This window comes from Camellia sinensis, chromosome 5 (assembly GCF_055761805.1).
Source record: "Camellia sinensis isolate YWXY chromosome 5, ASM5576180v1, whole genome shotgun sequence".
Classification (NCBI taxonomy): domain Eukaryota; kingdom Viridiplantae; phylum Streptophyta; class Magnoliopsida; order Ericales; family Theaceae; genus Camellia; species Camellia sinensis.
Window position 1 is genome coordinate 205,406,491 of NC_138965.1, and position 72,089 is coordinate 205,478,579.

At 40.4% G+C, this 72,089-nt stretch overlaps 3 protein-coding genes, 1 long non-coding RNA gene and 1 pseudogene across 6 annotated transcripts in view; 2 read left to right on the forward strand and 3 right to left on the reverse strand.

Moving 5' to 3' along the window:
* The window catches only part of LOC145791156 (uncharacterized), a 13,823-nt gene extending 5,551 nt beyond the window's left edge, over positions 1 to 8,272 (reverse strand). Inside the window, exons 1-2 of the long non-coding RNA XR_014330920.1 lie at positions 7,746 to 8,272; positions 4,813 to 4,936 (exon numbers count right to left, since the gene is read on the reverse strand). This is a non-coding gene — a long non-coding RNA (uncharacterized LOC145791156). The remainder of the gene's footprint in view (positions 1 to 4,812; positions 4,937 to 7,745) is intronic.
* Positions 8,273 to 9,705: 1,433 nt separating this feature from the next.
* On the forward strand, positions 9,706 to 25,771 carry LOC114264803 (PH, RCC1 and FYVE domains-containing protein 1). Of its 2 annotated transcripts, none has more exons than XM_028205524.2 (10): positions 9,706 to 10,015; positions 10,122 to 10,494; positions 11,475 to 11,561; positions 12,936 to 13,025; positions 17,832 to 17,912; positions 18,188 to 18,340; positions 18,426 to 20,501; positions 22,915 to 23,061; positions 24,922 to 25,214; positions 25,332 to 25,771. In XM_028205524.2, exons 2-10 carry the CDS (start codon positions 10,447 to 10,449, stop codon positions 25,420 to 25,422), a joined length of 3,066 nt encoding a protein of 1,021 aa, XP_028061325.2. In that variant the 5' UTR covers positions 9,706 to 10,015; positions 10,122 to 10,446; the 3' UTR covers positions 25,423 to 25,771. The 2 variants fall into 2 exon arrangements, with proteins under 2 accessions (XP_028061325.2, XP_028061324.2); XM_028205523.2 differs by having other exon boundaries at positions 9,708 to 10,011.
* LOC145791157 (linoleate 13S-lipoxygenase 3-1, chloroplastic pseudogene) lies at positions 14,639 to 15,632 on the forward strand (annotated as a pseudogene).
* A 182-nt stretch (positions 25,772 to 25,953) lies between the features above and the next one.
* Positions 25,954 to 28,222, reverse strand: LOC114264804 (Pentatricopeptide repeat (PPR) superfamily protein). The gene has a single exon (XM_028205526.2). The coding sequence runs from the start codon at positions 28,041 to 28,043 to the stop codon at positions 26,268 to 26,270; it is 1,776 nt and encodes a 591-aa protein (XP_028061327.2). The 5' UTR covers positions 28,044 to 28,222; the 3' UTR covers positions 25,954 to 26,267.
* An 898-nt stretch (positions 28,223 to 29,120) lies between these two features.
* On the reverse strand, positions 29,121 to 32,352 carry LOC114264805 (mucin-like protein). 2 transcript variants are annotated; one of them, XR_003630116.2, is made up of 4 exons: positions 31,676 to 32,346; positions 30,190 to 30,379; positions 30,012 to 30,099; positions 29,121 to 29,480 (listed from the first exon to the last, which is right to left on the reverse strand). XR_003630116.2 is itself a non-coding variant. In XM_028205527.2 (3 exons), exons 1-3 carry the CDS (start codon positions 32,263 to 32,265, stop codon positions 29,274 to 29,276), a joined length of 987 nt encoding a protein of 328 aa, XP_028061328.2. In that variant the 5' UTR covers positions 32,266 to 32,352; the 3' UTR covers positions 29,121 to 29,273. The 2 variants fall into 2 exon arrangements, 1 of the variants encoding a protein (XP_028061328.2); XM_028205527.2 differs by lacking the exon at positions 30,012 to 30,099 and having other exon boundaries at positions 31,676 to 32,352.
* Between the last annotated feature and the right edge of the window lie 39,737 nt (positions 32,353 to 72,089).

The window sequence follows — 72,089 nt, forward strand, 5'->3', positions numbered from 1 at the left end:
TGTCTTTCATTTCAAATCTAGATGCCAAGAAATTTTTTGTTTTTATAATCATATCTGGACAATTTCCTGCTAACAATATGCCATCCACATATAAAGACAATATTGCTAACTTGTCATCATTTTTCCAGATATAAACACAATGATCTAATGGACTTACAACATAGCCCATTTCTAAAATGTCTTGGTGGAATTTCAAGTACCATTGTCTTGAAGATTGTTTAAGTCCATACAGAGATTTCTTCAACTTGTAAACTTTATCCTCGTTAGCTTGATTCTGGAAACCATCAGGTTGCATCATATAAGTTTCCTCTTTTAATTCTCCATTGAGAAAAGCTGTTTTAACATCCAATTGATGCAATTCCAAATCCATCCTGGCTACTACCGCCATTAGAATCCTTATTGAGGCAAATTTTGCAACAGGAGAATATGTATCTACGAAGTCTGTTCCAAGTTGTTGAGCGAATCCCTTGGCTACTAACCTGGCCTTGTATTTCTCCAAATTTCCATCTACTTTGAATTTCTTTCTAAGAACCCATTTGCAACCAATGGCTTTTCTTCCATTCGAAAGATCGGTTAATTCCCAAACATCATTTTTCTTGATCGAGTCAAGTTTTTCATTCATTGCCTCAAGCCATTGTGTAGTATCATTGCTACTCATTGCTTCATTATAACTAGTAGGATCATCTACTAAGTTATTAAGTTCTTCAACTTGAAAAACATAATGATCTTTCAAAACCGTAGGTGGACGTCTTGCTCTCTTACTCCCACTTATCTCAGGATTCGATACAGGTAAAACAACGTCATGTAGTTTGCGTTTACTCCCACTATGAGATGGTTCAGGAAGAATATGTAGACTATGTGATAAAGAATCCTGAGATACTTCAGAGAGCAAGTCAAGTTGATCAATAGGAGTAACAAGATCAGTGGATTCAAGAAAAATAGCATCTCTACTTTCTATTAATCCACGTTCGGGATGGTAAAAACGATAACCACTCCCATTTTCAACATAACCAATAAACTTGCATTCCCAAGTTTTGCTTCCCAATTTATCCCTTAAAGGTTTGGAAATAAGTACATGTGCCTTACAGCCCCAAACTTTGAGATTTTGAACATTAGGTTTAGTTCCATGCCAGCATTCGAAAGGAGTTAGAAGTTTGGCTTTTGTTTCGACTCTATTTAATATGTACGCAGCGGTGGACAAGGCTTCCCCCCAAAAATGAATAGGAAGATCAGCACGAGCCATCATAGACCTTGTCATTTCTATGAGAGTACGATTTCGTCTTTCTGCGACCCCATTTTGTTGTGGTGTGTATGGCATTGTAAACAAATGTTTTATGCCATTGTCCTTGCAAAAAGAATCCATAGCTTCATATTCACCACCTCTATCATTATTCAAGTGTTTAATGGACCGACCAAGTTGCTTTTCTACCTCTAATTTATATTCCTTAAACTTGTCAAGTGCTTCTGATTTGTGTTTAAGAAGGTAGATATGTCCATATCTTGAATAATCATCAGTGAAAGTAATAAAGTATTCCTTGCCTTCGATGAGTTTTAGTTCTTAAAGAGCCATAAATGTCCGAATGAATTATTTCAAGTAATTCCGATAATTTTCAATGTTTAAAAAATGTCTTGCTAGTCATTTTACCTTTGATACATGGTTCACATATATCAAAATCATCATAACATACTTTAGACAATAAATCACTTTTAAACATTCGAGACATTTTATTTTTATTAATGTGACCTAACCTTAAATGCCATGAATAAGAACTATTACTAGTAGAAACATGAAAATAATCAGAAATACATACTTTATTATCAATAGGAAGAGAGTACATGTCATTCACTCTTACACCTTTCACTAATACACTTCTTTTCTTAATCAATACTGTGTTAAACCTAAAATTAATCTCAAAACCTTTTTGAGTTAACACCGGAACTGAAATTAAATTTCACCGAATGTTGGGTACATAAAGCATATGATGAAGCACAATAGAAGTTTCATCAATAGAGAACTGACAATTGCCGATGCCCAAAACACCACTATAGGAGTTGTTGCCCATGTAGATTCTATGTTCACTAACCTTCTTTTCAGTAAAATCCACGAGCATGTCTTTATTTTGCACAATATGTCTAGTTGCAGCAGAATCAATCCACCATGAATTTGTTGAAGGCTCAAGCACCATTGCTTCAGAAATTGTCATGGCAACAGGATTATTATTCTTTTTCTGCTTCTTCTGAGGGCAATTGGCTTTGATATGACTTTTTTGACCGCACTTGTAACATGGACCTATCTAATGCTTGTGATATTGTTGCTTCTGCCATTCTTGCGGTTTCTTCCATTCTTTCTGAAATCCCTTCTTCCATTTTTTCTTGAAAAAAGTAGTCTTTTTCTTGTTGAATGGTGTGTGGGTATTATTCTGTGGTTGTGGTAAAGATTGTGCCATCAACAAGTTAGAAGACAATCCTTCTTTACGCCTACGCTTCATTCTTTCTTCTTCCAAAACTAAGAGTACAGGCAATGTTACCATTGAAATCTCTCGTCCACTATGAGTTAGAGATGTGATAACATGATCCCAAGACAATGGAAGACTATTAAGTATGGTTGTTACTTGCATCTTGTCCGACAAAGAATGACCAGCGTTGGATAATTCTTTAGCAATTAATTCCATTTGATTAACATGATCACCAACACTATCATTATCACTCATACGAGTGTTATTATATTTGTCCAAGAGCAATTGAATTTGAGTATCCGATCGAACTCCATACTTACTTTCTTGTGCTTCAAAGAGCAGAATAATATTATCTTTCATATTATGTAACATAGTTGCCTTTGCCATTGCATCATCTTCTATCCATTTATTTTGAAACCAATTAGAGTCATCATCTGGTTTAGAAATGGATAAAGTATGTAATGTTTTTTCATGTGTAAGAAGAAAAGAAATGTGGCGTTTCCATGCTCAGAAATTATTTCCATTAAGCATTTCGATCCTGGAAGAATCCATGGTATTTTTAATAGCCATATGAAAAAAAAAATGTGTTACTATGTAAATTCAAATATGAATATTACAATACTAAACTTTAAAAAAAAAAAAAAAAAAACAACAACAACAACAACAATAAGGAAAAGCCTTGTAGTTGTTGAATCAGACCCTGTGATCAAAATGATGTGAAGGAATAAAACGGTACTGTTGCCTTGGGTAAGAAGAACGATGAAAACCCAATGGCCTAGTAAACCCAATACTTTGCTTATGAGTATTGTAATAATAGTTACGAGCCCAAGGAACACAATGGTGCCTTTTAAACAATGTGTCGTTGGATGTTTTCCTTGGTAACACCCTTGGATAGCCTCCTCCTCGAATTTTGTTTTCAGAAAATTTAGTACAACGATCCACGGAAAAATTCTTAGAAGAAATCTGAAAATTTTGGCTTTTGAATGACTGAAAATGGCCTTGTAATAAGCGAGAACGAGCCAAAAAACCGATTGGACCAGGCTGCTGTCGATCTAAGTACTGTGCTGGACTCGTTTGGCTCGGCTGAGGCTGAACCGGCGTGAACCGCTGGTCAACGTGTAGGTCAGCACGCTGGTCGGGCGAGGCAGACGGACGCGGGTCTGGGCGCGGTGCGTGGGGCGTTGGGGCGACGCGCGGATCTAGACACCCGCTAGGCTGCAGCGTTAGGCTGCTGGGCTGGTCTGCGCACTGGGCAGGCTGTATTTCTGGGCCGCTGGGCTGCTGAGGCACGCCTGTGGCTGTGGGCTGCGCCTAGGCTTTTGAGCTGAATAAAATTCTTTTTAATTTTGCAACCCAAAGGAATTGATTTCCTTACAGTGAGTCTTATTTTTGGGCCTTTTCTTTGAATTTTTTAATTCAACCCAAAATTTTGAATTTCCAGAATTGAATCTTCAACGGTATTGTTGCACAGGTTGTCTTCTCCGGTGACGGGAGTCGGCAACCACACACTGAAAATCAAACTTTGTGGATCAAATTTTTGTCGTTTTTCACAACGAATTTCACCGTTGTGATCAAAATTCTGTGAAGAACAAGATGGTGCCAATTTGGAGACCCATTTTGAACCGAAAAATATTTTATAAAATTTCTTCCAACGGTGCAATTCGACTTCACTTTCGGCAAGGTTCGGAACAATAGCACCACCAACAGTTATTTTCTTTGGATAGTTTCTAGGAATACGACACGTTGGTGATGATTAAATAAACAAACGGAATTCACCAATGTCGAAGATTGATAATCAATAATTTTATGAATTTTCGGCAAAAAGAGTTCGGAAACTTTTCTTTCTTCCGGACTATATTTTGACATTTGCGATAATGTGTAAACCCACTCTGATACCACTGAAAGATAAACTAACAATGGCAATTGATCGAAATACCCGTGAGGGTGTTTATCATGCGAGAATGTCGATTATCCGAAAGTTAGAAAATGGTAAACTTCTAGTACAAAAGTCTGTGTAATATTCCAAACATGCTATCACTTATTTATATACAAATAAGTGACCTTTGGGAATAGGTATAACATCAACAGTCACCAAGGTTCAATCAGAGTTGTGTCTATTGATGTTTGAATTCAAACCATTAACTAACTAACAGATAGTTTCATTATTCTTGCGGGAAGGTTCTTTAGAATTTCAAGAGAGAGAAGATTGAGTGAAGTGAGTCACACCAAATTATGGTGTGGTCACTTTTTATTCCATCAACTTGCCCATCACATAAAATATTTTGAAACCATGTACAGGCATTGAAAACATGTTAAGCTCAAAATAATCTAGTACGAGTAAGGAGGAGAAAATTACATTTATGTTTACACTGTGTACACTTCAATGCATCGGGTGGTTGCAAAGCCTCTTTATCATCAACCAAATCACCACAATTCTGACACGTGCATTGTGAGCAATACTAATTGCCTTCAGGGAGCTTCTGAAGGAAACAAAATTGGAAAAATTCAATTACAATATCCAAGGCAACATTAAACTCCACAACAAAAACAGCAACAACAAAATCCCAAATAAAGCATAGAAAATGTATTAAACACAAGGTATAAGTGGATGAAACTGTAGGACTACCACGCTGAATTTTATTAAAAGCATCATAAATGCATATCTTTGCCATGCCATACAAGGAAATGCAAGAGAGTGAGGGGAGTGTGCTTCTCAAAATGGGCAAATGTATAGATCCGAAACAAAGAAATATTCAGGAGAACAATGATAATTTGATTCCCTTCCTCCCAGAAACATCCATGGTTGTTGAAATCAGGATTCCCCACAGGATTGGTGAGAGGGTGTCATGGATCAGATCGAGAATCGTAAGATTCTATTTTCTATTAAAAATAAGGAAAAACCACAACAAGGATGATCCTTATTAAAAATAAGGAGAAAAATCACAAACCCAACGATCCAGCCATAACAACGATTCTATAATGATTTGGATCATTTTGGCAATTTAGGGATCTTACAATCCGGATTGCAATTTTGATAACCATGGAAACACCATACGAGTAATTCTGGACCAATCAATTCAATGCAGAATGCAAGAACAACATGTGCTTATGAAACAAAAGATATAAAAACGACACTATTGAACGAGCGAATGAAAAATTATAGCCCTAGACATACACAAGAATATTTGAGTTTTTCAAATCAAATAAATCTCAAACTATTAAGAGCATAAGAACTTTGTTCTGCAAACTACACTGTAACTATACAAAAACTCAAATAAAACGAATGTGAAAGTCTTGAAGCACAAAACCAAAGATTAACTTACCTCATAGTCTAGTAAATCATTTATCCGATTTTGAGAAGACATGAACATCTCCATATGTTCATCATCTTCATCGTCTTCTATAACCAAATCATCCATCATAGACATCACACTTGGTGGCATGTCTTTGGCCGCTCCTTTTTATAAGTGTGAATATATTCCTTCAACTTGTCAGGCAACGATGTGGGATGGCTATACACAACACACAAAACTTGCTACCAAACGACATCGTCTTCTCACCTCCGCTTTGAAGTCTCCAGTCCCACATCGCTAAAGCAACTAATATCAAGCCCCTCAGACCTTATAAAACAAACTTGCTACCAATTGACGTCATCTTCTCACCTCCATTTTGAAGTCTCCAGTCCCACATCGCTACAGCAACTAACATCAAGCCCCTCAGCCCTTATAAAACAAACTTGCTACCAAGCGATGTCGTCTTCTCACCTCCGCTTTGAAGTCTCCAGTCCCACATCGCTAAAGTAACTAACTTCAAGCCCCTCAGACCTTATAAAACTAGTGATCTAACAAAAAAAAACAAATATCTAACCAGCCTTATAATAATATATATATTATATATATACTATTATTTTTATTATTATATATTATCATATGTTAGAAAGAAAGTAAAAAAATTGTTGCAATTATGTGAGGGTATTTTTTAGTTAGATTAGGACTATATATAGGCATTTCTAGGGCAACAAAATAGAACTCCCATATTGTATTGAAATTACTACATTGCCCATTGATTTTTTCCCTTTTTTCTTCTTTTTCTTTTTTCATCTAATGTGTCTAACACTAACACAACACAACACTACAACCATATAAAAACTCAGATTAAATGAATGTAAAAGTCTTGAAGCACAAGACTAAAGATTAACTTATTTCACAAAAGAAACGTTCCATCAAACCTCATAGTCTGATAAATCGCTTGTATGATTTTTAGAAGACATGAACATCTCCATATCCTCATTGTCTTCTATGACCAAATCATCCATCATTGGTGGAACTAAGACTACTATGTGGGAGGAATAGTCACCTTATGAGTTAAGTTGGGATTATATATAGGTATTTTAGGGAAACAAAATTGAACTCACATATTCTATTGAAATCACTACATTGCTCATTGATTTTTTTACCTTTTTTTCTTTCTCTTTCTCTTTTCATCTAAGAACGGATACTTTTAAAAAGGTAAACGTGTTGTGTCCTTCACCACACTACACTCGTCGGACACTTCCTAACACTTCAACACACATGAAACACATTAAAATTTTAAATAAACTAACTTGGAATAAAATTATATTTATTCTCCTCCTTTAGACTTTAAAAGTTACTATATGTGTCTTAAATATCCATATATATGACATATAATAATTATTCATCCTTATAGAAGATATAAAATAAATATATAAAATTATATATTTTGCACGTGTCTCCCACGTGTTATGTCTTACATTTTTTGGGAATTTTTCAGTCAACGTGGTAGTTTCATATCAAGTATATGTGTTTGTGCTTCTTAGCTTTTTATTTTTTATTTCGGTTGACTTGTAAAAAAACTTTGCGAGGATCAATATGCATAGTAACAGACCATGATTCCTCTTTCTAGTTACATTAATCAGTTCTTCTCCTATGTTTAAGAAGTGAAAGGATCTCCGCCACTATTTCATAGACAAAAGGGAGCATAGATGCCATAAATATTCCTTTGGTTAGTATCCTATTTTGCAAGAGAGTGATTGACAGGATTTGGTTTTATCACAAAATGGAGACACTAACGCACCAAATCCTTCAAAACTTGGGCGTAAACAACCTGAGGATATAATTTGATAAATATAGTTATATAATTTTTATCTTGTCATCAAGCCACATCAGAGTAACACTAATACATCATGGTTTGAAACCAAGAGCACATCAACATTTTTCAATATCGCATTGACCCAAAACACAAAAACACTTAATTGAAGAAAGACTATACCCTTTGAAGTCCTTGCTGATCTGATGGCATCCAAGTCCGCTGCAACGATCGCCACCGTGCCACCAATGCAAACCCAGTTTGAATTCCAATGAAACCCACAACATTGTGCCTCTTCTGATCCCCATTGGGCACCCCACCATCTTCATTTCCACCTTAGGCTTACCATTTCTACATTTATATCCCCAAACTTTGCCTCGAAACAGTGACGAAGACGAAGACAAAACCAGTGAGTCCGATCACGAAACAGAGAATCATGATTCAAAAAAAAAAACCTAGAAAGAAGGTTTGTGGTTCTGAGATTAGGGTATGGAATGGAATGGAAAATTACTTGGGTGATTGCGATGAAAGGCATTCGTGGCATATTGAGAGAGAAACAATCGATATTCAATAGATCAGAGAGAGAAACAATCAATGTTCTAACGATCACAAGGTGATTTGAAGTTTCAAGCTAAGCTTTCGTTTTCTAGTAGTTATTATTGTTAACTTCTTTATAAGTTGGAGAATTCTATCCTACAGCCACACGCCCTTACCACCACATGCACTCTTAGGCCTAGTTGGGCAGCAAATTATTTTGGGAGACTTATTTATAAGTCCTATTTTGGACATTTATGCTATGTTAAGTTCTGTATAATTTCTTATAGAGTTTCAAGTCCTATTTAGATAGGAATGTATTTCACAATATCCTATTTGCGAAACGTAACGTGACATGTTACGTTACGTTTATGTAGGTGTCACGTTACGTTATGTTTATATAGGTGTCATGTCACGTTACGTTTATGTAATGTCCCATCTGATATGGTCACGTTACGTTACATTTATGTAGGTGTCACGTTACGTTTCGCAAACTTAATATATGGTAACATTCAATTTCCTATATAAGAAATTGAATGTTACCATAGATCATATCTATATGAATGTGAATTTCAAAATACACAAACAAGTAACATTTTCACATTCAATTTAAAAAATTAAAAACCTAGTAAGTTTGCAAAACGTAACGTGACACGTTACGTTACGTTTATGTAGGTGTCACGTTACGTTTATGTAATGTCCCATCTGATATGGTCACGTTACGTTACATTTATGTAGCTGTCATGTTACGTTTCGCAAACTTAATCTATGGTAACATTTAATTTCATATATATGGTTTTACCATTATTTATGATATTAACAACTAATATTGAGGGTAAATGTGTCAACAAACTTCACACGGGACTTATGGGAACATAAGTTTTTTCGTAGGACCATATGTAGCATATGTCTCCCTAATAGGACTTATAAATAATTTTCCCAATTATTTTAGTGATTTTTAATTTTTTATAAAAAAAAAATGTTTAAAAAGTAAAGAAAGTTATGTAATAATTTATAATGATTTTTTAAGTTTTTGACTAAAATATATAATCCCCAAATGAGGCCTTATTTACGTCTTATATGTCAAATTTTTTTCTGTACTTATGAAGAATTTTTTTTAATTATCATATTATTTTGGTTATAACTCATCAATTTTTTAATTATGTTTCATACTATATTTAATTATAATATTTTTTAATTATGACTTAAAAAATATGAAATTATATATATATATATATCTAGAGTTTATTTGGCATGATCTATGTTAGTACATTTTTTTTTTAATCTTTTTTTGAGTCGTACATCTTTTTATTTATTTTTTACATATTTTTTTATAAAAAATTAAAAAATATACTTATTTACAATATTTCAAACAACTCCTTAATTATAAGATATATATGATATACATTTTTGAAGAGTGTGTGTTATAATATTTTTCAATAATTTATCATTTTTACTAAATAATTTTATTAATTACATTCTTACAAATGGATTTCATAACAAATTTTTTCCAAAAAAAATACTATTTTATTGTGTCCGACGTCGTTTTCTGGAGAACTCAATGGTAAAGCGTTCCACAAAACATCAAATTCCAGATTCAGTTGACGACGTGTCACCAATCGGAACAAGTTACATGGAGGGAGGAGAGAGAGAGAGAGAGAGAGAGAGAGAGAGAGAGACACTCTAAGCTGTATGTATAACGATCCTCATTGCCATTCTTGCAATACACCCCGAATTTCAGATTCTTTGTTCGATTCTCAATCCAAAATCTGGATTTTGGTCTAGAAATCACTAGCATGTACGACCGTTTTTTCGTTTCTGAATCCAATCGCTCCATTCTTTGTGGTCACCATTTGAAGCTCAACGACCTCCGAATTTCCTCCCACAATGGCTCCGTTTCGGTAAATCTCCCAATGTAGGTAATCAAAACCAGAATTATCGTGGTTCGCATATTCATATTTGGAATTACAATCGGTTCTTGAAGCTTATGTGTCCGAAATTCAAGAGATTTTTTGTGGTTTTCAGATTGGCATATGAATGTCTAGGGTTCGTGTGAATCTGAAGAGGAGTGGTTTCGAGCTGTTTCAGAGCTCCACATTGGTTCTCGGAGTGTAGGATTTCGTGGGATTTTTGAATTTTAGGGATTTCTATGTGTATGTGGAGTTGATGAGCTGGTAATTTGATTTTGTTTTTGGTAATAATAATGGGATAGATAAGGAAAAGATTGCTCAAGTTCAGAAGCCCGCGCCGTGGGTGGAGTTCTGGAGTGATTTGTGTATGGGGCAGTACATTGTTTTGTTCAAATGGGTTTTGGTTCTACATCTGGGCTTCACATGATATTGCAACTTGAATGGCTGATCCTCAGAGGGGTGGTCTGGCTGAAAGAGACGTCGACCAGGCAAGTCTGCTTATTTTTGTTTATATATGTGTATGTGTACATGTATGTATTCTATGCATGAAGTCCATGCCTTCTATGTGGAATTGGAGGCCAGTCTAATGAAGGTGGTCTATGATACCAATTCCAAAGAGTCGATTCCGTGTAGTCAAATTCACTATTAGGGTTCGTTTGGATAGTTGTCGATTTCAAATCAATAGATTTGAGATTAAATGGATAGAAAAACAATGGAACATGATAAGTTGAGATAGATAGAACATATATACACTTTTGTAGGATCCTTATAGCTAGAAATAGAATCTTCAGTATAATTTCAAATGACTAGTTTTAACTAAGTTTTTCAAATCCATCATGATAAAGTTATTTTACTCAATCTTGGAATTCATAAATAAACTATCATATCTGAATTTGAGTTATTATCGTTGAATGATTAAGATCAAATCCCTTGATTTGAAATCCAAATGGGCCCTTATAGTAATTTTGTTTTAGTAGGCAGTGTTGTTCTTTATGAAATATGAATACTCAAGAGTCATGACGAACTTTGTTGAAGCTCATACTTGAGATATCAACTAATGATACATTCGTTCATGGTAAGCAGGGACGGATCCATTCATAGACAATGGGTTGCCATGGCCCCATGCTGATCAAAACTCACTTTTATTACTATGCTCAAAATATGACATGTTTTGCAAATATATGTATGGTGTGGCCCCCTAGCCATTATACAGAGCACATCCATCTTCTTTTTTTATTGTCTAAACATCAACACTAACCAAGTTTAGAGACCCTCAAAGTTTCTGCAAGGAAAGATGTATATTTTTTCACTTTTATATATTGTATACATATTTTATGTAATATTTGTACCACACTAACATTGGAATGAGAAATATGTACCCTACTATATTATCTTTGTCATTGCCCTATGCTCTTGTGCGGAAACATTAAACTCATATACTGCATTTTTCTTTTACTCTAATTTACAGGCCATTATAATGCTTAAGAAAGGGGCATATTTGCTTAAGTATGGGCGAAGAGGGAAGCCGAAGTTTTGCCCATTTCGACTTTCTTCTGTAAGTTTCCTTTGTGTCCATTCAAATGAGAAATTTCACATAAACTCTATCTCCTTGTGCATGTGTGTGTCTATACTCATTTTTTTGGGATATTTCCACAACTTACAAATTTTTCGCTTTGGCCACTTTTCTGATGATGAAAAAAACAAGTATGTTGAGAGTTTTGAGGTTGGTCTTTTCCTTTTTTATTTCAAAGGGGTTGTGGGCTATGGCTATGCGAGTGAGCTTGGCTCTACCACATATGTTACGAGCCATCCATCAAGTTCCTCATACTTTGACTCATTCACTTTGTTGCTTTAGCTTGCTAGAGCAACTACCACACTAGTGAGCTTAGTAGCCATACCTGGTGGTGCATATGTTTCCACTTAGGCTAGACCTATGAAGCATTGGTACTTTGACAAACATGTGTTATCCGTACCAGGTACTGGTACTTTGTATGGTACTTCTGCATACGTTTGGATACATGAAATACATACTTAAATTTTTCCATCCTAATTTTTGTCATACCCTAGAGGTACCTAGCATATACTTAAATCGTACCTCAGCTACAATAGTATTTTCTTCTATATATAGATGAAGTTTGGACTTCTTCTTTTTTACGCTTAGCATTATTTTAAATTTTAAACTTTGGACTGTAAGTTATTTAATATAATGATATTTAATTTTGGTTTATACCTTACTTTTGGTATTAAATTGTAAGTTGGATCTTAACCAAGTAAACCATTTAACTATTTTTGCATTACTCTAAATTTTAAAAAAATAAAAATAAAAATAAAATAAAATTTACTAACATACTGTACCCTTACCTTACTTTTTTTAGATTTTATCGTATTGACGTATCCGTATCGTACCACTAGTACCCGCACCCATACCCGTAGACATGCTTCATTGGGCTAGACACATAACCTCATTGTAGTGCTTCAGGGGTTTGCCATGTAGAGAGAGTGGTGGTGGTGGTGACCCACACAACCTATCAATCAAGTAATTTGTCTCTCTTCAGTTCAATGTAGTGTGGACTATTATTTTGATGATGAACAAGTGAAGCTGCCATTTCACTAAGAACCCCCATTTATTTTTCCCATTCAGAGAGGGAAAAGTATCCATGATTTAGTTTGATATTTAATCTAGAGATACTGAGATTGAAGTTTGATCTGTCAATAATCAAAGTGACATGCCTCACATTATTATTTTTTGGTTTGAGTTGACCACGCCATAAATCCTCATTGTCTTAGCCATGTAATTGTACATCTAAAAAAATATTCTTCTTATTCTTCTTCTTCTTTTAAAAACAAAAAAAAATAAATAAACAAAAAACAGAAGACAATCTCTCTTTTTGGTATTTCCATTTATTCAGGTTCTTTTGACTACATTCAGGATGAGTCTGCATTGCTATGGCACTTTGGCAAAAAAGAAAAACAGATTGAACTACGTCACGTTACAAGGATAATTCCCGGGCAGCGTACTGTAAGTTTGCTTGATTGGTGCTCATGCAAGCATAGGAGTGCAAGTTTTTCCATTGTATTCTATACTATTGTGTATATTGTTTTCTTTTGTGTGCGTGTGGAGATCAAAATGAATAAACTTGAAAAAAGCAGAAATCCTCCCCCCACCCTCCTGCACACACACACACACAGAATGTTCACCACCCCCACACGATGATCTCCTGTTTTTGTAGTCCTACCACCTAGCACAGAGTTTGGCTATGAAGTATGGACATTGCATTTATGTAGCAGTAGTTGTGTCTAACACGTGTCCGACTTGGACCTGCCGCATGGCATGTCAATTATTTTAATTATTATTTTTTGCTGGACATGTTGGCGTGCATGTTTGAGGTTTTATTATAATTTTAGAAAGATAGTTTGGCGGTTAAAGGATAGTATTTGGAAACAAAATGGTGGAAATTGGAAAATAAAAATAAAATATTCCTCTAATATGTTCTATCTTTGATATCTTAATTAGTGCCCTAAAATTTATTTGAGGTAGAGGGCATTCTTGAAAAAAATCAGTTGTCCCTTTCATCTTGCTAGTGTTTCTATTATTTGCTTCCCGTTATGTTGGTCTTGTGGAATGTTTGGTGCAAACTTTTGGTAAATGTTTACACTATAGTATTGTTCTTAAACTAAGTAATGGGTATGAAATAGTATTTTGTATGTTAAATGATGTTTTTATTATAAATTGAATAGTTTCTCATGGTGAATTAGTGTTAGTTTTTTTTATTATTTTTGGTTGTTTGTGAATAAAATTAACAAATAAAAATATATAAAAAAAAATATTTGTTTGCCATATCCCCACCATCATGTCCTTATCCTAATTTTTTGAAAATCTCGGTGTGCCATGTCCAGGCTTCTTAGGAGTTTTGTGTTTTGTTAAAACCAAAATCCGCTCTCTTTCTTAACCTTTTTCATCCAGAAACCCAAACATTTGCTGCATTTTTTTAATCCAATTGCTGCCCTACATCAGTATTATTTGGAAAAAGAGATGGAACATGATTAGTGCAGTAGTTCATTAGTTTTTGGATTGGTGTTTGTAGCATGGAGGCTTCTTAAAGAGCCTAGGCTTTGTTAAAACCTACCATAAGGCCTTCACAGGGATGCATGCGGATTGTTTGTAAGAGCATTTATCTTGGAGGTTTTTATTAACCCCACTATAAGTTCAGCTTTAATTTTTCATTCATATTGTTTGTTTTTAAAAAAAAAAATTCTCTCTAAATTTATTATAATTATGTTATGTTAGAATATAATATGTAAAATGTTGCTTTAATAATTAGGTTAGTATAATAATTAGTATGCTTTAATAATGTACCTTTAATAATGTTGTTTGGTTTGTGCTTCTACTTTCGGTTTGTAATTGTTCTCCCTCTCCTCTATAAAGGAGAGAGCTCAACACACCATAATATACATCAATCAATAATACAATTCTCTATTTCTCTTTATACATTCAATTTTAACATGGTATCAGAGCCATAAGATTTAGGCCTGTATTTCTTTCTCACCGGCGGGCAGCCGGCCGGCAACTTTGCCTTTGCTGCCCGCTGGAATTTTCTACACATACCTTCCACTTTCCACAGCCGTAACTCTGCAAGAAGAGAACTCTAAGCTCTCTCTCTCTCTTCACTCGCAAAGCTTCTTGCTTTTCGGAAGATCGCTCGTACTCTAAGATCCGATATCAAAAAGCGATCGTTTTTCCCTTAAGAAATGGCGCTGATCTTGCATGCAGGGCAAACAAACAAAAATGCTTTCAAGACACTCATTGCTGCAGAGTACAGTGGTGTCCAAGTTGAACTTGCCCATAATTTTGAGATGGGTGTGTCAAATAAAACCCCAGAGTTTATTAAGATGAACCCTATTGGGAAGGTTCCTGTGCTGGAAACTCCTGATGGATACTGCATGGAGATTAGTGCAGCCGCCTACAAGAATTTCTGGCGCTTTGATCTCGAAGGCCTTCCAGCTGATCTCATTCGAAGGGGTATGGCTGTAGCGGACCCCACACAACCACATGGAGTGAAGCTACTAATTGAGGACTACCCTTATGCAGCTGATGGGCTCCTGATCTGGTCCGCCATACAGAAATGGGTTCAAACTTATGTGAACCGTTACTACCCAGATTCAAGCCTAGTCTGCAATGACAAAAAGCTCCAAGCCTGGTACGCTGAGTCCATAAATGTAGGTCATGCTGATCTCCGCCATGAATCCTGGTGGCCCACACTCGCAACCCCTGATGATCTCTCCTCTATCCTCACTACCATCATCTGGTTCGCCTCCGCTCAACACGCCGCCCTCAACTTTGGACAGTACCCCTCCGGCGGCTACGTCCCCAACCGCCCAACCCTGATGCGTCGATTAATTCCCGAGGAGGGAGACCCTGAATATGCCATCTTGGTCGCTGACCCACAAAAATATTATTTCTCATCATTGCCAAGTCAGCTAAGTCATCCCTTCCACCTCTTAAATGCCCCATGGTAGGGACATTCTACCGAAGTCCAGCACCTGATGAACCACCGCTTGTTAAGGTTGGAGACAAAGTACAGAAGGGACAGGTTCTCTGCATCATTGAGGCCATGAAATTGATGAATAAACCCACTTTCAACCCCACAATCTTTTTTTAATCAACCCACTATCTCTCTCTCTGGTCCCTTTTTTCTCTCTCTCTCTACTCAAGGATCCACCACTTTGTCCACTTTCCAAACCCTTCCTTCACCTTTTGCACTCCACTCACCATATATCTACCGGTTCAGGGGACAAAGCATATATATCTTTTATTATTATGATATATTTCCCACACTATTATCCTCCACTCACCCTATATCTACTGATTCATCAATATATATATATAATGATTTTTCACAAACCTTTATTTTATTTTATTTTTATTTTTTCTATCTTTCTTTTTCATCAATATTTCAATATTCTACAACTCAGTTGGTGAGTATCATCCTTTTTTTCCATTCTCTTATTATTTTATTTTATTTTTGTTCCCACACCAAAAAAAAAAAAAAAAAAAACCTTTCACCACCATCTCGGTTTTCATTCCACAAACTTGTCATTTTTTTTCATGACGGGATCAACCCTGATCACAATTTTACACAACAACAAAACAACAACAATAAAAAAAAAAAAAAAAAAATACAAACAAACCACCACATCCACAGGTGGGATTTTTCTTCTCTACTCTGCCGCCGGTCTCTTCTTTTTGCCTCCATCCTGCGCGGCTCTTGACGGTGTTGCCTCTGTGTTTTCCACGCCGCCGAGCACGTTCACTCCCCCATATTCCTCCACTGCAGCATATGGCGGACCTCCAAATCGAAACATAACGGTGGCCTTCCGCTTCAGCTCCTTGTTTTTCGCCTTTAGCACACTTATCTCTGCTCGCGCATCCTTATACATGCGTTGGAGCAGAGCCAGTTGAACGTTTAACTGTTGCACCTCATTTGTCCTACTCTGCAGCCGGTGCGACAAGTTTGTGACCGCCGTCATGGTCTCCACACATGACTTCAAAGTATACTGATTGGCCTCAATATCAGTTTGCACCGCCATTTTTTGCTCCACCGACCGCATCGGAAAGTTCAACGGAGCAAAACCAGAGGTGTTTGGTTGAGGTTCACGGGCCACCGCACCAGTTATCTCTCTTGTTGACTCGTTGAGGTCGGGAAAGAGAGTGAGCAGACCACGGGACGAAGAGGCCATATTCTGGGTAGGTGAACGGGAAGACGAGGCCATGTTTTTGGGTTGCTAAGTGTTTCAGAGAAGCAGCGATTACCGATTGGTACTGTCAGACAGGGTTGGTTACAGAGTGTTTCAAGATTTGCAGCTCTTAGAGACAAGCTCTCCGAGAGTTCAGAGGTTTTAGACTGGTTTGCACAGCCTCCGCCTCAACCTTGGTTAAATAGCCAAGGCAGACACGCGCATCATGCGTCGCTCGGCGCTCGACGACAATATGGGCGCGCCTTTTGATGGCACGCCTTTTTATGGATTGGGCACGCCTTTTGAAAGATTGGGCACACCTTTTGAGGGTGCGACTTTTTAAGGGGTCCGACAAGACTCTGTAAACTGTCCCGACATTGATTCCGGTTAGCTCCTTCATGGGTCTGACAAGACTCTGTAAACTGTCCCGACATTGATTCCGGTTAGCTTTTACATGGGTCCGACAAGACTCTGTAAACTGTCCCGACATTGATTCCGGTTAGCTCCTTCATGGGTCCGACAAGACTCTGTAAACTGTCCCGACATTGATTCCGGTTAGTTTCTACAAGGGTCCAGCAAGACTCCGTAAACTGTCACAACAACTGTCACAACATTGTCTGCTACAACGGTCCGACATGACCCCATAAACTGTCTTCTACATCGGTCTGCCATAACCATATAGTCTTCTACAACGGTCTGACACGACCATACAGTGTCGCCTATCCATTTTTTATTTTATTTGTCAGATTATTTTCCTGTTTTGTTACTCTCTCCAAACTCAAGTTGGTTGGTTCCTATCCTCCTTGAGTTTGAGGGGGGCTGTTAGAATATAATATGTAAAATGTTGCTTTAATAATTAGGTTAGTATAATAATTAGTATGCTTTAATAATGTACCTTTAATAATGTTGTTTGGTTTGTGCTTCTACTTTCAGTTTGTAATTGTTCTCCCTCTCCTCTATAAAGGAGAGAGCTCAACACACCATAATATACATCAATCAATAATACAATTCTCTATTTCTCTTTATACATTCAATTTTAACATGTTACAATTTCAAGTATTTGATTAAAATGATAGTGTTTTCCTATCAGGCAATATTCCAGCGTTATCCCCGGCCTGAGAAGGAATATCAATCATTCTCCCTCCTATACAATGACAGGTCCTTGGATCTGGTGAGTTTCTGTCTCATTTTTTTCATTTTCCTGGGCAACCACCGCCCTTCCTGCAGGGGTGTTGCGTGCATGGGGGATTGGGGGATGGCACAAATCTTGCTTCACTATCAATACCTAAAGAAACTGTTGCACACTACGAAATTTATTTCATTCTTTGTTTATTGGGCTTAGTACATAAATCAAACACATCATAATGATATGATACATAGAGTTGCATGATATCAAAATCCACAATTGTGTGCATTTTAGCTGCCTCATGACTGATGCATGGACAGATATGTAAGGATAAGGATGAAGCTGAGGTTTGGCTTGTTGGTCTAAAGGCATTGATTTCACGTGGTAGCCACAGCAACTTGAGAACTGAAGCAAGTAAAGAGACTATAGTACCTTACAATCGACTTGTTCGGAGAAATTCTGTTTTATTTTCCGTAAGGAGCAATATTTCTTCTGTAGTTCTTTTGAAATTATTGTTATCCATTTCGTATTTACTCGTGCTTTGCCTAATTGACTCAGGATCAAGGAGATGCTCAACTAGTTGAGGGTCTTCCCGGAAATAGTTTGGGAAAAGCATTCTCTGAATTAATTTCATATACTGCAGCAGCCAAAAATCTTGCTCAATCTGAACCAGTTACCAATTCTCTTACCTCATTGTCAGCTGCAGCCGTAGATAATTCAAATGGTCGAAGTTCGGCAGCTGAAACTTTTCGAGTTAGTTTTTCTAGTATTGTAAGTTCATCAAGCCATGGTTCTGGTCATGAAGATTTTGATGTCTTAGGTGATGTTTTAATTTGGGGAGAAGGCATTGGTGATGGGGTGTTGGGTGGCGGTGTGCATAGGTGTGGTGGTTCATCTAGTACCAAGATGAATGCTCATTTGCCTAAAGCATTGGTGTCAACAGTGGTACTTGATATTCATAATGTTGCTTGTGGTGGTAGGCATGCTGTTTTAGTCACGAAACAAGGGGAGATATTTAGTTGGGGGGAGGGGGAGGGGGGCAGGCTTGGCCATGGAGTAGAAGAGGATGTTTCACACCCAAAGCTCATTGATGCTCTTAGCAGCATGAACATTGTGCTAGTGGCATGTGGCGAGAATCACACCTGTGCTGTTACATTTTCCGGGGATCTTTATACATGGGGTGATGGTAGTCACAATTCTGGTTTGCTTGGGCATGGAAGTAACGTCAGTCACTGGATTCCTAAAAAATTGAGTGTTTTCATGGAGGGTATACAAGTGTCGTTTATCTCTTGTGGACCTTGGCATACAGCTCTTGTAACATCTGCAGGCCAGTTATTCACATTTGGAGATGGAACTTTTGGTGCCTTAGGCCATGGAGACCGTGGTTGCACTTGTGTTCCGACAGAAGTGGAATCTTTGAAAGGATTGCGGACGTTGAGGGTTGCTTGTGGAGTCTGGCATACTGCTGCAGTTGTTGAAGTAGAGACTGAAACTTCTAGTTCTGGACCTTTTGAGAGCTCGTCATCTGGAATGCTATTTACCTGGGGGGATGGGGATAAAGGCAGACTTGGACATGGTGATAAAGAACCCAGGCTAGTTCCTGTGCTTGTAGCTGCGTTGGTTGATGTAAGCTTCTGTCAGGTAGCCTGTGGGCATAACCTAACAATTGCTCTAACAACCACAGGACGAGTCTATACAATGGGGAGCACAGATTATGGACAGTTAGGGAACCCTTTAGCTGATGGAAAGATTCCCACTTGCGTTGAAGGTAAAATTGCTGACAGCTTTGTAGAAGAAATTGCCTGTGGTTCCTATCATGTTGCAGTTTTGACTTCTAAAACAGAGGTTTACACTTGGGGGAAAGGTGCAAATGGGCAATTAGGCCATGGAGACAGTGATAATCGAAATACACCTACACTTGTTGATTTTTTCAAAGATAAGCAAGTAAAGCGTGTAGTCTGTGGTGTAAATTTTACTGCTGTTACATGTCTTTATAGATTGGGTTCCAATGCTGACACTTCTGTGTGTTCTGGTTGTCGTAATCCATTTAATTTCAGAAGAAAGCGACATAATTGTTACAACTGTGGCCTTGCCTTCTGCAAAGCATGCAGTATTAGGAAAGCACTGAGAGCTTCTTTGGCTCCAAGTATGAACAAACCATATCGTGTCTGTGATAATTGTTTCATCAAGCTAAAGAATATTGCAGAATCTGGATCTGTTACTTGGATGCCCAAAACCAAAAGTGAAAGTTCAATTAGTAAGGCCAATGAGATGTCAGAAGAAGATATTTGGGGTTCTCGATTACAAGGACAATTTATCAGTCTCTCGTCTTTTGACTCAGTCAATCAAGCCGAAGGCAGAAATTCAAATGATACCCATGTATTCCCTCTTGTGGCTGGAAATACACAGTGGGGAATCATTTTTCCTTCTAAATCATCAAATGCTCTACTTGAAGCTTCAAAGAATGTTTTTTCAGCTTATGTTCCTAGTTTTAGAATGGCTTCTCAGGCAACATCTCCTGTTTCAACAACACCAACATCATCACGGTCTCTTTATACATCTGAAGTGATTCTTGGTGATTCAAAGCATAAAAATGATAGTCCAAGCCAAGAGGTCATAAATTTGAGGGCACAGGTAAGCATGTGTGAAGATAAAGAGCTAATTATATTTAATTCCTACAGTTCCATTCATGCTTAAATCTCCACTTCCTTTTTTTTTTTAATTATTATGTTTATTGATGGGCACTCCTAAGCAACAAGATTGATATGGTTTCTACAATGCTTCCCCCGCTAAAGATTTCACGCCTTCATTTTGTCTGTTTTAGGAGCATGCCTTTTTTCCGCTTTGCAAAAAGAAACTCAGTGAGGGTTGGGAGGTATAGGTATGGGAATATGTTGATAATTAAGCTCTTAAAGAATTTTCTAAAGTCTGTATTGGCTTCGTTGGAACTCTTGCATTTCACATGAAGCACCAGGAAATCTTCAACCAATTCAGTAGCATGCTTATTTATGGATCTCAGTCCTGCCTTAATAACCTCCTCATATTGTACTCTTACTGTTCTGGAACTACCCTTACGCTGTGTTTGGTTAGGGGATTTGGAGACGGATTTGGAAAGGGAAAGGGAAAAAGTGTGTGAAACTAGGTGAAATATAGGTATGTTTTATTCACATTTCACATACCTTTTTCATTTGTTTTATTCACATTTTACCTACCTTTTCCATTTCCTTTTCCAAATCCTTCCTCAAATCCCTCAACCAAACACAACATTAGGCTTACTGAATACCAAGATTTTCCCATATGATTAGTTGAAACCTTGTTGAGCGACCAAACAGAATAATTTAACACCAGAATCTTCAATATTTAAAACTTCCATGACATTACCAAATCTTAGCTCGTCATCTTTTCTACTTTGTTTCTCTCTACTTTTTCTTGTCTTTTATTGATTTAAAGTAATAGAAAGAAAGTAATTCTGCCGCCTCGCCAACCTTAACCTGTTTCAAGCTTTCATTTTTTCAATCTCTTTTATTAGCTTATCTCAAGAAGTAGGGGCTTTGCATTATATTCGGGGTTGGATCTTGCTGGATGTTTGACATTGTCAGTGAAATATGAGGAAGGTTTAGGCCCTCGCGCCCTCAAAATTTATATTTTTCACCATATGCAATTTGTGTAATTTTTGGGCGATCCTGTGAGGGAGTTGCTCGTATTTGGTCAAACTCTCTGATGGTTCTGTAAAATGGCCTTGCGGATCCTTCCACAGAATTAGGAGTTGGTTTATAGTCAATCCTTATTTTTGCAAGGGTTACATGCTCATGAATAAAGTTGAGTAGTTATACATGGATGTTCTAATGTACAACATGCATGCCATGAACTATATACACTACTAATGCTGTATGGACATATACGTTTAGTGTAGTTATCACCTCTCTTCAATAGTGTAGTTAACGCCTCTCTTCAAACTGAAACCAGATCATATAAACATGAGTTTGTCAACTGGAAAATAGTGCAAAAGCCGGCACTAAGGCAAGACCGCTAAGGCGGTTGCCTCAGGGCCAGCAATTAATTTTAGCTCTTATAGCATTAGTAAGTTGAAAAAAAGGATCCAATCCAACTAATCTAAGTTCACAATCTAAACTACACGGCCCTTATAGATTATGTAATTAGTAATTTTGCATTTAAAAATGCAACAAAAGTAATATTTAACTGATATTTTGTTGCAGTTGGTTTGATTTTTATTTGGTGTTATAACTTTAGATTTTATTATTATTATTATTATTATTTTTATATAGATTTGGTGATGTATTTTCTTGTTATAAATTGAATTTTGTTAAATTATAATGCAACAAGACCATATTTTTATCTTTATAAGTTTTTGTAATGATTTCTTCATGTCTTGACCTATTTAAGTAAATTTAGTATATAATTTTAATGATTGTATATGCAAGCAGAATTTGTGTGGGTATTAGTAAATATATATACATATATATTAGAAAAATTGCAAGTACTTATACGTTTTAACCACCACCCCCAAAAAAAAGAAGAAAAAAAAAGTGTGATAAGGTATAAAAGGCCCCATTTCAAAAGTTCGCTTAAGACCCCGAACAGCTGAGCGCCAGCCCTGAAATAGGGTATGGGGTTACATAAAGGTTTTGAGTTGATATGGAAAGGGAGAGGGGCTAAATACAGTGCCCATGTCCAAACTAGTTGTTGAGCCGTATTCATTGATGCAATGGTAAAATGTATGGGAATCAAGCCTGAAATATATGTCTAAGATTAGCCACTTTGCATGAATAAGCCAGAGGTAAGGTCTGTCACGATTCAATTCTCCAGCCTCAGATTGGCAGGCTTGGTTAATGGTCTTTTATGGCCTAAAGCAGCTGTCCTAGATGAACCCCAACTGCAATGAGTGTCTCACAAAAGGCATTTAAGTACTGTTTTGTTTTCCATCCCTTTTCTTCTTTGTGTTTTTCTTCTCCTTGCAGTTACCATAATTGGATTGAGGTGATGATGATTTTCTTGGTTATAATTGGCTTGGATAAAAACATTCTAGGTTGAAGATCTTACTAGAAAATCCCAACTTCTTGAAGCTGAAATAGAGAGATCAGCAAGAGAATTGAAGGAAGCAACTGAATCAGCAGCAAACGAAGCTGAAAAGTGCAAAGCTGCAAAGGAAGTTATTAAGTCTCTAACTGCACAGGTAGATGTTTCAATGCTCAAGAAATTCTGTATTCATGTTGTTTTATTGAGAACATCTATGTTCAATAAAATCTATTTTGTCCATTCAAAATAGATTTTCGTATTCTTTTCCAAATTTAATATTGTTAGAAGTGTGGTGTAACCTAGCTCCCACTTGGAATTATTGTCCACTATGGTCCAACCCAAGAGCTAGCCGCGTGGGTTTGTCCCTTTGTGCTCCAACCCAAAAGGCGCTTCCACAATGGAGGTGTCCTGCACTATCTTATGAGTCTGTCCTGGACATTGTCTTGCAACCAATGTGGGGTGCCAACATCTCCGCCTCGTCACATGCACGACCCTAGCTCTAATACCATGTTAGATGTGTGGCCTAGCTCCACCTGGAAGTGTTGTCTGCTCGGCCCAGCTCAATAGCTGTCCTCACGGGTTTGTCCCTCTGGATTCCAACTCAAAAGGTGCCTCCACAATGGAAGCGTTCCTGTGCCACATTATAAGTTCATTCTGGACCTAGTCCGCAGCTGATGTGGGATGCCAACATATATCAATTATAATACTCTATACTCTATATTCTGTATTTGCATGTGTGTAGTGTAAGAAAGGTCATTCTTTCGCAAGTCATTAGCTTCTGGCACTGCACTTTACTAATTTCAAACTCCACTGATGTATACCCTGCCAAGCTTGTACATGCCAAATATCACATTATTGGGTAACTATAGCGATCAATGCCCCAAACCCAATTTTCATTTTTTTAAAAATGATCAAATTGAACTAGTCTTCTATTTTTTTATCAATTTAACATTCAGCATTCATTTAGCACATAGGAGGCACACTTGCATTTGCAAGTCTTGCAAATTTATTATGAACACATTGCCATATTTTTCTGTGGGCACTTTCTGAACTTCATCATATTTCTTGCCATATTGACTATATCTTTATCATATCATTATAGGACTTTCTGCTTGACCATATTGGCAGGTTGTGTTTTAAGGGTTCTTGCCTGCATAAATTACAAACCAACAAGTGGAATGAAAGTAACAACTGAATAATGATATTATAATATATGATTACTTAGAGACAATCTGTTTATACCTTCACAGGAACAGTAATTTACTATGTTGGAGCAAGAATTCCTTGAAATCCCACCCTTGATTTCCACATGCTAGATGATGGCCAAGTCACATTTCACGTTGTCTTTGACTTTACATGCTGCTGGTTCAGATTTTGTATATGCTTTGTTATGTTATAGTGGCCAAGTGTTTTTTAAATTCATGATTTACATGACATGAGTCCCGTTTGGTAGGGCTGTGGGAAAGTGCTTATAGCTTATGCCTAAACAGCTTATAGCTTATAACTTTCAGCTTAAGCTGATTTCCAGCTTATTCTTAAAGCATATCCTGCCCCACTCAAAGAATAAGCTGTTTTCTGACTTCCACAAAGCTATAAGCTATAAGCTATAAGCTAAACCAAACACATCAAAATAGCTTAAATTAAGCTGAAAGCTGAAATAAGCTGAAATTAAGCTGTACCAAACAGGGCCATGGGCTGTAATGGTGCCTTGTGCATTATAAGTTCAACTTATCCATGGTAAGCAGTGTCATGATAGAAAATTCTAAGATGAATGGTATTACATATATCCTGTTGATAAAAGCCTAATGTCAGCAAACGAGAAAATCTTGCAGATTATGCATTGACAAGTTAAAGAGAAAAAAAAACAAGGATTACGTGGAATGTATATCCATTGCTCAAATTCTCCAATTTTTTCTTAACTAATTTGTTTAGGTATCTTTATTGTGGAGTTGGGTGCTGTGTTGGTTCCTATTTCGTTGTTTGTTCTAATACTATGGATTGTCCATTTTTCTGACAGTTGAAGGAGATGGCTGAAAGGGTGCCCGAAGGGCATATTGCCGGCAAAAAGTTAAATCCTATTGTTAGACGTGCTTTGGGTGATCCAATCCCAACCTCTAAGGAGGGCAACATGATGAGCATAATCTCTCCTAGAAGTGAGTCCAATATCAATTCATCTAATCCGTTCTTATTTAATGGAACAAAGACACTCAATGAGAAGTCAGAGTGGGTGGTGCAAGATGAACCGGGCGTGTATATAACTCTTTCCTCCTTGCCAGGGGGTCGCAATGAACTTAAACGAGTTCGCTTCAGGTATTGATATTTTTCCTTTTTAAGAGTTGGAAAAATAATATTATGGGATTCTTTAGCATGTTTGTAATGCAGGTTAGAAATTAACTATGGTTATTGATCATTTCTATCTTTCTACAGTCGGAAATGTTTCAATGAGGAGCAAGCGGAGAAGTGGTGGGCTGAAAACGAGGTTAGAGTATGCAAGCGGCACAATATACGCACAGCCTAAAAATATGCAGCTAGCACTTCATCGTTTCCGCTCAATGAGAGGGAAGCCTGACTTATTTTGTATGATCCTCCGTCTCTCCACTGAAAATTGTAAATTCTTTTTTTTTTCTACCCATTTTTTTTGCTCATTCGGTGGAGTTCATGACGAGGACTTCGATCTTTAATTCCTAGAAATTAACAATGTTGATTCCTCTTTTTTACATAGGTTCTAATGTCTTGATAGCCCAACCAATCCCGTTGGCGAAAGTCCAATTGGAAGTAGACTGAGATGTAAGAAAAGTAAGAATATAGGAAACGATGTAAGAACTAATGAAGAAATGGAAATCCATTTTGAGGAATGTGTTATATTAGCTCATTTTGTTCAATATTTGGAATTGAATCCAGACACAAAATGATTTGTCTCCATTCACAAGCCGGTTGGTTTATTGCAGTTTCTGTGTCTGATAATTTTGAGGATTTCAAAAAAATTTAATGTTATTGATTTTAATGTTACATGGCAGAGAAGATATGTCAGATGAAAAATACAAGACCATAAATCAAGTGCCTTCTTCTTTTTTCTCTTTTTTAGTTTTTTATTTTATTTTTGTGGTGGTAGGCAACAAGGACTTTAAAAAACATTTTCTGTCCAATTAAACTTGTTTTCCGTTGACTACAAAAAAAAGTTTCTTGTCATACTAAAAGCCAAAAAATGAAGAGAAAAAAATCTCTGAAACAAATGGTAAGCAAGTTCAAAGAATGATCTTACCAACCAAGTATTCAAAACGTTGTTTTGAAGGTCCTGGAAGTCAATAAAAGGACTCAAATAATTTCCCAAAGATCCAGCCACCTTCCATCATCCCAGCTCTGTTATCTACCCTGACTCTCCACTTCAATTGTGCTACATCCAGCTTCTTTAATTCCAATCACCCTACATTCATCCTCTCTCATTCTCTCTCCTCCCTTCGTCTCCCACACGCTCATATTATTTGGCAGCCACCCTGCAATTGCATAAGTACTAGAAAGAATGATCGAATCAGCAGGGTGTTCATCATAAATTTCCTCCAACACTCTCTTCACACTTTTCCCCAGACAAACATTCCCATGAACCCTACACGCTGCAAGTAACGCACGCCAGGCAATTGCATCACATTCACTAGGCAATCCCTTGATCAGTTTATATGCTTCCTCTAGCAACCCTGCACGGCCCAATAGATCAATCACACATCCATAGTGTTCGGCCTTAGGTGTCAAGCCATAGTCTCGAACCATGCTCTCAAAAATGCTTGTCCCCTCAGTCACCAGCCCTCCGTGGCTACAAGCGCTTAAAACTGCCAAGAAAGTGACTTCGTTAGGTATAAAGCCCTCGTCCTCCATCCAATGAAAGAATGCAACAGCATTTTTTGCCTGCCCATGAATTCCAAAACCGGAAATCATGGCTGTCCAAGATTTTATGTCTTTACTCTCCATCCTATTGAAAACATCAATGCCCTTGTTCAACAACCCGCACTTGGAGTACATATCTACCAAAGCCGTGCCAAGAATCTCATCCAACACTAAACGGTCCTCCTCCACGTAGTCATGTACGCATTGACCTAAAGCTAGAGCTCCTGAGGCAGCACAAGCCGAAAACAATCCTGCCAGTGTAGATGAATTTGGTTTCAGTTGTTCACATTTCATTAACTGTAGTAAAGCAAGTGATTCTTCTAGTAAGCCATTTTTAGCATACCCATCTATTAAACAGTTCCATAAGACAATATCATGTACAGAAACTTCATTGAAAAGCCTTCGTCCTGAATCGATTAAACCAATTTTTCCATACATTGAAATCAAAGCAGTAACCACATTCACATCTAGCAAAAACCCAGTCTTGATGGAGTACCCGTGAAGTGATTCTCCTCCCAAAACAAACCCTAGATTACCAAAAGCAGTCAAAGCACTTAAGACGGTGCTGACACCAGTTCTCAAACCAGCCCTACGCAACTGCCGGAACAAATCTACAACCACAATAGTCTGATTTGCATGAAGATATCCACCCATCAAAGTATTCCAAGAAACCAAATCACTTTCTTGAGAAAATTCATCAAACAGTTGGTGGGCATCTCCAATCTCCCCACAAACACAGTAAAATTGCAAAAGGGCATTGTTTAGATTAACAAAACAAAACCCAGATTGAAAAACAACAGCATGAATACCCAAACCAATCCAAATAGCACACAACCTAGCACAAGATTTAAGGGTTGATATAAATGAGAACTGGTCTAGCAAAACATTTTGAGACCTCATGTAATTGAAGAGGAACAAAGCTTGTTTTGAGTCATCACTAATTGAATAGCCTCTAAGCATTGTATTGAACATGAAAAGATTTGGGTTTTGAATATGCTTAAAGATTGAAGCTGAATAATCTATGTTTACCATTATTGAAGATGCAAGAAACTTGCTCAGTGTGAAAGGTACAACGTCAAGACCAGACTTGATCAGTGAGCCATGGATTTGAGAGAGTTGAGAGGTTTTTTTGCAAGATTTCAATAGGGCTATGAGCTTTTGATCTTCTGAAAGAACAGAGTTGTGGTAGTGTTTTGGGTGAAGGAATGTGAGACAAAATTTGGGATTGAATCTTAGGAACGAATTGATTGTTATGATCATCACTAGTCAGCTCCAAAGAGGTGATTTTTACATACATACTGAGTGTCTGCTCTTCTTCTCTCTCTCACTGAGGATTGCTTCAGTTCGATTTCAGAATTTTTTTTAAGAGCTTTGGGGGATGCATCTCCACTGCTTGGTTGCACAGAAAACAGAGAGGGAAATGACAGGAAAGGAAAGAAAATCGTGGATGTCAGTTTTAATTTATGGGAATTACACGTAAGTGTGATTAGAAAATATATTTACAAAAAAATAATAAACGTTATAAATATTAATAATTAAAATATAAGATAATGAATTTTATGAATATATTTATAATGATGTGGTAATAAAATTTAATTTTATATGATTAAATATGTAATAAATTAAAAAAATATATATTCCAATTTTCTTTTAATTCCATTGTAACAATAAAAATAAAAATAAAAATAAATGGAAAAGCATTTAGGAAGCCTCCCAATGTGGCCTTGTTGTGCGAATTTGTAAAAGCTCCTCTTCTGATCTTTGAACACAATGTTGTGGGATTTTCATGTGCCAACCTTCTAATACAATCCCCACAAGATCTAGCAATAACATCATCTCCCAAAATTATTACCAAAGTTTGGCTAACAATGAGCAAATTCTACATTTCCTATAAATAAATAAATAAATAAAATAAGAAGTCTAAGAGTATAGAAACTAATCAAAACACTAAACACAATATTCACATGACATGGGTCTGACACACATGTAAAAGAAGATTGTGTCTAGTTCTGTGAGTAGTTTATGTGCAAGTAAAAAACTGTTCCTCTAATTGTAGTGAGGTTTTCACACCCAATACATTTTGCTACTTTCTCATGTTTGCAAAGTGGATTGAGATTCCACTATCTGTGTTTCCATCTCTTGATAAGAAAGAAGACAGTAGTGAATGTGCAAGAAACAGACCATTTGCAAAGCATGAGGAAATAAGAAGAATACAGTGTAGATTGGGATGTGTGCATATCATTTAGATATCAAAAACAAGACATAACAAAACAAAACAAACAAAAAAACACCAAAGAAATGAAAGAAATACAAAGTTACATTGGTGGAAGACCCGTATGAGAAAGAACATGATCATAGATTCAGCAGAAATTGAAGGGTTATTATCCGATTCTACAATCACAAATTGCGCAACCAAGAGACCAAAAATTGTCACACATGACGATACATAATACTCAACATTCCCACTGCAATCATCTTTGAATACATAAACTATCTCCCCTTATAGGAGGTGATGCGGCTTGTAATATGCGACTTCTCTTCCTTGAATGGTTGAGTTGATGCATCGGATAGACTGGGTAACCTTGAAACGCTACCCTTCCCTTTCTTGGCATTTGGTCCTATCTCCTCTATCATGTGTTTCCAACCATCAATAGGTCTCCTCCGGCTAAATATATGAGTCTTGATAAAACTAGCTATCTGCATTGCAGTTAACAGAAAATAAGAAAGAGTAGGAAGATAGAGGAAAAGAGAGACTATCATATCATCATAGAGTAATATCATGAATACGTTGAAACTCCATGATCAGTCCTCAACAACCCTGCATTTTGACATATCTATCACAGAGTCAATTCCTAGATGCACCAATTGCAGTCCTTAAGAGTGAACTACAATTAATTGAAACAATTGGGAAAGTTTATAGGACTGCAAAAAGATAGCAAAATCCAATGGTAACACTCCTTGCAAATGAGGATCAAGGTTTAAAAAAAATTCCTCTACCAAATGGTGTGTTTTCTCAGCATATTTATCTCACTTATCAACTGGAGGGAAAAAAGAATAGAGTTTTCATCAGCATTATTAAAAATTTTATTGGGTATTATGACTTTTTCCTTGAATATATACATTTAACCAATCACTGCTCAAACCACAGTAGCTCATGCCTGGTCCCAACTGGAAACTAATGATCAGACCAGATCGAAAAGGTTCTAGGATTATCAAGTATCATTTTACCTACTATAGAATGATATTGATAAATGGCGGTTCGTAATTCAGGGCCTTCAACTAAAGGTTGCATCCTTCTTCAGCAGCTTGCCTATCTCTGAATCATAAGTATTTAACAAATAAAAAAGTATGTTCTCCTGTGTATGTGTCCATATGGCGAAGAGATAATAATGACAGCGTGACAAACCTGGAATTTGCTGAATGCAATTCGACGTTCAAATTCTTGGAGAAGGATGTCTTCTTCCCTTTGTGACATCTCCCAGACACTCCCATCTTGAGCTTTTGCTGTTGTTTCCCAACCATCAGGCTTGTTTTTTAACTCAGACGAACTTGGGATTTTTGAGTTGTTCAAGTCGTCATTGGGAGAGTCGAAAATCCTACATTTATTGAAGATATTGAACAAAGAGAGCTTACTTAGCAAGACGCCCCATACATGTTACTCCAGACACACTATGCACACATTCTATTTTCAACAAGCTAGATGTGTCGGGATATTAAATTAAAAGTAAGCTTTAATATTCAAGTGAGTTATTATGGCTGGCCATTGATGACAGAATATTAATTTAAGTAGTTTTGAATTCTTTGCAAAGGGCTTAGAAGAGAGAAGTGATGTAGAACACTAACACCACTTTCCGCTAGCATGGATTTTCATGTCCTAATGAACAGAAAAACAGTTAAAATAATACAATCCTCATCTACATTTATGCATATGGATATCTAGTTAGCTCATACGGCTTTTCTGGTACTCTACGGAAAATGCTTGAAATGGCCTTCGTTTTCCCTTTCAGTATGCGTGAGTTGCAGGGCTTCAAGCTGCTTTGACATATCAGGTGCTTCTTTAAAGGGATTTTAAGAGCTTAAAAATATTTAAAATGCATAATAAGGGAAATGAAACTCTTCTTGACATACATAACGGCCAACAAATAATGCAGCATATTCTGATATCTTACAAGGGAGATGATCATATGAACTTGCATGAAATTTACTCACTCCATCTTGTTTGAGACAACATACGTGGTATCTCTGTACTTTCAATAGTATTTAGATTTTTTAAATAAATATCCTCATTTCCCCAGAGCACATTGTTTCATGACTTAATGATCAGTGATCTCATTCATATTCTTCCTCGGTTATTTGGAGGAAACTTGACTACTTGTTAATGGTCCATTCACCCAAATCAATCACTAAGTTTGCTACCTCAAATAGGACTAAGACCATCCACAACTATAATCCTACCAAGGGTTACAATTTCTCACAAGAGAAACCCCCATTCTGCACAACTACCTACTGGTAGGGCTATAAATGAGCCAAGTTGAATTAAGTAATAGGTTATTCAAGTTTATCTTGAAAACTTAACAAGCTTCAAGTGTTTAAGTTTAATTTGTTTACTAAACGAGTCAGCGAAATAGTAAATTGTTCAAGTTTATTTACCTAACGAAGCGATTTCAAATGAAGAAAATGAACACAGGTGGAGCTGAGTAGCCCTAACAGTCATCAATGTAGTAGACTGACTAACAAGAATCACATATTTGAACAATACCTAATTCAAAAAGAACAAACTATAACTTACCCATTAAAATTCAACATCAAATTACATATACATAATACAATCCACCAACAATACATTTATATATATGAATAAATGTAAATGAGAGAGGAAGAAGAAGGCATACTCAGAGCAGCTATCGAGCAATCTCTCGATATCATCTCCACCACCACCACCGCCAATGGAATCAACCAACTTAGCCTCCTCTTGCTTCTCAATCTCTTTGACCCACAAGCCAGCATGAACCCTCTGCTTCTTCAACCTATAATCCCTCTTCACATTCTCCAATCCATAAAGCGAATTCCCTTCTTTCTGATTTTTCCCTAGCTGTCTCTGTTGCTGTTGCTGTTGTTGTTGGATCTTCGAGCTCTTCCTTCTCTGGTCCCAATTCTCGGTCATGTCCTCGACGAAGGCCTTCGTCTCGGCGTCGGCGTCGGAGGACAGGAGTGGAGGAGTGGCGGCGGAAGGGTTGTCGGAGAAGTTGACGTCGGTCTCCCATGGGGGACGGTTGTTGCCGGAGAGGTCTTCGGGGAGCCAGGCGGACTCCCAAGCGTCGTTCCACTCGTCGCCGCCGCTCTTGCCGGTGGTGGACAGTGGACGGCGGAGGTGGTGGTGGTGGTGGTGGTGGAGGAGGAGGGTGGTGGTGGTGGTGGTGGTGGTGGGATTGAAAAGGGGGTTTCGGATTATAGAGGAAATTCTGCGAACTGGATTCATCATTTTGGGAAAAGTTTTGCAGACTGCTGTCTTCTCTTGTCTGCAGTATCGGGCCTGCGTAATATTTCAGTTCCTCAATTCTATTTATTCATTTATTTTTAAGGTTCATTAGATTATTAGTAAATTTAAGGAATTTGTGAGTTCAAAAAAATTTTAAGGAATTTGTTTTTAAAGTCTTGATATTAATATTTTATAAGGTAAATAATATATAATATTTTTATAGTATTTAGATTTTTTTAATATTTTCACGGGAAAATTTCTTTTGATATAAAAAATTTCAATTTTCACAAACAAATTGATATAATCATAGATAAATTTATAGAAAATTAGTCTAAGGTCTCTCTCTCATTTTTAGTAATAGAAGAGATCCATAATATTATTTTATAATGTTTAAGGTCCCTCAATTTTACACACATATATCACAGAGAAATTTGACTCTCTCAAATCAAATCTCATTTCTCTATCTATGTCTTACTTATTTCGTTTCTCTTTCTCTCTCTAAATCCAAACCTCACTTGATCAAATCCCCAAATCTCTCTTCCAAAAACGAATCGGAATCCAAATCCAAATTCAAAGTTGAAAATGCCATCGAGTTCATCAACATCACGTAATTCTCTCTCTGAATCTGCAAATTCATCAACTTAAATCCGGCGACGCAATCTGATTGTAGTGCCCTAGATTGTTCAACTCCGGTTGGTTTCGTCGAAGAAGAAGCAACTTTTCTGGCAAGTAATCAACGAAGTAACTTTTCGCTACACTCTTGGTGGAATTGAATCTTTTTTCTATTGATGGGTCGTTGAACACACCAAAAATAAATCACTAAACTATACCAAATTCTTTTAGAATAATGGCAAGTACATGTATCGATCCACAAGGACAATTGTGAAATTAAACTAATTTAATTGATAAATTCCTAAATTAATTTTGATGAAAATAATGATTGATCATAACCTAATTTAATAACGAATAAATTAAACCAAATAATTAAATTATCAATTATAACTGAAAGTGGATTTACTGAATTGGGGAAAAACCTAAGGCATTAAGTCCACCACTAGTCACGTAATTAGGGTTTCCAATTGAAATCAATTATGTTATGGTTCGAACAGAATAATGCTTTGCAACTACAAGTTCAAAGCATTTAACAAGAAAATCATCACGTTCAATATACGAGCACGAACCATCTCAAGTAGTACGAATCGTTCACTCTAAACTAGGGTAGTGACACGACTCGTCCCTCGTAGTATGATTCGTTTCATACCTTGAATGTGAAAGAATAGAAAACTCTTGTATGGAAAACATTCAACAATCACAGAAAGTTGAATATTTGAAGAAATAATGGAAAGTGTATATATAAAACTTCTAAAATACCATACAATTGTTCAAACCTTTACATAATTGAAAATCAAAAAGAAAAATTAATTACATGGCTAGGGTTTCATCAAAACCCTAAAAAAGGAGACTAGCCACTCATGGAGGAGTGGAAGGAGGTAGATGGAGAAGAAACCACCATGGGAGACATATTTGAAGCTTCAAGTTCCTTTTCCTTTCAAACCCTAGCCTTCCTTTCTTGACAAAACAACTTCTGAACCCTAATCCAACCTTTTTCTTGCCTATTTATACCTCTAGTGTCTTTCCAAACAAGTTTAAAACATCTGGCACGTTTTCCCATAAAAAGTCAACGCACGTGCGGGAAAGTCGACTCTCTCCAAGTTATGCCTTTTTGCCCATTTTATGCTCCGACTATGTACAACCTGATTGATATTCAACACATATAAAGTATAAATTTTGACAAGTAAGTGAATTTAAGAGATCCTAATTAACGGCCTCAATGATGTATAATTCGGCCTTAATCACATCCCCCAACTTACAACTTGCTAGTCCTCAAGCAAGTAATAAAAATTAAATTAAATTAAACAAAATCTAGTTATTCCCTCTTTCGTGGGAAAACGGTTGCATTTAGTCCTCAAGCAAGTAATAAAAATAAAATTAAATTAAACAAAATCTAGTTACTCCCTCTTTCGTGGGAAAACAGTTGCATTTAGCATATGCAACAAGCCTTTAAAAAGTTACCCCAAGTGGACAAGTAAAGCCTCGTGAAGGTTTCCAAAAATGATACCCACAAACATTTTCATATTCATATACGCCCAACAATTAACCACACTACTCCACCTAACAATCAACTTACGTGCCACTACAGTGTGATATTAAAACATAATGAGTCATTAAAGGCACAGTGGACAAGCATGAAGGAACCTATTTAGTCAAAACCACAATTCAATTGATACAAAAGTAAAGTCCCCTGTACTTGTACATGCTAGTAGACAAATCATCAGTACCTTTGGTATAAAGTGCAATTTCCATATTAGTTATCTGTCGACTATAATAGCCCAGTGCAACTCATAATAACACCCAATATATACAGAAAAACTAACCTGTTGCAGCCAAGATTCTCAAATTATTTATTTATTTATTTTTTATTTTAATGACTGTGCAATGTCCTGATCCATTAAGCTTTCTAATCAACCCATGTAGCAAGTATTGGGCCAATGACTCCCAAACAAGATGGTTTTAGGGCACTAGGTGTAGAGACACTCCTACAGGCTTAATAACTCGAGTTGAGAATGTTATGAATCCGAACAAGTCATTCTCCTTATTTTTTCCTTAACTGTGTAATGTCTAAGTTTCTTAAGCTTTCTAATTAACCCATGTAGCAAGTATTGGGTCAATGACTTCCAAACCAGACGGTTTTAGGGCACTAGGTGTAAAAACACCTCTATGGACTTAATAACTCGAGTTAAAAAGGCTATGAACCCAAACAAGTCAAGTCTTTTTTCTTTTTCTTTTTTTTTTTTTTTTTAGAGAATCTTGGCTCCTCATTTATTCTTTTCTGCAACCCTAGCTATTATCAATGATGTATACCAGGGATTATAATAAAGAGGTCACCGCTATGAGAGTGTGTTCATGTGAATTAAGGCATACTTTATGACAAGTGTACTAATACCACAAGCACAAACGACTCCTCTAGTGCAAACATCACATGCAAGTATCTACCCAATAAATCCTTTTCATACAAGTCTACTATGCTCTCCAATTAACATATACAAATATCATCACCCTACTAGCAACAAGTCACATCAAGTGAAGTAATGCAATCAAGTGAAACAGGTATAAGCATGAATGATTGAGCCAAATAGAAATGCACAAAAGAAAATACAACCCTCATCTCCCAACTTGAATATGACATTGTCCTCAATGGAAAAGTAAAGAGAAATGAGAGAAGATTACCAGAGATTGTAGGTGCACATCCAGGTAAGTATATAGTACACACGCACACCGTCGGATCACTTGCATGTTATCAAATGAAACTTCCATCACCCCGGTACGACGATTAATGCACGCATTGGCCGTAGCCAAGAAAGGTCAACCTAAGGTCACTGGAATTTGTTTCCTAGAACTGGCTACCGGTTCCATATCTAACACCAAAAAGTCAATAGGGAAGTAAAACCTATCAACCTTTACTAACACATCCTCAATCATGCCTTGTGGCACTTTGAGGGACCGATTAGCCAACTGAAGAATAACAGTAGTGGGCTTCAACTTGCCAAGCCCAAATTCCTCGTACACAGAGTACGCCAACAAATTGAAACTAGCCCCTAAATCTAATAAGGCCCTATCAATGAAATGGTCCCCTATAATGCATGTAATGGTTGGAGCACCCGGGTCCTTAAGCTTAGGAGGTGTGTCATTCAACAGGATGAAGCTTACTTGCTCCGTGAATAGGACCTTTGGGGACACATCTGTCCTAGATTTATGCTTTTGCGTACAAAGGTCCTTTAGAAATTTGGTATAGGAAGGCACTTGCTTAATCGCCTCCAACAGGGGGAGGTTGATTTTTACCTGTTTAAAGACCTCCATCATTGCTTCCATAGATGTCGCTTTCTTATTAAAAAGGGACGGTGTATCAAGGCATTGGGGAAAGGGTGCCTTAGGTACATATGGTGCCTTGGGCTCATGTGAAGTGTTAGGAACTAAGTCATCCATCTTAAGTGTTTCCCCCTCACCCTTGCTCTCATTGGGTGTACTACCGCGGTCACCCTTCTTAGCTCTAGTTGCATCAGACACAACTGACTGAGGCTCTAACTCTCTCACACTTCTCAAAGTAATCACCGCTTACACCTACTCTTGGTGCTTTCCGTTCCCACCCGAACTCTCTGCCCCGTATTGTCCCTTAGGGTTGGCCACAGTTTGACTTGGTAATTTTCCCTCCTCTCTCTAATTCATGTTGTTAGCCATTTGACCCAATTGGGCCTCTAGCTTGGCAATAGAGTGAGTATGGGAGTGAACTACCGGTGCTAACCCCTCACATGAGTCTCAAAGGCAGAGTTGCCCTGAGGAACAGGCGGGGGTTGTGGTTGCCGGTACGGTTGTGGGGGCCTATAAGGTTACGGTGGTCGGTAAGATGATTGGTTGGCAAAATTATAAAAATTCTGCCTTGGTGGTGGAGGATTGTAAGAAGTGCCTTGTGAATGGGGTCTCTATGAAAAATTTGGGTGATTTCTCTATCCCGGATTGTATGTGTTGGAGTATAGGTCATTACCCGGGTTGGAGAATCCTTGAGCCGCATTCACATGCTCTTGGACTAACTTCGGAAATTGTGATGCTGAAAGGCACTCACTCAAGTCATGAGCAGGGTTCGCACAAATAACACATGCCTCGCGAAATTGAGGCTGATCTTGTTGGGTAGGGGCATGTCCCGCAGCTAATAATTGGTCCATTTTGTGGGACAATGCCTCTACTTATTGGGCTAACTCTAGGTTTTGCCCGACCTCATAAATGCCCCCTCTTTTCGGGGCTCCAACTACTGGTTACCAGACTTGCCAGGCTGCGGAGGCATGGTGAAGGGAATTATCACTTAGGTTCTCAAACAATTACCATGCCTCAGCATCATTTTTGGACATGAATGTCCCACCACAGGATGAGTCCACCATTTGGCGGTGCGGCTTAGTTAAGCCATAATAAAATGTTTGAACAAGTTGCCAATTAGGCACTTGGTGGTGGGGACACTGTTGGAGAAGGTCTCAAAGTCTTTCTCACGTCTCGTGGAATTGCTCGCCATCCATTTGAGCAAAGTTTGTGATGGCTCGCCTAAGTTGGTTGGTTTTACCTATGAGAAAGTACTTCTCCAAGAACCGTTGCTGTAATTGGTCCCAAGTTGTGATTAAATTAGCAGGTAAGGAATTCAGCCAGTGTTTGGCTTTATCCTTTAATGAGAATGGAAACAATCGCAACATTAAGGCCTTATTTGTGAAATTCTGGATCCTCACTGTCGAGCAAATTTCCAGAAATTCATTCAAATGTTTGTAAGAATCATCAAGAGTTAGTCCATGGAATGATGGGAACATTTGTATGGTGCTGGACTTAATCTCATAATGAGCAGCAGTGATGTTAGGTAATTGAATGCATGATGGTGATGTATATGCAGTGGGTGTGAAATAATCCTTAAGGGTCCGGTTAGGCACATTCGGGACATCTGGATCCACCATCTCTAATGGCTCAATGTATGAATATGAATACTCAAGCCTAGGAACACGAGCAGAGGCCCTAAGTCTCCTAAGAGTCTTTCTAGTTCAAGGTCCAAACTCCACAATTCAGGGCGACAAGAACGGCGCCCGTGCATACACTATCCACACACACACAAAAAGTTTCGACTCTGTGCACTAAGTTATGAAAGCAAAATACCAAAGGGAGAAATACTCACAGTGGTTTAACGAAAACGCTTTTGTAGACGTCCCCGAACGTCCCGGGAGGAAATCCTGTTTTGTTCATTTGGGCTTACTATAGTTCAGGACTCAATGTCACGGTCCTGTATCTAATCTCGCAGAGTGCAATGCAAGACCAATGAATCATCAAAGAGTCCAAATCCGGCAAATCGTTTTTGAAAAACTGATTTTTAGAAAGAAATGCCAAACATGGACTGCTTTGCCAGATACAGAGTCGCCACCTAAATATATATTTTTTGAGAGAATTTAGGAAACCTTGACTCGTTGCCTAAGGCTACGTGTTCATCATCACCAAAGTTGCCTCAGCTCGGGAACTTGGGTACGATTGGGGGAGGTCAGCTATGAGCACCCCCGCTCGCCCGACCAAAGATCGGCCACTACTAAGCATGATATCGAGTTTTGAAAACATATGTGCTCTTATTCCGGTTATTAGCCTAGAATTATTATGTGATGCGCACAGCATACAAGTATAGACTGGGTCGCCCGAATTGGAACAAAATATCTCATGTTCGTTTTGAAAAACGGTTTGAAGGTGCTACTCGCAAGTAGGCTAAGACGTGAGTTTTTCCACCCTCAAGTGGGCTTAGAAAATATGGTGATTTGCCACTCTCAAGTGGGCTTAAAACTCGCAATCAACGAATTGTTCCAATTCAAATAATCCAACCTTTACCCACAGGCATTCAGGCAGTTATAACACATAAGCAAATAGCCTCATGGTAAGCATGCTATCATGGCAGTCATTCACACGCATGCAAGGATGCTAAAGCATAAATGCTTACCGAGTACTCCAAGCCAAAGAAATAAGCTAATTAGAAATCATGCATGAATCCTAACTATGCTGAAATGCCTAATGCAACACATGCAAAAATGCAACTAAGATAGGCTCGGCTATTCTAAAATGGCATATGAAATGCAACAACTGATACACGTACTTAACTTGGAATTGAAATACAATGCAGTTAGTATGATGCGCCGAGCCCGGTGCATGCAAGATAGATAAATGGATGCAAACATGCGAGCATAAATATGCTAATTGAAACGTACCCTAAACTAACCATCTTAAGCTGGTAAATAAAAGGGAGAAAGACGTGGGGTTGGCAGGCATGCATCACACACACACGCACACTTATTACAACATTGCCCTTCTCGGAGGGTCCGAATGAATAGTACAGAATAAACTAGCTAATCTAAGCTAATTAAACTAATTATTACACAACCGAAATGAATAACGAATTACGGCTAATTATTACACAACATTAATTACTTAACAAATTAACTAAGTAAGCAATAAAAATAGCATGCAAATCTATATGTAATGGACTGCCTCAGCTCCGCCTTGAATGATAAGGGATGCATGCATGCTCGAGACGCCATGTCGGAAAATCCATCGCGATGCCCCGATTTGCCTCTGTTTGCAACCGGTTCTAGAACACTGTACAAAACTCCAGAAAGATGAAACTCCACCATGGGAACCTGTAGGGGTACTGCCGACCAGTTTTTCCTGCTGGTTTCTGGTTTGTTGCAACAGAGAACAAGAAAGGGGCATGGCAAAGTATTTTCAACATATGTATGCACGACCACTCTCCTCGTCATTGCATAAGCTCTAGGGAGTGTAGTCCTCGATCCTCGTGCCACCAATCATGCATCTCGATGCATGATGGCCGAGGGGTCGAATTGCACAACTCGATGTGAAATGAATGCAAACATAAGCAAGTAAAGCCAACAACTCAATCATGGACAGTCAAGAGTGTCGGTGACCGAGAATCGAGGCACGTTTCGTCACTTGGAGTACGAAACGTCCCTCGTTTCCCGTGTTTGGACTAAACCCTACTCCAAACACAATGCAATACACATGGCATGCATGAATGCAACTCTAATATGCAACCTAAACATAATGCCACTAAATGATGCAAACATGCAAATGATGATATGCAAACATGCTACTAGCATACAAAATACTATGAAATAATCAATGGCATACTCAATGCACATGAAAACTATATGGCATACACAATGCACACATGGAGACTAACAATGAAATGATCAAGGCATACACAATGCAATGGTCAATTATGCAACAACATAGACTAAATGGCATATACAATGCAAGATAGACTTAAACCAAGATAGGTGAGCCTTAGCCACACCCAAATCAGTGGCCAAACATGATGAAATTAAGACAACACTTATGCAAACATGCACAATGCAAGGGACCAAACCTAAGGCACAAAGTGCAACTCTACTAAGGCATGGCAAGGGATTAAATATGGCATACAATCACACATTTTTCAGCTCTGAAATGTCATACAGAGTGGCTCCAAATCATGCAAACACCTCACACAATGCATACTAGATGGCCCGGATACCGAAACTAGTGAAGTGCATTACACTAGAGGTATGCAAAGCAATGCACAAATGACCAAACCAGCCCTAAATAGTCCCTATGCAGGCCCAAAACAGTAGGAAAATGGACTAAAATGATGACTCGAAATGCATGAAAATGAAGTTCATGCAATGGCCCATAAATGAGGTATTTAAGCACGACCCTCAAACACATTTAAAGAGTGGAAAACATGGGAATATGGCACAAGTATAGGCTCTGACATGACATGCTCAATGACCCCAAAACACGAAAACACCACCATTCAAGCATACAAGAAGCTTCAAAACTCAAAGCTAGGCATGGGCATTACACTACAAGCATGCATAGCAAGCATCATTCGACCAAGAGGCCTAAAAACAGAGCTAAGGCAGTCCAAAACATGCACAAAATCAGTTTGGAGTATGGCCAAAATATGCTAGAATCAAAGGCCAAAATAGCATGCAATGTAAGCTAGTAAAGAGGATTTACACTACAAGCATATGAGGCATTCAAGAGGCTAAACCATCAAAACTCAGAGGTATGACATGCCAAATAAAGCCCAAAAACTCACTGAAACATAGTCAATGCATGCAAGAATGGCATGCTCCTTTGATAAGCTATGAAGAGGATTGTTCTACACATGCAAGATGGACACCCAATATGGCAAAATAAGCTCTGGACAGAGCCTATGCAGGTCCTAAAACTCACCAAAAATGGCCTGAAACATGGCTCGGAAACATGCAAATAAGGGCTCCTTTGTTAGGCCAAATATGCTAGGAAACAAAACAAGGGGAGAGAGGGGTTTTGGCACTCAAAACAGCATGCTAGCCACTGAAAATCCACTGGATTCAGTGGCTAGAAGGCCAAACAAAGGTCAATGGAAAGGCCCTAATGCATGGCTCAAAATAAGGCAAAATAAAGCATGCAAGGGGGTAGATGACCCCCAACAGAAAAATTATCTTAAACAAACATGTTGAGGACCTCAAAATAAGACTTTTTTCAGTTGATGACAAAGCTCAAATATGCTTGCAAGTATGGCTAAAAGATAAAGCAAAATAAAGCCTTAAAAGGGAGAAAGTGTGTTACCCTTGTAGCTCAGCAACTCCAGCAGCTTCTGGACCAAAAATGTAGCTCCTCAACCTCTGAAAAAGTCCTCCAAGAAGCTTAGGTTGGTGTTGGATGGGTTAGGCTAGGAGATGGTGCGCAAAGGGCCAAAAACTTCACACTTTCTAAGCCTAAAGGGAGAGATATAGGGGGAGATAGATGTATATGCCTTAGAGAATTTCAGAACCCTCTACAAGGAAGGGAAGGCCTACCTTTATAGAAAATGGAGGCTAAAGCTTCTCCAAGAAGCTTAAAACCTAGGGCCAATATCCTCCATACACGTGTACGGAGGATGCAGTCTGTGCCTCTCAGCTGGCACAGCTAGAACCAACTTACTGAGACAGAAAAAGTGGGAGCTAGCTAACCAGTTCAGGTGGTCGGCCGACCAGGTTCAAAAGGTTCGGGTCTCAAAAGCTGGTCGGCAGCCTCCTAGGGTGGTTTCCTTACTCAATGCAAGCTAGTGGTATGGTGGGAGACCAGTAAATGTGGCCCCAAAACCAAGGAGACTAGCTTCCTGTCAAGAAAACCAGCCGACGAAGAGAAAGGTGGTCTCTAAGGAGAAAATGTGGTCTCCCACCTTTGTACCACCTTCCAAACAATGAAAATAGGGTCCATGCCAAAAATGAACCAAGACGGATGCAAAACGAGGGTTCGGGGGCTAAGACGCGCAGCCGGGTACCTCGAAGACTGACTGTTAAGCAACGAAAGTGGCGTGCGACCACGAAGGTGGTCTCCCGGACCACAGTGTCCCTCTAGAGAGAGGAAACAAGGTGTGTGCCAAAAATAGGAGCAAACGGAGAAAGTTAAGCGGTCCCGAACGAAGGCGCACGGCCGACGGCTCCGAAAATTAGAAACTGGTCTCCAAACGGAAACAGTGGTCTACGACCACGAAAAGTAGCCTACGGCCACTAAGAGATGGTCTATGAGACCTCTCCCTCCCTTTGGGAAGAGAAAACAGAACCTGGTTCGCAAACCGAGGCAAAGCACAAAAGAGTCCCGAAGTCCGAAGGCAAGGCTCTCAATCGAGACTCCGTAACCTCAGAACAAGCACAACATGCGCAATCACCGAGCGCTCAATCGATGACGTCTGAGTCATAAGGTCGGTCAAAAATGGGGGGTCTACAGTTGCTCCTCTTTGACAGAACTCGAAAGTCATAAGTGACGGGAGTAAATGTCAAAGCCTAGAGACGACCCATTTTTGACAAGGCCGAAGACTTAGACAAACAAGCGAGATAAACAAGAGATGGGCCCGCAGGCGTGCCCGCAGGCAGGGGCAAAATGCAAAACGACATGCACAAAGCCAAACGTAACTCATGATCATGCAAAGCAACAAACTGTAATGAAGCAAATATTCACAATAAATGCAACAGTTTTAAGCAAGAATGCAAAGCAAAACTACATTTCATGCAGTAAGGATGTAAGAGAATTACAATTCTCGCTATGTCTCACACGGAGAAGATACAATACCTGTCCGGTTCGTCTGGTCGCACCAACTTCAAATGAACCGTACATACAATATCGTGCCTGCAAAAGAGAGAAACCTAACAGGCACAACATAGTTAGCAACATATGTTCAACGCTATATCGAACGCAAACAAACATGGTGCCGATGAAAAAGTACATCGCAATGTAAGAAGAAACGTGCGCGACAACACAAGTTAAGCATGGAGGTATGACGATACCAGTGAAACGTGCACAACAATGCAAGCGATACGCATAATAATGCCAGTGACGTGCATAACAATGCAGGATAAGCGCAACTTCAAAAGCATGTTTGAAACAAAACATTGAGCAAAGAAAAGCAAGCCTCGACGAGGGCAACTCAAATGCGACCTCCAGTTTACCTCTCAGAGGGGTCGCAACGTACTCAAAAAGGATACACCTGGCTCTTGGCGAGTAACGATGAGCCATGCGTCGAGGATTGGATTTGAAGTTCCCGCGAAGGGATTTCGCGCCGAAAAGTGCACTTTTCTTGTACTTTCTTGAGAGCCGGGGACTCCGATCACCACCAAAATTTGTAGGGAGAACAAAGAGTCATTGGAGACCACCCAGGAGGGCCACCGACCACCTAGGGAGGCCACCGACCAGGTTTTGTGCAAGGGGGTGGTCGGCCTACCAGGAAAGGTGGTCAGCCGACCCCCTGTCCAAACCCGGGACAGTTTTGTCTTTTTACACTTGTTTCTCTAAATCCACATCTCCCAATCACTATTCCTCACACCCTCAAGGCCGAAATCAGTTCTCCTTCCTTCCTAGACCATTTTCTCTCTCAAATCTGCGCTTTATACGCATTTTCCAACGCCCCACGCAAAGTTGTTTAGCGAAATCTTTCAGTTTTCTTCACTTTGGACCGATTAAAATTTGATTTCAGAGCTTCTTTCTTCATTTTCACCACTTGAGGTAAGTTTGTCTCGACATTTGGTACATTTTCTCGAGAGTTCACTTTTGTTGACTTTTTCATTTCCCGAGAGTTGACTTTTGTTGACTTGTTCCAATTTTGGCTCATTTTGCTCATTTTTGCTCCTTTTTGTAGATTTCTTCAAATGGCGGGTCATTTTTCTCATGGTGGAGGTCCTCCAGGTGCCGAGGGTGAGCCGGACATCATGTCCTTGCCCCCGAGAGTTCGGCCGTTTGATCCCGAGAGGTATCATCCTCGGGAGCACGTCCTTCCTCAGGCCACTTTCTACCATTTCACTGACTTTGAAGACCGAGCGCCTGCGGATCTGTTGCTGCAGGAGCCAGAGACTCATCTCTCTCATCAAGCACGAGAGGTACATACTTTACTTTTACATTCTCTGCAATGTATTCTGCATTTCATGCACATTTCATACTTTCGCTATGTATGCTTATCCGCTCGTTCTGATCACATTTGCACACCATATTTCTGCTTATTTTAGCACATATCTCACAGCGTAGAATTCTGTTGAGTGGGCACATAGCTTGTTCTGAACACTTAGTCTATAACATAGCATTCTGTTTGCATTTTGAACACACAGCTCAAACACTCGAATTTCTGAACACACAACTCATACTTTTTATCGTGAACACGCAGCCCAAACTTTTGATGGTGAACACACAGCCCATATTTTTCTAAAATCTAAACACGCAGCCCAAACTCTTGAGGTGAACACACAACCCACAGTTTTTGAAATCTGAACACGCAGCCCAAACTCTTGAGGTGAACACACAGCCCACAGTTTTTGAAATCTGAACACGCAGCCCAAACTCTTGAGGTGAACACACAGCCCACAGTTTTTGAAATCTGAACACGCAGCCCAAACTCTTGAGGTGAACACACAGTCCACAGTTTTTGAAATCTGAACACGCAGCCCAAACTCTTGAGGTGAACACACAGCCCACTTATTTCATTTGCACACAGCGCATATTGAACACACAGTTCTTACATTTCACTTTTGAACTCACAGCTCATTCATTTCATTTGCACGCAGCTTATACATTTCATTCTGAAACTGAATACATCTATTCATTTTGAATACAGGTACCCTCTCATTCTACGCGAGGTTATGTCTCGATTATCGCTAGGGAGTGATATGCAGAGCTCCCAGAGACCGTTCGTTACATGGTAGACGGGGCAGGATTTGGGCCCATCTGTGCGGGGCTATCTCGCTACCTTGCGAGCAGGACCTTGATGGGGGCACTCGTGGAGAGATAGTGGGACACCACCAACTCTTTCCACTTCTCAACTACCGGGGATATGATGATGACCCCGTACGACTTTGCGATGCTGACTGGCCTTGATGTGGCCGGCCGATTGATCCCCTACGACGAAGATATGGACGAGTGGGAGGCTGCCTGGATCTATCTGTTGGGAGCTCGCCCACCGATTGACCGATCTTCGGGCAAAGTCAGGTACACTTGGTTCCCCGTACAGTATAGAGAGAGTATGCCCGAGACTCTTGAGGAGATAGAGCAGTACGCTCGAGGTTTTTTGGTGTTCCTCCTTGGGACCACTTTGTTCTCCGATAGGGAGAACACAATTGGACTGTATCTGCTCAGTGCTTTGGTAGACCTATCACAGGTCAGCCAGTATGACTGGGGTGGCGCCGGCCTCGCTACCCACTACTGCTGTATGAGTGCGACCTCCCGCGGACTGGGGAACATAGTTGGCGGCTACTGGAGAGCCTGGGAGGTACCTTCTGCCCTCTTGATTTACATTTCTGTTTTTCATTATCTGTACACTGCACACGGCACACTTTACATTCTGTATTCTACATTCTGCACTCAACACTCTGTATTTTCTATATTCTGATGGCCACTGCCCTGTTTTCCACAGTTATGGGTTTACGCGTACTTTCCGACGCTAGCCCCAGAGTTCAAGGTGGAGGTGCCTCTTACGATCCCTTACTCTCACGTATTTGAAGGTCGATGCCGAGCGAGGGCTCGAGAGACTCTGCCCTTCTTGCGACAGTTTTTTGACACGGTGCGGGCGACCGAGGTACTTCAGAACTCTCAGTTCTTCATATTTTCAGCTTTGATTCATCTCGCATATTTATGACATCCGATTGGCTCATGCGCTTGTTATCCTCAGATCGCTTGGCGGCCCTGGGCACCTTTGGGAGGAGATATCCGTTTCCAGTTCCCGAGGGCATGGGCTTCTTCTTAGTATAGGACTTTGTTTGAGGGGCCAGTTGGCAAGGCCTAGTTTCTGGGAGATCGCTTCGTGCGCCAGACGATGGCCGTCCCTGAGCAGAGTGTCCCTTTAGCACCTCCAGATGACATGCGGTCCGCTGAGAGACTCACTCCCGAGGAGGTCGATGTCGCTATGTTGGGTACCGATGCAGCTCTGCACATGGAGGAGGGGGAGTATGCGACTTACCGCCACACGTACTTGATGCCCCCACTGATAGGTGTCCGTACTCCTACTAGGAGGGCTGCTGGTGCATCATCGTCAGCTCAAGCCCGGGCTGCAGACGTTCCTTCATCTAGAAAGGCTGACACATCGAGGAGTGGGGCTAGACAGATTCCCCGATTCCCCCGACTTATCAGCACGCCGGGTGGCCAGATCTTCCGACCGAGTCGACTGGATGGCGATACGGGTCATCTTACCCGATTCCAATAGAACCTCCTATGCCCGATCACCGATATGTCAGTGATCCTGACTCACCACCGGTATGTTCCACTGTTTTTCATTTATCACTCAGATACTTAGGCATTCATTTATTCATTGATGACTTGAGCTTGTATCTGCAGCCTCCCAGGGAGTATTCTGATGATTTGCTCGGATTGGTGACCTCACTTGAGGGCATGGTCTTGCGGAGGGAGGCACAGTTGTTTATCACTAGTGTTATGGTATTTTTCAATTTTGTCGCATTTATCATACTTTTGATGACATGCTGTATTTAACCATTTCACCGCATTGCTTGATTGTATGCGTAGAGCACATCTGACACACACCATATTCATACATTGTATCTGCATACACCCACTCTATGTAGCATTCTTGTCTCTGCATCTGATATACATGTTGGCTAATGTACTCCAATTGTCCTTTTCAAATGCCACCATTACAGGCCGGGCCATCCAGGCCTTTTTGAGAAGCTGGGAGAGGGTACTCGTCTCGCAGACAAGGCAGGCGCAGAGCACCTGTCATAGATGATGAGGAGTCCAGCGAAGATGAGGAGTCGGCGCATCCTCAGTCAGAGACATCCGCAGGCAGGGAGGAGGACTCTTGCTCCGGTTCTGAGAGTAGAGATGATGCCGAAGAGGGTTCCGAGGACGGTAGCTCCGATTCGAATGATGGTGCTGATGCAGAGGTCGTTCAACCGAAGAGGACGAAGAGGGCCTCTTATTCTTGCGCTTGATAGCACTAATGCAGATGTTCCTACTTTATTTTCGTTTTTTTTTTTATTGGCAGTTGTAGCACATTAGCTTTAGGCAGTTTTATTTTCTTTAAAACTTGTACCCTTGCTGTAAAATGTTGTAACAAAAGAAGCATGATGGAATGAAACAGCTTTTTGAAAAAGTGTTGTATTTTATGTTCTTTGCATCGTATCGCATCATTTTGCACAAAAATGAGATTGAATGAAAATTGAGCATCGAAAATTGCCAAGTCAGTTAGTGAACCGACGCAACAAACTAAACAACTTAACTTATTAAGAAACAACAAAACCTTAGCAAGTTTACAATTCGATAAGCAAATCCCGACAATGTTGATTAAACAAAGAGTAACAACTCGATAAGCAACGACTCGATAAAAAAAACTTTAACAACTCAAAAAGCAAAACTAAACAACAACTCGATAAACAAAAAACAACAACTCGATAAGAAAATGCATCTTGGACAATTGGCGTGACAGAACGCATCCGAAACAGAGGTAAACTCGGACCTTCAACACTCCCAACGCATGGAAAAGCTAGGATCTCTTTTCTAGAAACTAGGAACAGACCAAAGACCAACTTTTCTCCATGGCCGACCACCAGAAGGGGTTGGCCGACCAACTATTTTCCTTGGAGACCAAAGGGTGGTCGGCCTACCAGAAAAAGTGGTCGGCCAACCACCTGGTTTGGCGACCACCAGATTTTTGACACGTGTCCCCAAATAGTGCCTTATCCTCTATAAAAGTTTTAGCTTCGTGGTTCTTTCATTTCATTTCAGTTTTGCATCAAAATGGAGGCATTCCTCATCGAAAATCTCGCAGCTTGGATTACTACTTTAGACGGCTCGAAAAAGTTAAACTTCCGGGGCTTCGGCTATAATGCACTATTCATGTTGAGCCGCACTCCGCTGCATCTTCCCTTTCTCCATGCCGTGGCGAGGTTTTGGAATCCGGTAACACATGTCTTTAGCTTCGGAGGGCAAGAGTTATGTCCTACCTTCGAAGATTTCCAAGCTTTGATGGAGTCCGAGCGCAACGAGGAGATCTTGCCCCAACTCCGCTTCGGTCATGCTCAAGCCTTAGGACGAATGTGTGGGCTCACTATGCACGATGCTCGGTCTCTGATCTGCAATGGAGAGTTGGACATCCTTAGCTTGATTCAACGTTTTTCTGATCCCGGTGACCGCAGTGACCATCATTGGCAGGGCTTTCGGCGACATGCCCTTTGCTTGAGCATGTTGTCTCACTTTTTGCTTGCCCCGGGCTTCAGCGGGTTTAGCATTCGTCTGATTGAAGTTGCCCAAGGCTTGAAGGAGGGTAAGAGCTGCATTGCCATGACATTGGCCGAGACACTGATGGGCTTGGATGCTTTCCATCGCTGGGAAACAACCAGATTTGCGGGGAGTCCACTACTGCTGCAGGTAATGTTTCCCTCCCTATCTCACATATATATTGCTCACATCACTCGACCCTCAGGCTCGATTTTTCTCACAAAATCCTTTTCTCACTTTTCTCTTAACGTACACCTCTCTATTCTTTAATCTCTCATTTTTCATCCCTCCCCAAGTGTGGTTGATGGACAAGTTACAGGTTGTGGACTCTTGCCCAGCATACTCGGCTCATGGCTACTTCTTCCGACGACGCCTAGTCGATGCCCTTGATGAGGGATGGTGGTTTGACTAGATGTGCCATTTGTCCGCAGACCACATTGCTTGGCGTTATCCTTGGCTCAATCTACCGCCAATGAGCTACAGCATGTCCCGGCAGACTGGGATTCAGTTGATTGGTCTGACGCATTACGTGTTTTACTTTCCTTTCCGGTTCCAGCGCCAGTTCAGCCATGATCAGACTTGCCCGCCAGAGGGGATAGAGTACCCTGCTGCATTCCCGATCCGAGGCGCACAGCTTGCTCGGTATGCCACAGCATGGAGGACGAGAGAACTGCTGGCCCCCGCTCCCACTTTTAGTTGCACTTTGTCTGATAAGTGCATAGATTGGCTCAATGAAGAGGCACAGATTGGGCCCACTTTGGCGTCAAAAGCTTCAACCAGCTCTGGGAGGGGGCGCAGGAACACCTGACTTAGCTATGCCCTGGATTTATTGCTTTATTAGTACTTTCAAGTTTTCTTTATGAATGTAACCAAAAGCACCTTCAATTTGTATGCAAGAGCAGGAGGACTTTGTATTGAAATCAATAAATTTGAAGGTTGTGGGTACTGAAAATTTTTCATTTGGTCCAAAAATGGTCTAAGTTGTAAAAAGATTAATTTGAACAAAATCAACTTTTATTAAAACTTTTCAAAACCATTTTCGACATGGATCAAAACTGGACACGCCTGAGATCTGTCATTGAGATGCACAACCTCGGATCCCAGCAACTGGAAAATTGCCTCTAGTCTAAGTAGCACTGCACCAGAGATCACAATCGAACTCTTCAATGTTGAATAGACAAAGATGACAGAGATGATCAAATGGACAAAGTTGATCGGGGAAAAGTTTATGGTTGAACTTCAGGATGAAGTTCCCTACGTATCCCAAAGATGGGAATCAAGCCTTACGTAGTTCAGGCTCGGGTTCACTCGTGTATTAACCCTCACCTTTTATGCTCTAACTTTTGCCAAGGCCGCCCTTTGTGGGTTTTCAACCTTGCGAGCTCAGTTTTTATAATTTTGAATTTTTTGTGCTCTAACTTTTACCTAGGTCGCCCTTTCGGGTTTTCGGCCTAGCGAGCCTCTCAGGGGTAATATTTCTTCAACTTGTCCATGTTGATCGGTTGTGAGAACTCTAGGCCATCTAGGTCCATCAGAACGACAGCTCCACCTGACCAAATAGACTTAATGATGTAGGGACCAGTCCAATTGGGTCTAAACTTGCCCCTAGGGTCATGGATGGAGGCTCGGTTGTCTTTGAGCACCAAATCTCCTTCCTTCAGATTCTTGGACTTGACTTTCTTGTTGAAAGCCCTGGCAATTCTTGCGCTGATAACCTTGAACATGGTATAGTGCTTTCAGTCTTCTCTCATCAAAGAGCATGAGTTCCTAAAATCTGCTCTGCTGCCAATCTGCCTTAGTTATCTGACACTCAGCCAGTACTCGTAATGACGGAACCTTAATTTCGATAGGTAGAACAGTCTCCATCCCGTAAACCAATGAGTACGGAGTCGCTCCAGTAGAAGTTCTAATTGAAGTCTGGTAGCCCCACAGAGCAAACGACAGCTTATCTAACCAATCCCGGTAGGTTTCCACCATTTTCTGCAAAATGTGTTTGATGTTCTTGTTGGCGGCCTCGACTGCTCCATTGGTTTGCGGCCGATAGGTGGATGACTTATGAAAAGCCACATTGTATTTTTCCAACAAATCAATCACTTCCTTCTTGAAGTGGGAATCGTTATCTGAAATAATCTCGTTTGGGACCCCGTAGTGACAGATGATGTTGTTCCGGATGAACTTTGCAACGTGCGAAGCCTTCAACATCGCATAAGATTGGGCCTCGACCTACTTCGTGAAATAATCTATCGCGACCAGAATGAACTCATGCCCATTAGACCCCTTCGGAGTGACGGCCCCGATCACATCGATTCCCCAAACTGAAAATGGCCATGGCGAAGTCATATTATATAGCTTCGACAACGGGATGTTCATGCGGTTTGCATAGATCTGACATTTGTGGCATCGCCAAACAAAGCCGATGCAATCCTCCTCCATGGTGGACCAGTAGTAACCCTGTCTGAGGATCTTTTGAGCTAACATTACCCCGTTCATATGCGCTCCGCACTCTCTTCCATGGATGGCCTCCATTAAGCGCTTCGATTCTTCGGCATCAACGCACAACTTATGCATTCCCAGATGACCTCTCTTGTACAATTTACCCCCGCAGATGATGAATTGAATGACCATTCTTCTGATTGCCCTTTTATCCTTGGCATTTGCCCCTGGTGGATACGCCTCTTTTTCCAAGAAGTTCTAGACATCGTAGTACCAGGGGTTCTCATCTTGAACCTCATCTATAGCAGCAATCGACTCGTAGGCTGGCGCAAATTTCTGGTCAATGATGATCGGACGTATCCGGACTTCGAAAGGGATGTCTATCATGGAAGATAGAGTTGCTAGTAAATCTGCGAACCTGTTATTCTCTCTTAACAGATGAGCAAAGTTTAGTTTCTCAAACCGAGGAATTAACAAGTCCAAGGTCTGGTGATACATTATCATCTTTTCTTCTCTAACTTTCCAATCTCCTTTCGCTTGAGATACAACAAGGTTCGAGTCCCCGATGACGTCCAACCGTTTCACCCCTAATTCCAGGGCTGCTTCTAAACCAGCAATGCATGCTTCATATTCTGCTTCGTTGTTCAAGACTTTGAACCAGAGTTTGAAGGCTAGAGGGATACGGGAATTGTTGGGTGTTATTAGCAACACTCCTATCCCATACCCGTATTGGTTTGACGCTCCGTCAAAGTACATCGTCCAAGTTTCGTCTTCGATATGCAAAATGGCCTCATCTGGGAATAAGTACTCAACTGCTTCACCACCTTCCACTAGATGATCGGCTAAGAACTCCGCTACCGCTCTTCCCTTGACTGACTTGCACGTCACATATTTCAGATCGAATTCGGAAAGCAACAGCAACCAACGAGCTAACCTACAAGTAAGTGTCGGTTTCTCGAAGAGATATTTGATGGGATCTAATCTTGAAACCAACATTACAGAGTGAGCCAATAGGTAGTGCCGCAGCTTCCTGGTAGCCCATACCAAGGCTAAGCAAGCCTTTTCCAACGGTGTGTAGCGGGTTTCATACTCTAGCATCTTCTTGCTCAGATAGTAGATAGCCCTCTCCACCTTGTCCTCAGACTCTTGTGCGAGCATGCATCCCATTGTAGTCTCAGTTACTGAAAAATACAAAATCAACGGTTTTCCCGACTCGGGCGGTGACAACACGGGTGGGTTCTGTAAGTATTCCTTGATCTGTTCAAAAGCAGCTTGGCATCGGCCGTCCCATTGGAACTTCTTTCCTTTCTTCAGGAGACCAAAAAGTGGTTCACAAGTCAAGGTTAATTTTGAGATAAACCGTCTTATGAATTGCACTTTACCTAGAAAGCCTCGTATCTCCTTTTCAGTCCTTGGTGGTGGCATTTTTAAGATGGCCTTGATTTTGGAAGGGTCGACTTCGATACCTCTCTGTGTAATCAGAAACCCCAGTATTTTCCCTGCTGTAACACCGAACGTACACTTCTGAGGATTCAGCCGCAACCGAAATTCTCTGATCCTTTGGAAGAACTTTTGCAAGGCGGTGTAGTGGCCCTCTCTTTCTTTGAACTTGACAATCATGTCGTCCACATACACCTCAACCTCTTTGTGGATCATGTCGTGCAATATTGTGGTCGCGGCCCCTTGATATGTAGCTCCAGCGTTCTTCAACCCAAATGGCATCACCTTGTAACAGTAAGTCCCCCACGGGGTGGTGAAAGCAGTCTTCTCCCGGTCTTCAGGTGCCATCATTATCTGATTATAGCCCGAGAATCCATCCATGAACGAAAGCAAAGCATGCCCCATTGTGAAGTCCACTAACTCATCAATATGCGACAAGGGAAAGTCGTCCGTCGGACTGGCTCTGTTCAAATCCTTGAAATCCACGCATACCCGGATCCTACCATCCTTCTTCGGCACCGGAACAATGTTAACGAACCAAGTTGGGTATTCGGATACCAGCAGGAACCCTGCGTCAATTTGCTTGGTGACCTCTTCTTTAATCTTGAAGGCCCAGTCTGGGCGGATCCTTCTGAGTTTTTATTTAACAGGTCGGGCCTCTGGGTCAAGAGGGATCCGGTGCTGTACAATCTTAGGATCGATTCCAAGCATGTCTTCGTAGGACCACGCGAAAACATCTTTGAAATCTTTTAATAAAGCGACTAAGCGCTCGCGTTCCTCCGAAAACAACGTGGACCTGATCTAGACCAGCCGCGGGTCCTCCTCAGTATCAACATTAACAGTAGTGATTTTATCAATTAAAGGTTTAACAAATCTTTCCTGCTCCTGATCAATTAAGCGTTGCAAAACCGGAGGAATTTCTTCCCCGTCGTTTTCATCAAAATTTTGAAAGTCCTGATTAATACAATAAATCAAGGGCACAAAGAAGTACTCAGAAACCACATCCATTCCATTCTCATTAAGCATTTTCAAATCGTCCGATTCTTCTGTTACAACAGACTCAAAAGAGAAAGAAAAAAATAACCCAGACAGGACTATGGCATCTGGGTTATCACCCCCAGGAATACTGGACTCAGACTCAGACGAGCTGGAACCTGATTCCGACTCCACAGACTCGGTGGAATCAGATTCCGGCTCACTACCTGACCCGGTGCTGCTTGACAAAAATCCCTCCTCGTACTGCCAGATGAGAAAGGGTGCGATGGATGCATCCAAAATACTTGCAGGTAGGCTCGCAGCCGTTTCATTCCCAATCATGGACACCGAGAAGTTATCCCCCAAGCACTTCTGTACGATCGGACGATCTGAAAGTAGACAAGCTAGTACTACCCCCATTTCAATTTCAACGCTCTTGGAATCCACATTTTTATACTGCTCAACCTCAGCTGATGGGTTTGTCTGCTCCTTGGCAACATCATCCCCGGATCACTGCAGGTCGAAGAAGATCTCAAAACTTGGCATGCGCTTCCTCTCCACATTCAACCATGGCTCTGGGAAGTCGCAGAATGGAAAATCCTCCCCCTCCCGGACAAAGCGTCCGTTTAGGGTACCCTGAATGGGTCGGTGCATTAACTCATATGCTTCCCTGCCTGCTTTGCTCTGGCTCTTTGTCATGACCCAAACCCGCCCCTATGGGTTTAGCTCCGTAACCGGCCAGTAATCCGTGATTATCGAAGGCCTGCTTAATAGTAATTACAGTAATACAGAGTACAGGGGTTGGCGGAAGTCAAAACAGTAATTAAAAGATGTCCAATGAGCTGTGACAGTCTGTATGCAAAAAGACTTTTCATATATATATATACAATCAGAACAAAGGAGTACATAGATACATCATATACAGATATTCAGGTTAGGGACCGAATCCCTACCATAATAGTACAGCACGACAACATTTAGTCTATACAGTAATTACAAAACAGATACAAAAAGAGGAAAACTAAAACACCCCAAAAGCCCTAGCTTGAAGGACTTGGAACCTCTCAGTGAGGCACAGTGGTTGGCTTTGACAAAAGGGAGTCTAACCCACGCTCCTAGCTCCGGTCTGGTGCCTGAACACCTACATATATATATAAACAGTGAGCTAAAGCCCAGTAAATAACATAATGTGTAAAGAGGTTAAGAATGAATGTCCTTACAGTAACGAAAACAGTTCATTGAATCGGTATTCAGTCATAACAGTCATATGTGGTACATCCATTAGCAGAACAGTACAGTAAACAGTAGGTCTTAAAAGACCGAACAGTCAATGATGGCCATCATAACAGTAAACAGAAGTTCCAAGATAGGAACTGACAGAGATCTCTATAACAGTAGCAGTAACAGTAACAGTAGTTGCTAAGGATGCCACAATACAATTTAGAATAGAGGACAAACATTCATTCAGTTAATAGTAAATAGTTCAGAAAACAGTTCAGTTAATCATTCAGAAAATATTCATTTTCGAACATATCTTTACAACATTGTTACTCACAGAGTTCTGGGCTATAAGCAGCTAGAGCGCGTCTCCGAAAGCCAACCCTATACAGTGACAGAACGAACACACACTCAGTTACATATTCGGGAATCAAAGGCTTAGTCCCTACTTTGGCTTAGTGTGGTTCTACATCAATATCCTCATTAAGATGCCTTAAACTAGGCCTAAGAATGCCTAGGATGAAATGAGGATGTAAAGATGCCCTTTTAAAACACTTAACAAATTTTCATAAAACAGGGGTCCCGCTCGAGCGTGGGTTTACCTGCTCGAGCGTACAGGCAAACAAAATACACCGCTCGAGCTCGAGTTACCATGCTCGAGCGAACTGTAAAACATGCCAAAAGTACTGGATGTGTGAAAATCACGCTCGATTGGGTGCTCGATACCTGCTCGAGCGTTTGGCACAAGTCCTCGCTCGAGTGGACTGTAAAATAGTGTAAAGTGCTGGATGCACAAATTTCACGCTCGAGCGCCAGTAACTCCGCTCGAGCGTGAGTCTAAAATTTGAAATTTCTAAATTTGAACCTCAAGCTCAAAAACAAGTTTCAATGTACCAAATTCGATCCTTTTGGGCTCATTTTCTGGAAAACACTTCAAAACTCATAATATAACATGTTTCAAAGATCAATTTGAGAAATCAAAGCCCAAAGGTAGTTCAATTAAACATAATTTTGAGCCAAATTTCATGAACATGACTTTAATGTGACATGCAAGTATTTAACCAAGATCAAAGCTTCAATTACATGCTCTAATGAGCCAATTCCCTCAAAAACAAGATGAATTCATGGTCCGTTGCAAAAATATGAACATGCATGTGGAATTTCATGAACATTAACTTCAAAACTCAAGAATGGCAACATGCATGCATGGATTAAGCTCTTAATTCAACATATGAAGCTAATTCATTTCTTTAATCTCTAGACTTCCATGCCATGCAACAAAATGACTTGAATTCATGAACAAGAAGGTATAAACTCTATCTTAAGTCTCCAATTATAAGACTAGAAGCTCAAGTAGGCAATCTCTTCTATGATTCTTCAAATTCCAAGCTAAAACTCTCAAGAATAACTCAATTCTCTCACTCTCTCTCTCTCTTAGTCGGTTGAGGGCTTAAGAATGGCTGAACAAATGGTTTGTTTGAATGTAATAAGGCTTCAATATGTGTTGCCTAAGTGGTCCACTAACATGACATTGTGGCAAATACTTGGACTTTTGTGCTTCAATGCTATTTAATCTAATTTAATCATACCAAATCACATTTCAAGTAAATATACCATAAAATCCCATAAATTCTAATTAGTACATAACGCTAATCAATTTCTGGTTCGGCCGCCGATAAGGTCTTCAATTTGCAGTTTAAAACATAAAACATGAACAGATAAAAATGCATTCAAACTAGCACAATCAATCAATCAGTTTAGTAATTCAGTCAGTCAGTCAGTTAACATGCCTAATCATAGATTAGCACTAATCAGTAGTAAGGGTTGTCACAGTCTCCCCTCCTTATAAAGAGTTTGGTCCTCCAAACTCGAATTACCTTCATTTTGGAAGAAAACAGGATTCAGTGGGAACAAGTCAAGATATCTTTTCATCATATCATCTTCCCTCTCCCAAGTGGCATACACGCCACCATGGTTCTGCCAGTAAACTTTCACTAACGGAATCTCTTTGTTTCTCAACTTCTTGATCCGTCTGTTCACAATCTGAATGGGTCGTTCTTCATAAGTGTAGTCATCACTTAGCACTACACGGGCAGGTTCAATCACATGGAAGGGATCCCGAAGGTATTCCCTCAACATAGAAATATGGAACACGTTATGCATATGCTCCATTTCGGGAGGAAGCGCTACTTAATACGCCACCGGGTTGATTTTCTCAATAATCTCATACGGTCCGACATATCTCGGCGCTAGCTTACCCTTGACTCCAAAACGAGTCTGGCCTTTCATCGGTGTCACTTTTACAAAAATGTGATCACCTACTTCATATTCTCTGTCACGTCTTCGGACATCCGCATAACTTTTCTATCAGCTCTGCGCGGTTTTTAGTCTTTGTTGGGTCAGTTTTACTTTTTCTGTAGTTTCATACACAATCTCGGACCCAAGCAAAGGCCCATCTCCAACTTATGCCCAGTAAATCGGAGATCGACATTTTCTGCCATATAAAGCCTCGAAAGGCGCCATACCAATACTTGAATGGAAGCTGTTGTTGTAGGCAAATTCAGCTAAGGGTAGATGACTTTCCCAATTTCCCTGAAAATCAAGAACACACATCTGTTGTAAATCCTCCAGAGTCTGGATGGTTTTGTCTGACTGACCATCTGTCTGAGGATGGTAGGCACTACTCAGTTTCAATTCAGTTCCCAATGCAGTTTGCAGGCTTTACCAGAATCTCGATGTAAACTTCGAGTCCCTATCAGAAACAATGGACACAGGCACTTCATACAATCTCACAATTTCATCAATATAGAGTATAGCCAATTTGTCCGCTTTATAAATTGTTTTGACAGGTAAGAAATGAGCAGATTTAGTCTATCTGTCAACAATAACCCAAATTGAATCCATACCTTTACTGGAGCGAGGCAATCCAACAATAAAATCCATGGTGATATGTTCTCATTTCCACTCCGGTGGTAAGGGTTGCAGTAAGCCTGCGGGTCGTTGATGTTCCGCTTTGACTTGTTGGTAATGAAGACATTTTGATACAAAATCAGCAATTTCTTTCTTCATTCCTGGCCACCAGAAATTCAATTTCAAGTCTTGGTACAATTTCGTATTTCCTGGATGGATAGACAGTTTCGAATTGTGGCCCTCTTGCAGAACTCTTCTTCTCAGTTCAGAATCATTTGGTACACATAATCTTCCCTGGAATTTCAACACATTATTCTCAAATTTGAAATCCAACCTCGGTTTAGATTCCCGTTCATCGATGATCTTCCTTAAGGAGTCATCCTGTTGCTATTTCTCTTTAATTTCTTCAATCAGTGCCGGTTGAGCAGAAATAGCAGCTATTGTTCCACCTTGTTCTCGCAAAACAATCTCAATTTCAGATTTTTCAAGGTCACAAAGCAACTCTTTCTGTCCGGTGAGTAAACAGGCTAAGTTTCCAATCGATTTCCGACTCAGTGCATCGGCAACGGTGTTAGCTTTCCCTGGATGATACAAAATCTGTAGATCATAATCATTTATCAGTTCTAACCATCTCCGCTGCCTCATATTCAGTTCTTTCTGTGTGAAGAAGTATTTCAAACTCTTGTGGTCTGTATACACCTCACATGTCGCCCCATAAAGGTAGTGACGCCAGATTTTCAGTGCAAACACTACTGCAGCAAGTTCTAAATCATAAGTCGGGTAGTTCTTTTCATGTGGTCTCAGTTGTCGGGAAGCATAGGCAATAACTCTCCCATTCTGCATTAAAACACATCCCAAACCCTTATGAGAAGCATCACTAAAAATGGTAAAACCATTCGTACCTGAAGGTAGGGTAAGAACCGGTGCAGTCACAAGTCAAGTTTTCAACTCTTGGAATGCTGATTCCCTTTGGTCAGTCCAGTCAAATGATATCCCCTTCTGAGTCAACTGTGTCAGTGGTAAGGCAATTTTGGAGAAGTCTTTGACAAATCTTCTGTAATACCCGGCTAACCCCAAAAAGTTTCGGACTTCTGTAACATTTGTTGGTCTAGGCCAATTTACCACGGCTTCAACTTTCTATGGGTCAACTGAAATGCCATCTCTACTAATAACATGTCCCAAAAACATAACATAATCAAGTCAAAATTCACATTTACTCAATTTCGCATACAGTTTCTGTTCTCTTAGGGTCTGTAAGGAAAGTCTCAGATGATGTTCATGTTCTTCTCTACTTTTAGAATAAATCAGAATGTCGTCTATAAATACAACAATAAAGTCATCGAGGAATGGTTTAAAAATTCTGTTCATAAGGTCCATAAATGCAGCAGATGCATTGGTAACTCCGAAAAGCATAACTAAGAATTCGTAATGTCCATACCTCGTTCGAAAAGCAGTTTTGTCAATATCCTCTGGTTTAACTTTCAGCTAATGATATCCGGATCTGAGATCAATCTTAGAGAACACTTGAGCACCATGTAACTGATCAAATAAGTCATCAATACGCGACAATGGATATTTATTTTTCACAGTTACCTTGTTCAGTTCACGGTAGTCAATACAAAGTCTCAGTGAGCCGTCTTTCTTTTTCACAAACAAGACAGGTGTGCCCTATGGCGAAGTACTGGGCCTGATGAACTTCTTATCTAGCAGTTTTTGCAGTTGCACTTTCAATTCCTTTAGTTCAGTCGGAGCCATTCGGTAAAGAGCTTTAGATACTAGTTGTGTACTCGGAATCACATCAACGATGAACTCAATCTCCCTATCAATCAAATCCCCTGGCAGATCATCTGGAAATACATCTGAAAATTCTCTGACTATATGAATACTGTTCACATTAGCGTTAACATTAGTAGATACAGTCAATACAGAACAAAAATACCCTTTACACCCCTTTCTAATCAGTTTGTATGCTTTCATAGATGAAATCAAATATGGGGGAGGTACCACTCCACTTCCGTTAAACACAAATTCGGGTAGGCCAGGTGGACGAAAAATAACTTGTTTTGTCACACAGTCTATAGTAGCATGATATTTTGTTAACCAGTCCATTCCCAATATCACGTCAAAATGATCAATGTTCAGAGGCAGTAAATCAATATACAGATGCATATCCCCAACAATAATTTCACACGCAGGGTACATATAAGCACAAGTCATAGATCCCCTAACAGGTGAAGATACAGCTAATAAATAATTCATGGGTTCCAATGGTCTATTCAATTTTCGCGAAAAAGCATGCGATACACATGAATGTGTAAACCCCGAATCAATCAAAACATACGCATTTTGAGCACAAATTGAGAGTATACCTGACACGACGGTCTCGGTATTTTGTACGTCTCTCGGTACGAGTGCGAACACTCGACCTTGCCTCATAGGCTCTTTCCCAGTAGCTTTGGGGTTGGGTTTTGGTGGAGCAGTTGATGCTGCTGCGCTTGGTGCAGCTTTACTATTGCCCTAAGGAGTGAAAGGGCAATCTTTGACCATGTGGCCCACCTTGCCACACATGTAACAAGCACCAGATAATTTATAACAGACCCCTTTGTGTTTCTTACCACATTCAGAACAGGGCGATATGGAACCGCTTCCCTGACTGGAACTGGTTATTGACCCCGTATTCTGCTTCTTATTCGATGAATTGTTTCTGCCTTTCTTGAATTTAAAACCCCGTCTCTTCCCACGCCACTCAGTTGCGGGTGTTTCAGTCTGCTTCAAAGCTTCGATATTTGCTTCGGCCATAATGGCTCGGTCAAGAACATCCACATATTTCAGTAAGTTTAGTACATTGATTCTGTCCAGTATTTCTACATTGAGGCCGCCTTCAAACTTCCTGGCCTTCTTGTAGTCGGTGTCCACCATGTGTGGTGCATATCTAGCAAGTTTGGTGAACTTTGTTTCATACTCTACTACGGACATGGCGCCTTGTTTCAGTTGTTCGAACTCGGTCACTTTTCTGTCCCTGACACATTGAGGGAAGTACTTTTCGAAGAAGGCTTCTTTGAATTGAGCCCAAGTCATAACAGTGTTGACATCACGGATAAGCATCCACCACCTTCTAGCTTCTTCTTGCAAAGTAAAGGTGGCCAGAAGCACTTTGTGTGCTTCAGAACATGGAAAAACTTCAAATAACTTTTCAGTCTCAAGAACCCAAGCTTCAGCTTTTAGCGGTTCGAGGCCTCCCTGAAAGGATGGTGGTTTCATCTTACTAAATTTCCGTGTTAGAGCTATGATATCATCATTCATAGGTGGCTCTGGTTGTACTGGAGGAGGTGAGGGCTGTTGGTTCTGTTGTTGCCCTAGTCTTTCAGTTAGTAGTTACACCATTCTCTCCAACCTTGCCATTCTTGCCTCAGAGGATTCAGTTTCATCAACATTTCTTGCGTTGTGCATCTCACTATAAGCAGTTATAACAATTATAAACATAAGCAGTTGCATACTTAGACAGATTATCACATTAACAGTTATATTCATGTCTTAGCCACACACACTTATCATGCTCATGTAATGCCCTAATCACTTTTCTAGGACATCCTATAGCTCATTTGGACATGTGTGTACGGTATAACTCGTGATTTAATAACGCTCTGATACCACTCTGTCATGACCCAAACCCGTCCCTATGGGTTTAACACCGTAACCGGCCAGTAATTCGTGATTACCGAAGGCCTGCTTAACAGTAATTACAGTAATACAGAGTACAAGGGCTTGCGAAAGCCAAAACAGTAATTAAAAGATGTCCAATGAGCTATGACAGTCTGTATACAAAAAGACTTTTCATATATATATACAATCAGAACAAAGGAGTACATAGATACATCATATACAGATATTCAAGTTAGGGACCGGATCCCTACCATAACAGTACAACACGATAACATTCAGTCTATACAGTAATCACAAAACAGATAAAAAAATGGAGAAACTAAAACACCCCAAAAGCCCTAGCTTAAAGGACTTGGAACCTCTCAGTGAGGCACAGTGGTTGGCTTTGACAAAAGAGAGTCTAACCCACGCTCCTAGCTCCGGTCTGGTGCCTGAACACCTACATATATATATAAACAGTGAGCTAAAGTCTAGTGAATAACATAATGTGTAAAGAGGTTAAGAATGAATGTCCTTACAGTAACGAAAACAGTTCATTGAATCGGTATTCAGTCATAACAGTCATATGTGGTACATCCATTAGCAGAACAGTACAGTAAACAGTAGGTCTTAAAAGACCAAACAGTCAATGATGGCCATCATAACAGTAAACAGAAGTTCCAAGATAGGAACTGGCAGAGATCTCTATAACAGTAGCAGTAACAGTAACAGTAGTTGCTAAGGATGCCACAATACAATTTAGAATAGAGGACAAACATTCGTTCAGTTAATAGTAAACAGTTCAGAAAACAGTTCAGTTAATCATTCAGAAAATATTCATTTTCAAACATATCCTTACAACATTGTTACTCACAGAGTTCTGGGCTATAAGCAGCTAGAGCGCGTCTCCGAAAGCCAACCCTATACAGTGACAGAACGAACACACACTCAGTTACATATTCGGAAATCAAAGACTTAGTCCCTACTTTGCCTCAGTGTGGTTCTACATCAATATCCTCATTAAGATGCCTTATACTAGGCCTAAGAATACCTAGGATGAAATGAGGATGCAAAGATGCCTTTTTAAAACACTTAACAAATTTTCAGAAAACAGGGGTCCCGCTTGAGCGTGGGTTTACCCGCTCGAGCGTACAGGCAAACAAAATACTCCGCTCGAGCTCGAGTTACCACGCTCGAACGGACTGTAAAACATGCCAAAAGTACTGGATGTGTGAAAATCATGCTCGATTGGGCGCTCGATACCTGCTCGAGCGTTTGACACAAGTCCTCGCTCGAGCGTCCAATACCCCGCTCGAGCGGACTGTAAAACAGTGTAAAGTGCTGGATGCACAAATTTCACGCTCGAGCGCCAGTAACTCCGCTCGAGCGTGAGTCTAAAATTTGAAATTTCCAAATTTGAACCTCAAGCTCAAAAACAAGTTTCAATGTACCAAATTCGATCCTTTTGGGCTTATTTTCTGGAAAACACTTCAAAACTCATAATATAACATGTTTCAAAGATCAATTTGAGAAATCAAAGCCCAAAGGTAGTTCAATTAAACACAATTTTGAGCCAAATTTCATGAACATGACTTTAATGTGACATGCAAGTATTTAACTAAGATCAAAGCTTCAATTACATGCTCTAATAAGCCAATTCCCTAAAAAACAAGATGAATTCATGGTCCGTTGCAAAAATATGAACATGCATGTGGAATTTCATGAACATTAACTTCAAAACTCAAGAATGGCAACATGCATGCATGTATTAAGCTCTTAATTCAACATATGAAGCTAATTCATCTCTTTAATCTCTAGACTTCCATGCCATGCAACAAAATGACTTGAATTCATGAACAATAAGGTATAAACTCTACCTTAAGTCTACAATTATAAGACTAGAAGCTCAAGTAGGCAATCTCTTCTATGATTCTTCAAATTCTAAGCTAAGACTCTCAAGAACAACTTAATTCTCTCTCACTCTCTCTCTCTTAGTCGGTTGAGGGCTCAAGAATGGATGAACAAATGTTTTGTTTGAATGTAATAAGGCTTCAATATGTGTTGCCTAAGTGGTCCACTAACATGGCATTATGGTAAATACTTGGACTTTTGTGCTTCAATGCTATTTAATCTAATTTAATCATACCAAATCACATTTCAAGTAAATATACCATAAAATTCCATAAATTCTAATTAGCGCATAACGCTAATCAATTTCTGGTTCGGCCGCCGATAATGCCTTCAATTTGCAGTTTAAAACATAAAACATGAATAGATAGAAATGCATTCAAACTAGCACAATCAATCAATCAGTTTAGTAATACAGTCAGTCAATCAGTTAACATGCCTAATCATAGATTAGCACTAATCAGTAGTGAGGGTTGTCACACTCTTCCAGCCATTTCCTTGCCTTTCCTCACCAGTCCTCTTTGGTGGGCAGATAACCCAAGCCAAAGGTATGCGGGTTGTTCGACACTTCGGCCGATACTGCGATGCCTTTCCGGCCACTCTTTCCCAATCCCATCCCGGGGATGTGTTGAAGCTTGTTCATGAGGTATATTGATTGTGCACTGGCATACACCCCCTCATCAACAGCCAAGATGTTTTGCACGACTTGAGCCTCAGCTAGAGTAAACCCCGATAAGAACACATCCTCCGTGCCGTGCTCGATTTCCAAGACTGGTGTAGATACCTCCGGCGGCAGATGGATTGATGAATTTTCAAAAACTATAGCTACCCCCTTCCCGTGAGGGTATTTCAACATCTGGTGCAAGGTGGAAGAAACTGCATTTACCTGGTGCAACCACGGTCGCCCCAAAAGTAGGTTAAAGGTTGTGGGAATGTCCAAGACATGGAAATTGATCTCGTGTTGTCCTGGACCAACCTGGGTCTGAATTTTGACAGTCCCCATCACCTCCCTGCTTGTGTTATCATACGCCCGAATCACCTGGGCAGTTGGCATGGAGTCCGCGGGCTTCAACCCGATTACATATGTTGTCCTCGACAGGTACACATTAATAGCGGATCCTGTGTCGACAAGAACCACCGGTACCTACTTGCCTCTACATTCCACAGAGATGTAGAGAGGTTTGTTGTGATTTGCGCCCTTAGGCAGTAGTTCTTTGTCAGAAAAAGTCAACATCAGGGAACCTCCTCCCGAAAAAACCAATCCAACTAGCTGCTCTGGCGTGGTGTCTATCGAGAGTTTGGCCTTGTCTATGGCTGAAAGGACAGCCTGTCTATGTACTCGAGAAGCCATAAGCAGTCCCCAAATGGAGATGTCTGCTTGTATCTTTTTCAACTGTTTCAACACAGTCTCTTCTTCGAGTTGCTTCTCTTTTTGTTTCTCTGCCTCCTTGTCCTTTCCGGATGCTTCTGGTTGATCTAGATGCGGGGGCTTGAAATACCGCCGGCTCCTGGTCATATGATCGACTTCGCCGATGTACCAGGTATCATCAAGTTGATTGCTCCCCCAATCCTCATCCGTGTGGGCAAGACATAGATCATCGTCTTCCCACCACATTCCATCGGCAGCCAACAGACACCTGTCCGGCTCCATTACCACTGTCCTTGTACTCACGGTACCTTCTGTCCATGTGTTCGCAACACCCTCTATTCTTGTGCACACAACACTTTCAGTCCCCACAGGGGCCTTGGCTTTTCTGATTCTCTCAGCGTCTTCAATTCCTTCCCGTTCTAGCTGCGTCAATGTAGTCTGTTGTTCAACATCTCTTGTATTCAAAATGCCCAGCTCCCAAGCGAAATTCTTGGCACCGGCGCTCTCCAGCGATGCATTCTGATCCTCGGCCCTTCCGGCCACAATTGATGTCCTTGCCCCTGACGGGCCCTTTTCCAGCTGAGATTCTTCAACAATATCTGGTTGGTCGTCAAGCCATCCTATGACCTCTGCTGACTCCTCAAAATTGAACTAGTTTACTATCATGTCCCTCGGATCTTGTTCGTTGAAAATCTGAAGGTCAGCCATGTCCCCTTCCAGAACTGCTAAGTCATCTATCCTCTGATCAAGTCCACCCCCCCGTAGTACACAAATTTCTGCTCCCACCGACAATTCCACATTTGGCCTAATCTGACCTGCTGACGCAATGTAGCCACTCGGATTGTACACCTCCTTAGCAAAGCTCCACAATTCCTCAGTCCCTGAATCCACTGTACCACTTTCCTCCGAAATCATCCCTATTCTGTCTTTGACAGCCACCACCATTGGTTCGGGTTGGGTTCGGGAGATGTCTAACATGTACAAGTCAGTGCTGTCGGGAAGGAACACCTTCGACTTGGGTAGGTGAGATGGGGTGATATATATGCTGGGGTCGTATGACATGACCCCAGTCTGGATAAAGTTGATGCGTTTGGGAGGTGGAGCTTGGTTGTGTGGTGAGAGAGGGTTGGTTGTGACATTGGGCTTCTCTGGAGGCATGATCACCCTGTTGTCGACGAGATCCTGAATCTCGTGACGCAATCTAAAGCAATGGTCAGTGTCGTGACCATGTTGTTGGTGAAAGGCGCAATATTTGGCTGGGTTATGGGATGGGGGAAATGTTTCTGGCAATGGCCGCGGCTCCAGGGGCTTCAAGTGCCCTTTCCTGACTAAAACCCCCAGAGCTTTGGACGAGGGCATGTATAATGGGGTGAAGGTTCTTTGGCCTCGAGGTTGGTACTTGGTTGTCTGTGAGTTGCTACCAGACGCACCGGTGAATGGTGTAGCCGCAAGGGTTCTTGGGGGGGGTAGTAGTGATCGTGCTTACTTTTGAAGCTCTGGCAGTTGCGGCATTGCTTGTTCCTGTATTGGTGTTGCGGTTGAAGGTTCTCATGGGTTGCTCTCTGTCTTGGTCGATCAGACCCTGTTTCATAGCATCCTCAATTTGTACTCCCGTCTCATGTAAATCTGAAAAGGTGGGGAAAGGGAGAACAATCATTTTCTGCATAAGCTTGGACTGGAGATTGTGCACAATCATCCGAATCTGATCTTTGTCAGTGGGCCTAGTGATCATCATTGAGGCCTTGGCCCTCCACCGGGTTACGAAGTCAGAAAAACTCTCCTTAGGCTCCTGCCTAGTCGTCTCAAGATCACGGGTTGTGATCTTGATCTGTGTATTATAGGAGTACTGAGCGACAAAAGCCTCGGCCATCTTATCCCAATTCCTCTTAACATCGTCTTCTAGTTTTACGTACCAGATGGCCGCCACACCTGACAAGGTCCGGCCGAATAAAGAAAGCTTCTGTAGTCTAGTGAGGCCCATTGGCCTTAATATGTCTGAAAACAGCCGTAAGTGCACCATGGGATCCCCGGACCCGTCAAAGCGGTCAATATGTGGCATCTTAAATCTGTCTGGTAGCGTCACGGCTGCGTCGGTATACCCATCTTCGATGTCCGGGATGGTCTTTACACCCTGAGATTTTTTGAACAGCTTTTCAAGCTTGCTCACTTTTAGAGCCGTGGGATCCACCTCGAATTCGAAGGGAGAATCCGGTTGATTGATAGGAGTGGGTGCCTTGGATAGTTGAGGTAGAATCAGGGGCAGAGCCGGCCCTGTTGGGATGTTTGTATCGTCCTAAACATTCTGGACATTCGCCGTCTCCCCAAGTATTGGAACTCTTGGTGGAGGAGGAGTTTGGTGTGAAGTTGATGCTCCGGCTTGCTGCTGTAGCTGGATAATTAGCTTTACCTATTGGGCCATGACAACGGCCTACTGTTTGCAAATTCTGTTTGACAAACAGCGTCCTCCTGCATGGCTTTCATGCTTTCCTGGAGCTGACGCACCATTTCTTCCATTCCTGCCATACTGCCCTGATCTATTTGAACTACCAATGTGTCTATCTCTGTAGTAGACTCGGAAATCTTAACCTGACTATTCAAAGACCACTGATCTGGCAATCTCAGTACCGATACACTGCGTCTTCTCGACCTCCGCCTGACAACCAGGGATAAGGAACAGAACACTGGTTGTCCGTCTACTAGATCCTCAGATCGATGGAGTCGACGACCTCTAGTCCAGAGTGCTTGGGGAATATCTGCTTGGTCAGAAGCAATTGTGCTAAACTACTTAGCAAAAAGATAAATAAAGCAATAATAAGGAAATAAGCAACCAGAAAACGGAAAACATAACGGCTTAAATAAACACAACACACAATTGGGTATAACAACACGCAGTTGATAAGCTGAATACACTGTTCTCAAACACTGATCAATGTTCCCAAATTACTACCCCCAAATCTGAATCTGATACCCACAGATAACTGATTCCCAAAATACCGATACTAGCGCCCTCAGGCCTGATACCCAAACTTGTAAACTGATACATGCGTTCCTGTAGAGACACACTCTAAAAGCACATAGCAAACAAGTGAGAGCCAAAAATACCCCTACGGAGGGGTAGGGTTTCCCTGTCATATTTTGTCAGAAGCTAGGGTTTTACTACGCACACAGCGGTTTCAAACAACCTACAATCGGGTAAGCAACCTGTCCTAGTTTGGGATGGTCACCATGGATTCCGAATATGCACTAGGTCGAATGGTCAAAAAAGGGTGCCCCGGTAAAAACTGGGGTTTGTGTTCCCATCGTGGCAGAGCCCGTAACCGGTCAGCCTTATGGCACGTAGCCTCCGGTAAACCGTTCAGGAATAGCAGATGGCAAACACGGTGTCCTAGGCGCACCAATGCAAATGCAATGCAAAGAAACACATAAGTGTAGTCAAAACGAGATATCATGAGTTCGAGTCAAGTTCTCTAACTGCCCAGCAGAGTAGCCAGAAACTGTAGATGTCCCTGAACGTCCCGGGAGGAAATCCTGTTTTGTTCATTTGGGCTTACTACAGTTCAGGACTCAATGTCATGGTCCTGTATCTAATCTCGCAGAGTGCAATGCAAGACCGATGACTCATCAAAGAGTCTAAATTCGACAAATCGTTTTTGAAAAACTGATTTTTAGAAAGAAGTGCCACAAACATGGACTGCTTTGCCAGATACAGAGTCGCCACCTAAATATATATTTTTTGGGAGAATTTAGAAAATCCTGACTCGTTGCCTAAGGCCACGTGTTCATCATCACCAAAGTTGCCTCGGCTCGGGAACTTGGGTACGATTGGGGGAGGTCAGCTATGAGCACCCCCGCTCGCCCGACCAAAGATCGGCCACTACTAAGCATGATATCGAGTTTTGAAAACATATGTGCTCTTATTCCGGTTATTAGCCTAGAATTACTATGTGATGTGCACAGCATACAAGTATAGACTGGGTCGCCTGAATTGGAACAAAACATCTCATGTTCGTTTTGAAAAACGGTTTGAAGGTGCAACTCGCAAGTAGGCTAAGACATGGATTTTGCCACCCTCAAGTGGGCTTAGAAAATATGGTGATTTGCCACTCTCAAGTGGGCTTAAAACTCGCAATCAATGAATTGTTCCAATTCAAATAATCCAACCTTCACCCACAGGCATTCAGGCAGTTATAACACATAAGCAAATAGCCTCATGGTAAGCATGCTATCATGGCAGTCACTCACACGCATGCAAGGATGCTAAAGCATAAATACTTACCGAGTACTCCAAGCCAAAGAAAGAAGCTAATTAGAAATCATGCATGAATCCTAACTATGTTGAAATGCCTAATGCAACACATGCAAAAATGCAACTAAGATAGGCTCGGCTATTCTAAAATGGCATATGAAATGCAACAACTGATACACGTATTCAACTCGGAATTGAAATACAATGCAGTTAGTATGATGCGCTGAGCCCAGTGCATACAAGACAGATAAATGGATGCAAACATGTGAGCATAAGTATGCTAATTGAAACGTGCCCTAAACTAACCATCATAAGCTAGTAAATAAAAGGGAGAAAAACGTGAGGTTGGAAGGCATGCATCACACACACACGCACACTTATTACAACATTGCCCTTCTCAGAGGGTCCGAATGAATAGTACAGAATAAACTAGCTAATCTAAGCTAATTAAACTAATTATTACACAACCGAAATAAATAACGAATTACGGCTAATTATTACACAACATTAATTACTTAACAAATTAACTAAGTAAGCAATAAAAATAGCATGCAAATCTATATGCAATGGACTGCCTCAGCTCCGCCTTGAATGATAAGGGATGCATGCATACTCGAGTCGCCTTGTCGAAAAATCCATCGCGATGCCCCGATTTGCCTCTGTTTGTAACCGGTCCCAGAACACTGTACAAAACTCCAGAAGGCTAAAACTCCACCATGGGAACCTGTAAGGGTACTGCCGACCAGTTTTTGCTGCTGGTTTCTGGTTTGTTACAACAAAGAGCAAGAAAGGGGCATGGCAAAGTATTTTCAACATATGTATGCACGACCACTCTCCCCGTCATTGCATAAGCTCTAGGAAGTGTAGTCCTCGATCCTCGTGCCACCAATCATGCATCTCGATGCATGATGGCCGAGGGGTCGAATTGCACAACTCGATGTGAAATGAATGCAAACATAAGCAAGTAAAGCCAACAACTCAATCATGGACAGTCAAGAGTGTCGGTGACCGAGAATCGAGGCACGTTTCGTCACTTGGAGTACGAAACGTCCCTCGTTTCCCGTGTTTGGACTAAACCCTACTCCAAACACAATGCAATACATATGGCATGCATGAATGCAACTCTAACATGCAACCTAAACATAATGCCACTAAATGATGTAAACATGCAAATGATGATATGCAAACATGCTACTAGCATACACAATGCTATGAAATAATCGATGGCATACTCAATGCACATGAAAACTATATGGCATACGCAATGCACATATGGAGACTAACAATGAAATGATCAAGGCATACACAATACAATGGTCAATCATACAACAACATGGACTAAATGGCATATACAATGCAAGATGGACTTAAACCAAGATAGGTAAGCCTTAGCCACACCCAAATCAGTGGCCAAACATGATGAAATTAAGGCAACAACACTTATGCAAACATGCACAATGTGAGGGACCAAACCTAAGGCACAAAGTGCAACTCTACTAAAGCATGGCAAGGGATTAAATATGGCATACAATCACACATTTTCCAGCTCTGAAATGTCATATAGAGTGGCTCCAAATCATGCAAACACCTCACACAATGCATACTAGATGGCTCGGATACCGAAACTAGTGAAGTGCATTACACTAGAGGTATGTAAAGCAATGCACAAATGACCAAACCAGCCCCAAACAGTCCCTATGCAGGCCCAAAACGGTAGGAAAATGGACTAAAATGATGACTCGAAAGGCATGGAAATGAAGCTCATGCAATAGCCCATAAATGAGGTATTTAAGCACGACTCTCAAATACATTTAAAGAGTGAAAAACATGGGAATATGGCAGAAGTATAGGCTCTGAAATGACATGCTCAATGACCCCAAAACATGAAAACACCACCATTCAAGCATGCAAAAAGCTTCAAAACTCAAATCTAGGCATGGGCATTACATTATAAGCATGCATAGCAAGCATCATTCAACCAAGAGGCCTAAAAACAGAGCTAAGGCAGTCCAAAACATATACAAAATCAGTTTGGAGTATAGCCAAAATATGCTAGAATCAAAGGCCAAAATATGCTAGAATCAAAGGCCAAAATAGCATGTAATGTAAGCTAGTAAAGAGGATTTACACTACAAGCATATGAGGCATTCAAGAGGCCACTAAACCAAAAAAACTCAGAGGTATGACATGCCAAATAAAGCCCAAAAACTCACTGAAACATAGTCAATGCATGCAAGAATGGCATGCTCCTTTGATAAGCTATGAAGAGGGTTGTTCTGCACATGCAAGATGGACACCCAATATGGAAAAAAAAAGCTCTGGAAAGAGCCTATGCAGGTCTTAAAACTCACCAAAAATGGCCTGAAACATGGCTCGGAAGCATGTAAATAAGGGCTCCTTTGTTAGGCCAAATATGTTAGGAAACAAAATAAGGGGAGAGAGGGTCACCCCTCTCTCATTTTGGCATTCAAAACAGCATTCTAGCCACTGAAAATCCACTGGATTTTAGTGGCTATAAGGCCAAACAAAGGTCAATGCAAAGGCCCTAATGCATGGCTCAAAATAAGGCAAAATAAAGCATGCAAGGGGGTAGATGACCCCCAACAGAAAAATTATCTTAAACAAACATGTTGAGGACCTCAAAATAAGACTTTTTTCAGTTGATGACAAAGCTCAAATATGCTTGCAAGTATGGATAAAAGATGAAGCAAAATAAAGCCTTAAAAGGGAAAAAGTGTGTTACCCTTGTAGCTCAGCAACTCCAGCAGCTTCTGGACCAAAAATGTAGCTCCTCAACCTCTAAAAAAGTCCTCCAAGAAGCTTAGGTTGGTGTTGGAGGGGTTAGGCTAGGAGATGGTGTGCAAAGGGCCAAAAACTTCACACTTTCTAAGCCTAAAGGGAGAGATATAGAGGGAGATAGATGTATATGCCTTAGAGAATTTCAGAACCCTCTACAAGGAAGGGAAGGCCTTCCTTTATAGAAAAGGGAGGCTAAAGCTTCTCCAAGAAGCTTAAAACCTAGGGCCAATGGAGGATGCAATCTGTGCCTCCCAGCTGGCACAGCTGGAACCAACTTACTGAGACAGAAAAAGTAGGAGCTGGCCAACCAGTTCAGGTGGTCGGCCGACTAGGTTCAAAAGGTTCAGGTCTCAAAAGCTGGTCGGCAGCCTCCTAGGGTGGTCTACTCACTCAATGCAAGCTAGTGGTATGGTGGGAGGCCAGTAAATGTGGCCCAAAAACCAAGGAGACCAGCTTCCTGTCAAGAAAACCGGCCGGTGAAGAGAAAGGTGGTCTCCAAGGAGAAAAGGTGGTCTACCACCCTTGTACCACCTT

Excerpts from the sequence above, each read along its gene's own strand:
- LOC114264803 (XM_028205524.2), top strand. The coding sequence starts at position 10,447 with ATGGCTGATCCTCAGAGGGGTGGTCTGGCTGAAAGAGACGTCGACCAG. Across the intron at positions 13,026-17,831 it reads TAATTCCCGGGCAGCGTACT|GCAATATTCCAGCGTTATCC; the intron begins GTAAGTTTGCTT and ends TTTTCCTATCAG. Across the intron at positions 17,913-18,187 it reads ATGACAGGTCCTTGGATCTG|ATATGTAAGGATAAGGATGA; the intron begins GTGAGTTTCTGT and ends ATGCATGGACAG.
- LOC114264804 (XM_028205526.2), bottom strand. The coding sequence starts at position 28,043 with ATGATCATAACAATCAATTCGTTCCTAAGATTCAATCCCAAATTTTGT.
- LOC114264805 (XM_028205527.2), bottom strand. The coding sequence starts at position 32,265 with ATGATGAATCCAGTTCGCAGAATTTCCTCTATAATCCGAAACCCCCTT. Across the intron at positions 30,380-31,675 it reads TTGCTCGATAGCTGCTCTGA|GATTTTCGACTCTCCCAATG; the intron begins GTATGCCTTCTT and ends CAATAAATGTAG. Across the intron at positions 29,481-30,189 it reads TTGCATTCAGCAAATTCCAG|ATAGCTAGTTTTATCAAGAC; the intron begins GTTTGTCACGCT and ends ACTGCAATGCAG.